Raw genomic sequence first — 72,089 nt, forward strand, 5'->3', positions numbered from 1 at the left:
CATTATTCTTTTGTTATTTCTTTCAATATATACAAGATTAAGGCATGCGAAGTGTCAACTGTCTTTATTGTTGTAAGAAATAGAAGAGCTGTAAGATAATTGTAATTAGGGAATTTATTGAATATGTACACTGAGGCATGCAAAGCATTGTTCTTAAAGTAGATTTATGCTCCTCTCAGGTGCAAAGGAACACAACGATCTATCTTCTTGAATTCAATGAACTCTTCACGTTGATCTCCACTAATAACAATGGGAAGTAGGAACAACGATGTATATATTTGCTTTGAATAGATGTCTGAGTGACTGATGAAAAAAAATTGTACAATCAATTATACCCAAGAAGGCATTATATAAACCAGAAATAGATGGCCGTTTTAATTACAAATGTTTTGATAATTCATTTAAACACTTACAAATCAGATCATAAAATATTAACAAGTATTTCTGTTATAATAATAGTTATTTCCATTACAATAGAAATAAGTATTTCCATTTCAACAATAATTATTTTCATTACAACAACAATAATTATTTTCGATACAACAATAATAATTATTTTAGTTACAACAATGATAATTATTTATGTTACAAATTTTCTTTTAAAAAGTATTAAATATAACAATTCCTAACATTTCAAAAGAAAAGTAAAATGTAGAGTAAGAGAAAAAGATATAGTGCAGAAACATTGGTGTCTTTTGGACTATGAACCAATGTTTTAGGATAAAAAATACTTCCATATAAGAACTAAGGGAAAATTATTATTTCTATGGACTTGATTCTTGAGCATAAGCATGATTATCCATCCACATTACATCAGTTAAATGATAGTTATTCATCGCAATTTGACGCTTTACAGCCATGCGTTTGAAACCGAGTTTCATGAGTGCTATAGAGAATTGCTTATATTTTCATAAAAGGGGGGCCAACCTTTACGCTAATATAGGTAAATTCATTAGTTGTGTCTCACAGTAAGCACAATATGAATTCATTAGGAGTAAACTTCAACATATATATCATTGTATATCATATTATTCAATAATATAGGAATTGACCATAATATTTATTTTGAATAATCTACCAAGTTGACTAATGACTTGTACTTCCCATATGAACCTATTTTATGAAATCTCCATAAAAAATAGGTTGGGTTACCATCAAAATCAACTTTTATTTTTTGGCAAAAGTCTCATTCCCCTCGATGTGTCCATCACTTGCTCCCTTCCAAGTGGTTTTATCAAGGATACGATAAGTTCATCTCTGACCTCACAAAATTTAGGGTATTATCCCATCATTAAATAATTATTTACAATATATATTAGGCGAATATGTCTTCTTTTACCATTATATATTTTATTTTTAGCTTTAACTAGTGCTTCTTGGCAATCTCAAAATAAAGACACTGATGAGATAGGTCCCCCAAAAATTGAAATGTTAGCTAAGAGATTTCTAAACCATTTTGTTTCTCCTCATGCTACTTTTAAAGCAATGAATTCTGATTCCATAATGGATTATGTTATACAAGTTTGTTTATAAGACTTCCAAGATATAGCTCCACCACCAAAAGTGAAAATACATCCACTAGTAGATGTTGTTTCATTAGAATCATAGATCCAGTTAGCATCACTATATACTTCAAGAATAGAAGGATAACCTTAATAAAAGAGTCCTAAATTAGAAATTCCTTTTAAATATTTAAGTATTCTATATAAAGAAGCCCAATGATTTTTATTAGGATAATGGCTATATCAACTAAGTCTATTTACACCATAAGCATTATCAGGCCAAGTATAGTTCATAAGATACATAAGACTACATTTAATCTAAGCATACTCAGATTAAGATACACTTTTGCCTTTTTTTTTTTTTGAATAGAAACTAGCTTTATATGGTTTATTAACTGTGATAGAATCAAAATTTTTAAATCCCCTCAACATATTTTCTACAAAAATTCTTGAGAAATTATAATTTCATCGACACATTTTCTTATGTTTATTCCTAATATCACTTTTTCTTCTCCTAAATCCTTCATATCAAATTTAGAAGATAAAAAGATTTAGTTTTTATAATTTTAGTAAGATCATATCCTAAAATAAGTATATTATCTACATAAATATAATTAATTAATCCTAATTTTGGGCTATCTAATTTATAATAAATACAATTATTAACTTCATTAATCTTAAAGTCATTACATATTAATGTAGTATTAAGCTTTTCATGCAATAATTTAGGAGTTTATTTAGTCCATATAAAGAATTAACTATCTTACAAACTTTCTTTTCATTTCCAAGTACTATGGAAGTTTTTTGTTGATCCATATATATTTTCTATTCCAAATTTTCAATTAAGAAAGCTGTTTTCACATCCATTTCATGAATTTGTAATTTGAATATAGAAGTTGAAGAAATAAGAGCACTAATAGAAGAAACTCTATCGAGAGAGTAAGTATAAAAATAATCCAAATATTTCTTTTGAGTATATTCCTTAGCCACTAACCTAGCTTTATATTTTTTAATTGATCCATCCCGCTTGAGTTTTTTTTTTTTCCTAAAGATCCATTTACATCCAATAGTTTTAGTTCTTGAAGGTAAACCCACTATTTGCCAAGTATGAGTTGACATAACAGAATCTATTCCAACTTGAATGACCTCCTTCCAAAAATTAGCATCTAATAAAGACATTGCTTCAGAATAACTTAAGGAATTATTATCTAGTATGAATGTGTAAAAGTCATCTCCAAAGTTTTTTTCCTTTCTCGTTCTTTTATTTCTATATTCTAAAAAAAGTGTCACTATTATTTAGATTAGCTAAAATAGGTTTGTCTATATATAATTTCAAAGAAAATGTATCCTAAAAAACTTAGTATTTTTAGATTCTATAATAATATTAGATTATATAACATCACTCTTAAGAACAATATATATATATATATATATATATATATATATATAATGTACTATTTTATGTATATCCTATAAAAAGACAATCATATATTCTTGAACCCAATTTTCTTTTCTTAGGATATGCTAGAAGAACCTTATAAAGACACCCCAGAATTTTAAATATTTTAAATTGGGTCTTTTATTCTCCCAAAATTCAAAGAGTGCCTTTCTAGAGTTTTAAAACAAATTCTATTTTGTTAATGATATGCTGATAAGATAGCTTCATTCCTTATATAATTAAGAGCACTTGAACAAATAAGCATACCATTCATCATTTTTTTTAGGTTTTATTTTTACATTCAACTATATCATTAGATTCCTGTGAATAAGCTGGAGTAACCTCATGAATAATACCATTAGCTTCATAAAAGGAACTAAGAATTATTATGTCATATTCATCTCCAATATCTGCTATAAGTCTCTTGATTTTTCTTTCTAGTTTATTTTTTACTTGAGCCTTATATTTCATGAATTTTGATTCGGTCTCATCTCTATTTCGAAGTAAATACTCCAAATAAATCTTATACTCAAGTCAATCCAAATCTCAATTCTATTTAAATTTCAATCAAGTCCAAACTTCAAACCTACCTAGACTTCAAACCTGTCATGATCACAAAACCTTGATCCTGCCTATGATCTAGCTTCAACCATGTCCAATTATTTATGGTCACCCAAATGATCATAAATGTTTTTGATAAATTAATTCTAATCATTCAAATCCAAAATAAAGAGCAAATCTAGATTTTAGGCCCAATTCTAAAGTCTAAAGGCCTAAGTCTTGAAAGTCTTTTCTAGTGATTTTTCAAACACTTCAAACCAATCAAACGACCTCAGATTTAGAGTCTGTCAATTACATATTGATAGAACATGCCTAAAGAGTCTACCCTCTAAATTTGAGTTCAATTTGATGTTGCAAATCTATTTTAATGGATTAGAATTTTGATGATAGCAAATATTCATGATTTTCTATGATTGCCTTGCCTACTAACTTTTTAGGTCCAATAGATCGACTGCAGCTTAAGATTGGGTAGATTAAGTCTGAGTCAGTTTGTATTTTTTCCCTCTCTTGAGTCTTTTGTAAATAATGTGGTTCCTGATGCTAAGTAACCTTGCACACACACTCCTTGAGAGATTTTCGAACTGTTTCTGAGAGTTTAATGTTACACGATCACATCATCTTGGATGATTGCAGGATCAACCGGGATAATCCACTGGATGATTGAACAACGGATAACTCTTATTTAGGGTGATGTTCAGAATGATATTCCACAATTTATACTGATCGGCCAGGATGATATTATCATCCTTTATGATATGAACAAATTTCTTCTGATCGTCCCAAATCATCATGGCTGATTGAGCTTAATTTGCACTGATCAGCCAGGATGATATTCATATCGGCCTGGATAATAAAGTCAACAAGTTGTAATTAATTATAAGATCGTTTTGAGCTCTTCTATTTAAATTTTGATAAGGCACTTGGTAAATATCTTTTGGCAACCATTGTAGCTTTGTTCTTTTGGAGGGAACTTGAAGAGAGAGCTTGAAAGGGCGAGAGGAAAGGGTAAAGTTTAAGAGAGGGAGAAGATCCTTGGAGGGGATTTCAAGGGAGTGTGGAGGGAGATTCCAAACAGTTGCTCCGGTGAGCTTGCACCTTAGTATTATCGGATTCAAGGCTTGTCTTGAGGGAAGGTCTGGGAAGAAGAAGATCTCTTTGGTGTCAAAGGACCCGGCTACTCCGCTGCATCGGGGAAGGAGGAAGTGATTTTGTAAGGGCTTCTCTGCCTAGCTGTGGGGGCTAAATGAGAGACACTGAGTTTAGTACAATACTTGGAGGGTGCCTCTGAGGAGTGGACATAGGTCAAGGTTTGACCGAACCACTATAAATCTGGTGTATTCTTTCCTTTATTATTTCAATATTTAATTTCCACACTTTGATTTCTGTGTTGAATCTTGGTTTTGGTTGTAATTGTGTTTTAATTGTAAAAGTTTTTAAAAATATCAATTCACCCCTTTTGGTTAGCCTTGGGACTAGTTCATAAGGGCTTAACATCCCAAACGAACTTTCAAGTGGTATCAGAGAGGGATTCATAAAATTAAGTTTTTTAAAACTTTTGAATTTTGATCCATGGAAAATCGTAATATTACAGAAGGTTATTCAATCACCTGACCACCTTTGTTTAAATATATTACATTTAATTTTTGGAAAATTTATATGTCTACTTTTTTGCAATCAATTGATTTTCGAATGTGGCAAATGATTTTAACTGGTTATTCTATATCGTCACGTATTATAGATGGAATTAAAATTGATATTCATTTTAATCAATGTAATAGAGAAGAATAAATCAATGCTCAATTGAATGCAAAATCACTAAATTGTTTTTTTTTTGTGTGCTTTAAATTCTAAAGATTTTATGTTTGTTTCCACATGCACTACTGGTAAAAAAATTTGGGATAAATTACACACTTTATACCAAGGCACTAGTGAAATCAAGCAATCTAGATTGAATACTTTAATGCATGCTTATGAAGTATTTTGCATGAAACCTTATGAGATGATCTTAGATATATATATTAGATTTATTCAAATTGTAACATCATTGCATACTTTAGGTAAAGAGTTTTCAAACCTTAAAAAAGTTAATAAAATTTTACGTTGTCTATTTAATAAGTTTGATGCTAAAGTTATTGTTATCTGTGAATCAATGAATATTTTATTGATAATTTGATTGGCTCACTCATTACCTACGAGCAAAGTTTGGGTCAAAGACTTTTGGATGTAGGTGAGATGATAGTGCTAAACGCTAAAAACATGGTGAAAAGTGGCTTAGTTTGTGATGAAAGTAATAACTTGTCAAGAAAATTAAAAAGCTCACCAAAACATAAGCCTCAACAAAAGTGGAATAAAGGTAAAAATGATAAGAATATTAATATTACTTCTGATATTATTTGCTTTGGATGTAGGAAACCTAGACATATAAAAAATTTGTGCCCTAATTTGAGAACTGTTCCTACAAAAGAAAAGGGTAAAGCTAAGCAAATCATAAAAATGGTAAATAATGAAAAGCAAAAAATCTCCTAGGCAGACCTAGCTTCTGAATCGTCATACCAGGAGCAAGATGATGTTTAAATCATTATTTGTGTACTTTATGTTTCTATGTTTGCATGTTTTGTTTATTTTTTTATGATTTTTCTGTGTTTTTTTTGGATTTATTCTTTTTTCTTTGTTTTCTTTTTCTTTTTTTTTTAATTTTTAATTTTGTTTTTACTTTTTTTTATGTAGTGTTTTCTATTTTTTTAAAAAAAGAGGGGATTAAAATTTTAAAAAAGAAAATATATTTTTTTAATTCTTGTGTAAGTTGTGGTTGACTTCTCTAAAAACTGTCAAATGAAGGAAACTCATGATTTTTACTCTCAATCTCTATTTCCTAAAAGAGGTTATTCTACTTTTAATTTGAAATCTTTTTCATATTTTAAATTGGATATTGAAATCAAACTTTTTTCATCTCCTTATATTTTATCTATTGCATAGGAATCTTTTGTAAGTTATTGAATCTACCTCATAATTTTCTTAATCAAGTAGTTCGTATGTCAATAGAATGAGTTTACTTTTATTTTAAAAAATTTAGAAAGGTAGCATATTAAAAACAAAAAGGCCAGTGATGCCAAATCAAAAAAGTGTCTAATGATGTCAAATCAAAATATGCGCAATGACACCAAATTGAAAAAGATACACAAAGTGTATCAAAAGAAAAAGATACGCAAAGTGCACCAAAAACCTGATAAGAGGCATAAAATGAGCCCACAAAGAGTATGCTTACTTTTTCTATTTTACACAAAGCTTAAGAAAACTCTTGATATTTTTGATACTTGATCTTGAAAATCATGAATCTTGATTCACTAATTTTTACATTTATCTTCTATGAGATATGACTTTTTCGTGCCCCTTCTCTTTTTGATAATGCCAAAGGCTATGAGATATGACTTTTTTGTGCCCCTTCTCTTTTTGATAATGCCAAAGGGTGAGAACGTACTGTTGTATTTGTATGTTTTTTTCTTTCAAAAATTAAAAACAATAAAAAAAATTTATTTCCCCTATTTTCAAAAGTTTTATTTTAATAAGGGAGAGATTAGGAAAAATATTTTCATTTTTGCAAATTCAACCAGTAATGTTTGTCATCATCAAAAAGGGGGAGATTGTTGTGAATCCATTTTAATGGATTAGAATTTTGATGATAGCAAACATTCATAATTTTCTACAACTACCTTACTTACTAACTTTTCAGGTCCACAAGATCGACTGGAGCTCAAGATTGGGTAGATTAAATCTGAGTCAATTTGTATTTTTTCCCTCTCTTGAGTCTATTGTAAACAATATAGTTCCTGATGCTAAGTAACCTTGCACACACACACACCTTGGGAGAATTTTTAATTGTTTCCTAGATTTTACTATTTTTGGTAACACCGTCTGGGACGATATTTATATTAGCCTAAATGACCAGTTCAAAGGCAGAAACCCTAATTAGGGCATCCTTATTAAGGCAGCCATCATTTAAACATTATCATGGATAATTTTGTATCGGCCAGGATGATCGGCTCAAATAAGAAATAATCAGCCACCAGATCTTTTTAGGAATTACGTATTTTTGGACCTCATCCCGGGCATCAGCCTGGCCGATCCAGCATAACTTTTCCTAAATTCATCTGGTATTTTAGGAAAGAAATTAAGTTATCATTACATGATCACAGCGTCCTGGAAGATCTCATGATCGGCCGGGACGATCCACTAGACGATTGAACATCAGACAGCTCTTATTCAAGGCGATGTTCTGGATGATATTTCATAATTTGTACTGATCGGCCAGGATGATATCATCCTGGATGATATGAACAAATTTCTTATGATCATCCCAGATCATCCTGGCTGATTGATCTTAATTTGCACTGATCGGCCAGGATGATATTCATATCAGTCTGGACAATAAAGTCGGCAATTCGTAATTAATGAGCTCATTTTGAGCTCTTCTATTTAAACTTTAACAAGGCACTTTGTAAGTGTCTTTTGGCAGCCATTTTAGCTTCATTCTTTTAGAGGGAACTTGAAGAGAGAGCATGAAAGGGAGAGAGAAAAGGGTGGAGTTTGAGAGAGGGAGAAGATCCTTGGAGGGGGTTTCAAGGGAGTGTGGAGGGGGCTTCCAAATGGTTGCTCCAGCGAGCTTGCACCTTAGTACCATCAGATTAAAGGTTTGTCTTGAGGAAAGTTTTGGGAAGAAGAAAATCTCTTTGGTGTCAAAAGACCCGGCTACTCCACCGCACTAGGGAAGGTGGAATTGATTTTGTAAGGGCTTCTCCGCCTAGCTGTGGGGGCTAAAGAAGAGACACTGAGTTTAGTGTAATACTCGGAGGGTGCCTCTGAGGTGTGGACGTAGGTCAAGTTTTGACCGAACCACTATAAATCTGGTGTGTTCTTTCCTTTATTATTTATGTATTTAATTTCGACACTTTGATTTCTGTGTTGAATCTTGGTTTTGGTTGTGATTGTGTTTTAATTATAAATGTTTTTTAAAATACCAATTCACCCCTTTTGGTTAGCCTTGGGACTAGTTCATAAGGGCTGCCTAACAAACTTTCATCTGAGACCACTAACCCTAGAAATTGGATAGAAATCTAAATTTTTTAAAACCATTAAATATTTACTATCTATGCCACTAGACTGCCACCCAATGGATCTAGATCTTGGAGTTCTCCCTAAGGCCTCTAATCACATCTAGCCCCTTGATGATGACTTGTTAAGCATTAAATTGTATTTTGGTGGACCCACTTTGGCCCTCAGTTTACCATCAAAATAACCAAAATGCCCATAAATGGCAATTTTGGAATTTCCTCTACACAGTAACATAGTCTTTTCAAATCAAAGCCCAGAAACTCCTCTAATGAATCATAATCACCATTAGGATTGCAATGGACTCAAGCCCAGACCCTAGTCAAGCATAGTTGATCAGTCAACACCTTTTGACCAAAATACCCCTTAGGAGTGTAAACATCCATTTTGAACCAAAAGATCTCCAAACTGCATGAGACCACCTCCAATATGCTTTAAATAAAAAATTAAACTTGTTGGAAAAAAACTTAGCTACTTAGTCAACCTGGTTGACCAAGTCAACCTAGGTTGAACAGAGTTCCCCTTCAGATTTCAAATAGGTCATTTCAACCCATTCAAATTATCCAACCAATTTCAAGCTTTAAATCAATTCATAACCATAGCCTAAGTATGTACCAGTCTTTAATCAATCAAACTCAAGATAAGTTGACTAAGTTAACCTTGTATAATTGGTCAAATTCCAACTCATTCATATGCAATACATTAAAACATTAAACCTTCTATCATCAAACCACCTTCAAACACACTTAACTAGCTCACCACACCACCCTTCATTCCACCTCAACCACCTTGGCAAGTTTGAATAGTCAAACAAGTGGATGCCCACTGACGTAGCATTGACTAAACCTCCTAACTCGATCTAAATCACCATTAATTCAAATAAAATTGACTTGACTCATATTTTCTTTAGCAAATGACGACTTTTATTAAATCAAAAATTAATCTCGTCTCAACCCCCTTAAAATCAAATCAACTCAATATTTAGTTAAACCCACTCAATTCGAATTCAATTTAATATCAATGGTTTCAATTAACTCAAATCCACTCGAATAATTACAATCCCAAATCTTCATCTAATAAAATCTGGTCACTTCAACTTCATTTTAACCAAATCAGCCCCTAATTTTTATTTAATAATACAAATAGATTTCAACCTTTAGATTGAGTTAGATAGGAGAGCATAGGATGATAATATTAGAGCCATTTGAACCAAAACACATTTTAAAAGTATTTAAATATATACAAGAATAGCTAAAGACAATGTTAGAAGTGGTAGAGGATGACAATCACAAGTAATTATAGCTTAAGATTTTAAATCGACTATTTGAAAAATTTATAAATACATGAAAAAATAGAAGTTTTGGAGTATATAAAATTCCACAATTTTTTATATTTTATTACTTTAAATTAAATATTAAAACAATTAAAACAAAATAAAACAAAATCTGCAAATCCAAATGCCCTTAAAAATTCCTGAACATGTCTATACGGGTTGCTTGAAAGCCTCTCCCAATCCATCCTCAATAGTTTTGAGTACAACAAAAAAACTCCATCTGTTGTTTGCCTCCTTCGACGATGATGTTGCTAAAGTTTCTAAAGGAAGCTTCTTTGCATCCTTCGACGATGTTACTTGTGTTGGATCGGAAGTCATGACGAGAGCTCGCCACCACAAACGTAATGATCTTTCATCGCTTTGGCCCTCTTTTAGACTAACTCATGTAGTGAAATTTAACTTTGGTTGGATTTAGAAAATTTTATAAATTTAGATTTAGTAAATTTTGAGTGCGTTAAAATCTTATAAGCTATTTGGTTTAAAACATATTAAATCCTGATAAATTTTTAAAAATTGTTTGTTAACATAATTCAGGATTCAAGATGACATTTAGAAATTAAATTAACTATGAGTTACTTATGAATAACTAGTAAAAATGTTAATTAAAAAAATCATATTATAAATATTTTAATTATATTATCATTTTTAAATATTAAAATTTTTTATTAAATTATTATATAAATAATTATATTCACTAATTTAGCTTTTCAAGTTGGTGTGGTCTACATAGATATGAATTTCATTTTTAGGTTGTGACCAATTTAAAAATTTAACATTATTGAGACCCTTTACAAAATCTATGGCAAAATAGAAACTATGGTCTACAAAACTTTACAGAATTTATCGCAAAATTTTCTTTCAATCCACTGGTCACCAGAAATTGACAGGTAGATTTTTGTAATTAAAACATTACTATCAAAATCCACCACAACCAAACAATAGAAGCAGCTTTTTGACTAAGATCTAAAAGTCAGTTTCTGACTATTGCAGTTTTTTTTTTTATAAAGATGATTATACAATTTTTAGGGTGAAAATATCTTTTTTGAATGTTGCCTTTCTATCATAAAAAAAAAATGAAAGAAGTGAAAATCTATGACAAAATAGAAACAATGATTGCATTCTAAAAATCAAAATAGTAAGAAAGCTATTTCATATGAAGCCTAAGCTAAAACTTAAAAAGAAATAATATTATAAGATAGGTTGCTAAAAAAACTTCAGGTTATCCTTGATATTGTTACAAATAACGTGCTGAGTCATCCTAATAATGTCTTGTTATCTTGGACAAGTGTATTGTCCTTATTGGCTTTGCCTTTATCTCTCCAGCTAATTGTATTGTCCAATATGTAATACATTATATGTAATGAATGATATCTACTTTACTATTTCTTCATTATTTCTTCTTTCTCCTCTTGCGTCTTCGTTGTGTTCACTGGTTTCTCTGTTTCACAGTATCAGAGCAGAAGGTTTTTCACCATAGCTCTAGTTTCTTCATCGGTCCTTCCTCTGCCGTCTAAGTTCTCCGCCGGTTAATCATGGAGGCATTCGTTGCATCTCTCACCACTGCCACACCGGAAGAACAACAACATTCGTCTACCTCCTCTAATTACCCACCCATTTCACCTCAACTCAAATTATTAATGCGTAATATCAAATCCATAATCTCTCTTCCCCTTACCGCCAAAAACTACCCTATGTGGCGATCTCAGGTTTTTTAAATTTTTCGGGCAAATGGTTTTGAAGGGCTCCTCGATGGTAGCTGTCGTTGCCCTTCTTCCCAAGAATCATCTTCTTCCTCCTCTCTTTCTTATCAATCATGGACTCTGCTTGATCAAAATTTGGCAGTCACATTATACTCGGTCATTTCTCCAGGCATTCCTCCATACGTCCTTTCTTTAGATCATTGTTTCGACATTTAGGAAATGTTATCTCACGGCCTTCAATCATCCACTTATTCTCGAACCTTTCAAATTTGCAACTAACTCAATCATCTATCAATGAAATCTCAAATCATGTCTCAATACCTCCTCGCTGTGAAATCCAAGGTCGACACTATTGCGGCCACCGGATCCCTACTTAATCTGGAAGAAGTCATTTTTTTACACTTTAAAATGGTCTCCCAGCTTAATATCAAGCCTTCATGACCACTATCTGAACTAACCTTCAACCCATTAACATCGACATGTTATATACCCTTCTTTGTAGTGAGAAACAAAATCTTGAACAAGAATCGACGACTGACCTTCAAAATCTTCAAATAGTTGAACCTTCTACTGCCCTCGTTGCACCTTGCGGATGTGGTCACGGTCGAAACAATCCTAACGGCGGATGACACCCTTTTTCCCAATCGTTCCTCCCATGCCTATCCTCGCTGTTCAGACAAATCTGGGCAAAATCTATTAATTTGTCTGATTTGCTCAAAAATCGGCCATTCTTCTCTAAAGTGTTGGTACTGTCACGAGACATCCTGCGCAGAAGAATCCCAAGCACAGAAAACCGCTCTATTCTCTCCATCGAAATCTAATAGCTCGGACGATTGGTATCTTAATAGCGGCGCCTCAACGCATCTTACCTTAGACCCATCTCAAGTTCAAGCCATGAAACCTTATGCTGGATCACATCAAGTCACTCTAAAAAATGGATACCAAGATCATATACAACATTCATGTAAAGTAATTTTACCCACCCTGCAAGATAATCTTAATATTTACAATCTTTATTATGTTATGAACTTATCGTTCAATCTCATTTCCATTCACCGACTCACATATGACAACAATTACATTATCAAATTCTTTCCTCATGAATTTCAAATATAGGATTCGAAAATGGGTCGTCTTCTACTCAAGGGACCTTGCCTTAATGGTCTCTACCCTATTCGATCACCCTCCACCAATCAACATCTGGCTCTTATCTCGACTCAAGACGTGCCCCATCTCTGGCATAAATGTCTCGGTCACCCAGCTGCTAACACACTAAAATAGCTTTCCAAATATATCTCTTCTTTATGTACTACTGCTCATACCTCACATTATAATTCTTGCCGATTAGCCAAAAGCCATCAGTTGCCCTTTAATAAATCTACTAATTCTAGTCAATCTTGCTTTGAACTTGTTCACTTCGAAGTATGGGGTTTGTTCCCTACTTTTTTTATGAACGATTTTAAATACTATGTTTCTGTTATCAATGATTTTTCAAAATATTGTTGGGTTTATCCTATTATTCAAAAATCTGAGGTAATCTATAAATTTATTGAGTTTACAAATATGATTACATGTTAATTCAATACTCATATTAAAACTCTCCGCTCCAATGGCGGAGGTGAATTTATAAATCGTCAGTTCCAACTATTTTGCAAACAATAGGGCATCATTCATCAATACATTTGTCCGTATACTCCCTCTCAAGATAGAGTCACTGAGCACAAGCATAGGCACATTATAGAAACAGTTCATAGCCTACCTATTGAATTCAATCTTCCTCAATCTTTCTGGGATGATGCACTTTACACTTATGTCTATCTCATCAATCACTTACCAACATTTTTCTACTCATAACAACAGCCCTGACGTCATGCTCCATCGAAAATAACCCACCTACAATCATCTAAATTTTTTTTGTTGTTTATGCTACCCATGGCTAAAACCCTACTCAGCTAATAAACTTTCTCCCATTTCAACACCATGCATCTTTATAGGCTATGCTCCTTCACAAAAAGGTTATCGATCCTTTAACCCAAAATCGATAAAACATACACTTCTCGACAAGTTATATTTAACGAATCTATTTTTCCAAACCACCTCGAGTCTGATTCCACCCAATCTAACTCGGCTTAACCCTTCATTCCACCACTTACACTTGTTCCCACTTCAACCATTCACAACGCACGAAATACACTTTACAAACCGACCATCTCAAGCTCTTCATCCGGTTAGACTACAAAAGCCTTTACATATGTTCTTCAACTCACATCTGATCCACAAATTATTCCTACCTCATCAAGTCCCAACATCAATCAAGAGGCTCTAACTTCACTTAGCTTTACTTTCAATTCAAATCAGCAATTTACTACCTCCCCTGTCGCTCGTCTTCCACTCACCCCATGCATACCCGATTTAAAACAGGCCATTTAAAGCCCAAAACTTTCCTCAATTTATTTCATCATAATTTGCACTCTGATCCCACCACCTACGTTGAAGCTACTAAAGATGAACATTGGCGCAATGACATGTCACAAGAATTTCAAACACTTCAATCTCAAAGGTACATGTGACCTCGTCCCTCCTCAACCAGATCAAAATGTTTTGGGTTCTAAATGGACATTTCGTACCAAATACCTCATCCACGACATGGTTGCTCGGTACAAAGCTAGACTTATCATTCAAAGATTCAATTAAGAATATGGGTTAGACTACACGAAAACATTCAGTCCCGTTGCCAAAACTCCAACTATCCGGGTCCTTGTCGTCGCCCTTCACGACCACTGGCCCATCCATCAGCTCGACGTATCCACTGCTTTTCTTCATGAAAATCTAAATAACACCATCTACGTGAATCAACCCATAGGATTTAAAGACACCATACATCCCACGTACGCTTTCTGCTTGAAAAAGTCCCTCTACGGGCATAAGAAATCTCCACACGAATGGTACTATACTCTCTCAGGCTATCTACAAACATTAGGATTTACTTTTTGCTCTTCGGATCCCTCCTTTCTTATCTACAAAAAAATAGATTTTCCATGTATTTTATAGTTTAAGTTGACGTCATTCTCTTAACCGGCAACTGCAACAAATCTATTCAAAGTCTTCTTCAAAATCTTAAATCAAAATTCAGCATGCGTGATCTCGGATCTCTCTTTCTTAGTTCTTAGGTATCCAAGTAGTCCATACCTCCTACGGCTTGCATCTAAATCAAAGTCATTTTGCTCACATTGTCTCAATATCGTCCCAATTAAAATCCCCATCCAAACAAGCTCACTCCGACGCTTTTTCTAATCCCATCTTATTTCACCAACTTGCGGGTTCCCTTCAATATCTTTTCTTAACTAGATATGACATCTCATTTGCCATAAATAAGGTTTGTTAACACATGAAAAATTCTCTCATTATTTATTTTGATGCACTTAAACGTCTTTTGTGATATATTCAAGACACCTTACATTTTGGTATACCACTTTTTTGCAATTAAAAACACAATCTGGACTCCTATGTGGACTCCGACTAGGCTGGATACTCTTCTGATCGCAAATCTACCATAGGCTATTATACCTTCTTAGGGTCATCCCTTTTCTCATGGAGCGTCAAGAAGCAGAATGCCATTGCTCGCTCTTCAACTGAAGCAGAATACCGAGCTCTCGCCTCTACCGCAATTGAAGTAATTTGGTTAAGACGCCTCCTCCAAGAATTAAATATTCCTCAACCAACAACTACACCGCTTCTATGTGACAACACCTCAGCGATCGCTTTAGCCAATAATCCAGAGTTCCACGCCCATACAAACATATCGAGGTAGATTGTAATTACATCAGAAACTACATCAAAGATAAGATTATTTAGATCCATCACATTTCTACTAAAGATCAGCTCGCGGATCTTCTAACAAAGCCTCTTCCAACTCCATTATTTTAGCACCTATCGCACAAACTCGTCACCTCTTCCGACACAACAGTTTGAGGGGACCTGGTACAAATAATGTGCTGAGTAATCCTAATAATTTATTGTTATCTTGGACACGTGTATTGTTCTTACTTGCTTTGCCTTTATCCCTCCGGCTATATGTATTGTCCAATATGTAATGCATTGTATTGAATGAATGATATCTATTTTACTATTTCTTTATTCTTTCTTCTTTCTCCTATGGCGTCTTCGTTGTGTTCACTTGCTTCTCTGTTTTAGATATTTCATCATTATTAGAAAAAAGGGACTAGTAGAGCAAAAATATTATTGTAATACTCATCACTATATCTCCAAAACAAACTTCATTGGCTCAGTAGGGAAAACATCAATATTACAATTCGCAAGGAATATGTATCAAGCCTTGATTGTTGATTGGTAAAAACCATAACACAAGTTAACTGGCTTGGAGTTTCATTACATACTAACAGGGAGCTCAACACAACTACTGGGAGAGAGCTTCTTTGTCCATCCCGACTCAAATCCACATATTCAGCTGTTTTATAAAGGAGATGTATAAGAAAGAACTATATTCAAATAAGAAAAGAAGAATAATAAACCAATAACAAGAGGACCCACATGAAAGATGAATCCATAGGCTATTTAACATGGTTGGCATAAGATTAAGTTAATCAAAAGAATAAAACTTCAATTTTTTCGTAAAACCCAAATCGCAGTTCAATTTGCTTAAGTTGAAGTTGGCTATAAATTAAGTAAGATAATTATTTAATTATTATTTGAAATAATTAATCATTTAATTATTACACTACAAATTATTTTATTAATTATAAAAGTTTTAATACATTTTTAATTACTAATTAAATTTAAGGATATCTAATTAATTAATTAATATGTTATTGTAATACTAAGTAAGCATTTAATTGATATTAATACTACTAATTATCAATTTAATTTTTTTAAATCTTAAATCATATTAATTAATTTAATTACATTATTTTTTAATAAAAAATATTAAGAACGATTTCTTCGTGCTTTTGCTTTGCGCTTCAGCTTCGTTTGGGAGCCTTTCTTACTGCTTCTTAAAGAAGATTTTCAACACAAAAAATTTCCATTGCCTATGTATGATTTTTCTTTCCTCTTTTACATTTCTTCGTTGTTGTTCTACTTTGCGTGAAGTTGCATTATCGAAGCTTCTTCGCCTCCTTTGGAGATGTTGTTCCTGTCGGATTGATAGTTGCGATAGGAGTTCTCCACGATGGTTATGATATTTCTTCCCTTTTGTGTGCGTTAAGTTTAAATTACTCGTCAATTATTATTTACACTATTAATTATATATTTAATAATATATATTTTAAGTAAATTAATTAAGATAATTATATTAATATTTAATTACTAATTATTTAATTAAGTTAAATTAGATAATTAATTTATACACTAATTATTTACTTAATTATTTATAATTTAAATTATATTAATTAAGTTAATCAATAGTACCTGTGAGTCGTCTAAGGGTTTCGCCTTTCATCTTCTCTTTTTCGTTGCCGTCGGCTTCGTTGCTTTGCAGAGGTGTAGAGATTGCACGCGTCGCTTCTTCAGCTCCTTCATGGCTGTTCGACTTTGCTCCTTTGACAAATTACCCTTGCTGTCGGATCGGAAGTTATGACATTTTCGTCAGTAGCAAGACCGGAAGCTCGCTGGCTATGAAGGTAACTTTCTCCCTTTCACGCGCATCTTCGGCTTAATCCCGGTAAATTCATCGAACTAAGGGATTTAAGCCGTAAATCCCTAAGTTCGGGATTTATGAAATCCCGGGATTTAGCCCCTAAGAAAACTGTTTGGCTGGATTTAGTGTAAATCCGACTTAAATCCCACGATAGATCTGATACCAAACAGCCACTATGAAAAATAACAATTACTTCGCCGGAGTGGAATTAAGTACCCGATCGTGATGGCGAAGCCTACACCGGGTTGTTTTTACTCTAAAAAAGGAAACGCCTACTCCTTCCTCCCTATTTGTTTCTCCGTTGCTGTCTTTTTCTGTTTCTGTGGCAACCTCGATACCTGCGATTTTCGTCGGGACAGCATTGCAGCTTCAATGGTGGTGGCTATGGATATGGATCGCAACCTGCCTCCAGACGGTAATCTAGAGAAGATTCCGCTCGATTTCATGAGGTCCAAGCTTGTGCTTCTCTTCTCCCACGAGTTATCCTTTTCAGGTAATTGGAGGTGGAAATGTTGTCTCATTTTTCAATATGTAGTCTTTGAGTTTATCTCATTTGGTTGCTTAAAGGGGTTGTTTGGTTGCAAAATTTTGTGATGATTTGGTTTAAATTTTGACAAATAGAATTTTTTAGACATATAAATCCTAATATCTTCTTTATTCACATTTTCCTCCCATTTTAGGCTAGTAGTTCTAAATTACAAAAGAGTTTATGAGAACATCTATTAGAAGGCGAATCAATGATCTATACGTGGATGAACTAAATGCAAATAACATTAAGTAGGATACAAAATTAAAAAATTTGTTTCCTAATTTTTTTTATTTTTTTTGCATCATCGTCCTGAATAGATTTATTGTAGATGCTAACTTTAACCTTTATTTTTTTCAATTTAAACATTCAACACATTAAAAATATTAGGAGAGAGGTGGGTGCTTATTCAACACATTAAAAACATTAGGATAGAGGTGGGTGCTTAATGCTCTCTTTTCAGTTGGTGTACAAAATCATTGCACTGGGCCTTTATCAGCTAAACATTATACTCTTGATAGTTTTCATGAGATGCAACCGAATAACCCAATCCTCATTTTTCACATTAGTCGAATCAATTTTGAGGTATAATAATTCTCTAGGCATCTTGTAGGTGGACCGTTGCTGCTAATGGAGTTAGCATTTCTCTTAAGAAATGTTGGTGGTCGAGTTATATGGATCACATATAAGAGACCTGCTGAAGAGAATGAAGTCATTCATACTTTGGATCATAAGATGATGAACAGGGGTTTGCAGGTATTGCAATTTTATTTTTTACAAGTTCATGTTTTATGTTTCAATCATCATGAAACTCTATGCATCTTATATGTGCATGTAATGCTTTACACAGCTATATTGAGGTTAGAAGTTCGGGTCCAAATATTCTTATTAAAATTCTATTTGACAAATTGGTGGTATTTCATGATGAATCTTTTTATCATAGATGCTTTACACATTTCATATGTGCATGTTGTTAGACTAGAGTGGCTATTGGCTGCCGTGCAGGAAGATGTGAAGTCATAACTCTACCTTGTTTTTGTAGGAATCTTTTTATGCTGACTTTTAACTTCCTTTACAAGACTAGTATAAAATGTTGCTAGTGACATTTTTTTTTTAATTTTACTCATGTGGTTTGTTTCAATGCGCTTTAAGCTACTCATTGCACAATTATTTGAAAGCTCCTGTCTCTGATAGTATCCAAATCATTTTCTCCTTTTTCCTTATTTGCTTTCATGTAATGGCAGGCCCTTTCCGCTAAGAGCCAAGAAGCAATTGATACTGCTCTCAAAGATGATATGATTATTTTAAACATAGCCATTACCAGTAAATGGCTCGATGTTGTGCTCAAGAAACATCTCTCTCAAGTTATTTCAAAGATTCTATGGTGGATTCATGAGATGCGAGGACATTACTTCAAATTGGATTACGTCAAGCATTTGCCTTTTGTTGCTGCTGCGATGATTGACTCCTACATAGCAGCTGAATAATGGAAGAATAGAACACGAGAACGTTTAGGGTATGTGTAAATTCGACTTCTCTGTTCCTCTTAAAGGTGTGTTACTACTGAAAAAAATGAAAAATCGTCGTTATTTCAGGAGTGAGTGGATTATTAAACATTTGCAGATTATTAACTAATTATGGGGTGGAATAGTTACTTTTTAATGGAGAAAAATGGAAATTTATTTATCATAATTATTATTAATTTAATTGGATTGATGTAAGTGTCCATCTTTTGATGTTTATAGTAGATGATCATGATTCTTATGTTGGGTGTGTTACCATTTCCAAACTTCAGAGCTTATATTACTGCCAAGAGGAATTGATGAAGATGCCACAATTTATTTTGTATCCTTACTATATTAATCATTTTATGTTTTTCACACTTTACGTTCATCTTATCGCAATATTTATTCATCTTTGGTTGGGAGGATTGCACCGTTGCCTGTATTTTATCCTCCATTTATGGTTGGAGTTTGCGTTGTTTGATCTACACATGGTTTTTTAACTGAAAAGCTAACTTTCCTTTGAAACTGAAAATTTCAATCTTTCTATGACTGAAAAGAATGCTAAAGTTCAGATGAACAATATAGTAGCAGCGTATGGTTGGAACCTATGCATTGTAGTATAATAAGTAATGCACAAGTTCTAACTTAAAATTTCAACTTTCTATAATTTAAAGGAAAGCTAAAGTTTCAAATGACTGAACATGGTTGTAGTGTATGTTGGGTAACTTCTGCATCCTTGAATCCCAATTTCATTTCTCTTGTTCATTTCTTCCTGTCCTTTTTTTATATGTAATCTTATTTTTTTATTATGTTGCTTTAATTTCATCTGTTTTGTTTGTACTTGCAGTATCCACATGCCAAAAATGTATGCCGTTCATCTGGGAAATAGCAAAGAACTGATGGAAATTGCTGAAGATTATGTTGCCCAATGGGTTATTCGAGAGCACATATGGGAATCACTTGGAGTTTGAAGCGAATATCTCCTCATTGCCATTATAAACAGTATTTTCTTGTTTATTGATAACTATTTCCTGAATTTACCCAAGAGTTTGGTATAAGAAAATGAACATAGGACACTTATAGGTTTATATTTTTTTTTGCTTTTATATTTTAGCCAATTTGCTTATAATCCATCTGAAAAATATATATTTGTGGAATTTCTATACATTTGCTTTAATTCGATTCAAAGAACTTTATAATCACAAGAATATTGTACAAAAGTAGGTGAGGAAACCTTGTATGCTTACTTTGTATGTGAGAATAATCATTATTTCTTTAGATTTACCTGACCATACAAGACAGATATTTTACTTTAACCTCCCAGAATCCTTGGAAGGTATAAATAAGCTTGTAATTTGATAGTGGCTAGTAGGATGTAATGCTAATTTTTTTATTAAACGCATTCACATTCCTTTGTAAAATTGCAGGTGTATCACTTGGAAAGGGGCAAGATTTATTCCTTTAGTCATTTTATGAAAGTCTTCAATTGATCCGAGAGCAGAAGTTTGAAGTGCCTATAATTCATGATGTAGTAGTTGGCAGTGATATGAATGCCCAGAGGAAGTTTGAAGGAGAACTAAGAAACTTCGTGGCAAGGAAATGAATTCAGGACAGAGATCACATTCTCAATAAGACGCTTACAATTGCTCCGTACTTGGCTGCAATTGATGTGCTTGTTCAAAATTCCCAGGTATAATTATTGTCCATTCTTTTTCTTTTCAATGAATAGTTTCATCCGTCCTCAAAACTCCTATTCCTTCTTCTGGATTTTTTTTTTTGCAGTGTATCACAGCTTTGCAAGGTCAATAATAATGCTTACATTGTCCTGGAACCTATTAATTTATGACATGAAGAATAAATTTTAATGTCCGCCACCTTAATGTGTTGTTTGTCACAGCAAAACTCATCCAAGAGAAGTATCAGGACTTATAGTGAATTTTATAAACTTATCTTAATTGTTTGAAAATATCCACACCAATTTTTAATGATGTATTGCAATTCAGATATGTTGAACTTACAGTGACATGAAGTCAACTTTGGGAGCTTAGAAAAGGGAAAGCTCTTTTAAGTGATGCAAGCTAACACACACACACACACACAAAAATTATGATGCCAGACCAAATAAGTCATATAAACATGTGATATTTCAAAAGCCTGTGAAAAATTAAAACTTTGGAAAATTTTTTAAGAAGATAGAGGTCTTACGAAAAAGTTTGAGTATATGACATGTAAGTTTAATGGATGTTTAATATAACTAAATAGCAAGTGATATCTAGGTGATATATTTTAGTTCTTTGAATATATATTACCTAAAATAGTTGGGATATGGATGACAACATAACATCTAGGATTAAATTGGTTTGTTAAAAAGAAGAAGTGCCTTAGGAGACACAATGCATGTCAATTGAAGTATCACTTCACTGTTGAGTAAGTTTGATCTAGTTAGAACCACAACTTTAATCAATTAATCTATTCTTAAGTTATAAATGTGCTCAATTATTAGGCATTTGGAAAGCTCATGTTATCTTGTGATGGTATGACAAGCTTTAGGAGACATGATGCCTTATATAATGCTGTACTTTATTGAGTTTTGGGAGTTCTCATCTTCTCTCTCAATGTCTTATCAAGGTAATGATGTTGACTTTTGTGAATCAATAATCTTATTTTCAACTAATGATTCAAAACCATGGGCTCATAGAAAGTTAAGACACATGGAGGCCAGGTAGGGGAATCTATTATTTAATATGTTACATAAGCTAATGTAAAGAAACTTTCTTGCTTTGTTACATATTTTATTCATTGTAAAAATTTAATATTTCAAAAATCCATGAAATCCTGACAAATGTTTAAGAACATAAGGGGCTTAGGAGAAATGTTTGAGCATTTATTTTAGTGGATGGTAAGAGTTGCACCTCTTGAGGATGAGATGGTAAAGTATAAATATGGTTGACTTGGGTATGGGGAACAAATGCAAGATTATTTATCAGTAATATAGTTGATAAAATGATATGAAAATAATTATAAATGAAAATAAAGATTAAATACAAGGCAAAGTTAAAAGTTATAAAAAAGGTATTACATATAATAGAGTTAGCTCCTCATGCAACAATTAACTAGAAGAATTGGAGAAAGCAGATTCATAAAATTTACTTTGAATACTTCGGGATAGATGTGGGTCAATGATAATGATGACTTCAGAAGTATGTAAATTAATAACTTCATTAGTTTCTTTTTTTATAATATGACCAAGCAAGCATTTGATTGTGATGCTTTTGATGCTGATATTGCAACAGTGAAACTACTCATTGCTTTAGTGAGAGGGATCACCTATACTTGGGTTTGGTAAATACACAGGTATTGGAGCTCGGGTAGATGGCGATAGGGCAAGATTGGCTGGAGGTTGTTTGGGGTCGAACGGCTTCGCATGTGGTGTTGTGAACTGATGTGGCAGCTTGAGGAGGTCAGCTGGTCGGGCTCTAGACTAGTAGGCTGAAGAGGAAGGGAGAAGTGGGATATGGCTTGCGGCGTGAAGATCGGGTAAGGGTCGAGGCTGTTGATGGGAGGAAGAGTGGAGGATTTCGATTGGCTGCGGGAGGTTAACCGAACGATTTGGGCTCACAGATGTTTTCGTTTGAAGAAACAGAGGGAGCTGGAGCAGAAGAACTGAAAGGTTTCGTTCCTGTCTCGTTTTAACGATGCAAATATGAGAAAAATTGAGGCGCATAATGGGCTACTATCGCGCGTGCATAAACGGTGCCGAACTACAGGTTATGAAGCAACTGTAGCAGGTGGCAGATACAAGTGGGATTTGAGAAGGATCTGAGCAGGTAATGATTTAAGCATAGCATATAATATCATTAAATTGCTTAGTACAAGGATATTTTTATTCACATGGACATGAAAATCTATTATAATTGTAAAAATTAACCATTATTAGCTTATAAATAATTTTTTTCCTTATTGGAGTTAGTATCTCACTGTAAATTTTGGATTCTCAAAACAATTTTTTTATTTTTACTGTATCGAACTCCCTTTCTTTTAGTAACAACATAATAAAATAATAATTTTCTCAATAAAACTCAATTCCTGGCTTATATCACAATTCTAACTCATAATTACATCAAAATTACATTTTACCTTAAAAAGATGATTTGTAATACAAGCCCTTAAGCCTGTCAACCTTAATCCACACTATGTTCACGGAAATCAGCACAAAATCCCAATTTTCGCACACAAACCCAAGCTCGAGCTCTCTTTCTCACATTTCTCCTTTGTCTTATCCTATGAGTGACTGCATATGGTAGAGCGGGGACAGGTTAACTACACTATTCACTTCCCGGAGCCTCGCAACATGCTGTTATGGAGGCCACTTAGCTATCATCAAGAGAACCTGGTAGTCATTGCAGCTGCACAGCTGCTTCCCAAATGATGCCTTTTTCTACATGAATTCTTGAGTAATCTGTTTTCAGCTTCATGTTGGCTGTCGTTCTAGTGTTTGTTCAAATGCCTAACTGAGAAAAAACAATTAAGTGTCAGTACTGTTAAAATGATATTTAAATTTCATTTGCAGTCTTTATTTACAGCTTTATAAAAAAATGCAAAAACTTGTATCCAACAACAACAATAAAAAAAACATAAAGTCTTTATCCCACTATGTGGGGTCGGCTACATGAATTATTTTTCTCCATTGTGCTATGTTAAAAGTTAAATTTTTATTTCAATCTAATAAAGAAAAGCCATTTCAAATAATTTAAACTGGGAGAGAGTTACGTAAGAGAAAGAAGCTCCCGCCTTGGTTTTCTAGAGAGAGAAAGTTTGAATCCTTGTTTTCGTGGGTTTCTTGCCTCCGTTCATGGTGGCTTCTGGCCGGCCTCCGTCAGATCCTCCTGATCTACATCATCGCGCTGATCTTCATATCTCTACTGAGTGATTATCTCCAATGAGATCTTCTGGTATCAGTGATCAATCGATTTCAAGATCAGGTTTTAAACCTTTGATTATTAGAGAAAGTTCTAGTTCTACTGTTCAATTCGTTAAACCAATATCTTCTTTTGAAGAGAAGGGTAAGGGTAAGGAGAAAAATCCTTTGGCCTCTGCTTCGCCAGGATTAATCTTTGGTTCTTTGGAACAAGATGTTTTTGTTTCTTCGAATTTGAACGATAAAGATAATAAGAAGATCAGCCTATCCGATGGATCCATTAGTCGAATCATTTCGACCAAGCCTCTGAATCCTGATGATACAACTATCGATCTTGATAATACTGTTTCAATGGAAGCCAAATCTACGGATGAAACAGTCAACCTGAAGGCTTCCTTTCTCAATGCCTGGACAAAACCTCAGCGTATTAAAATTAACTTTGACGCTAATTCCACCGTTATGTCTTCCGATGGGGTAGCAGTTAAATTCAATTCTGATCGGGAAATCAACAACTCTCAAAACCTCTCCAACTCTGTTGTGCTGAAGTTTTTGGGAAAGAATATTCCATTCTCGATTTGCAGTATAGAGTTGCGCAAGCAATGGAATAGATTCGGCAATTTTCATCTAACCTCTTTGGGTTTGAATTGGACCCTTTGCTCATTCAAGACTGTTTCTGCTATGGAGGAAGTTCTTAGTGGGGGGCCATGGTATATTGGATGTCACATTGTCGGCTTAGACAAATGGTCTCCTTCCTTCTCTCCGTTATCATTGAAAGGACTGACTGCACCGGTTTGGATTTGCTTCCCACATCTACCTTTGCATTGTTGGGATGAGGTCAACATTGCTATGATTGCTTCAAGAATTGGTACTCCATTGTTCTTTGATGTCAATTCTTTTAGTTGGAGCAAAAAGGAATTTACGTGTATCTGTGTTTGTATTAATCTTGAATCAAAGTTACCTTCGGGAGCTTGGGTAGATGGTTTGGGAGGAAGATTTTTTCAGAAAGTAGAATATGAAAAACTATCCTCTTTCTATTATAACTGTGCCAAAATCTTTTGATAGCCAGGACTACTGCAATCAATAATGTAATGAATGATAATGTCATTCATGATGCTGCTCACCTTGCTCAACAGGAAAATTACGGTCCCTGGATTCACGTTAATTTCAAAAAGAGACCTAAGCAAATTAGAAATCACTTGGTACCTCAGAAGAAGGGTGTAAAAGAATCTGAAACTCTTTTTACAGTCAACTGTAATACTTCAGATATCCCTGTTAAGGAATCAGAGGATAGAGCTTTAAACAACCCTCAGTATCAACAGGCTTCACTTGAAGATGAATTAGATCTGACCAACAGCTTTGAGATTCTAAATGAAGTCTCTGATCAAGTTGTTGTTGAGAATTTTAGGGAAGTCAATATGAATTCTGGGTCGATTATCTCCTCTACTACTGTTAATGCTGATAAAGCAGAGGAAGCAATAGTTGAGAATTGTATTGATGGTTTTTGTGTCACTCCTCTTATTCGAATTGTTGATCCCGCCAATACTATTCCTTCAGATGGTGCTTTGGTCAATAAAAAAACTACTAGAATTGTTGATCCCGCCAATACTGTTCCTTCAGATGGTGCTTTGGTCAATAAAAAAACTATTGGAATCACTATTGATTCCAATCATATTGAAATTACGGCTTGTTCTAGTGATAATCAAGATTGCTCTGGTGACAAAAATTTGGATCTATCAGAATTTCCTCTTATCAGTTCTGAGGGGTTAGCTGAGATTAGAAAGGTTGATGCAACCGAGTTCATCAATACCAACTCTGTTAAGCATAAATCGAAACCTCAATTAAAATTTTTGGGACCAATTGAACCAGCTTCCAGGAAGAGGAAAGTAGAGGGAAAAAGAAAAAAGAAAGGCGGGGACTTCTCCCCTTCAGTTAATTAATGTCTTCCTTAATTTTCTGGAATTGTAGAGGGGTCAAAAAGAAGGAGATCTCCCTCTACCTCAAGGAAGTTGTGAAGGATAATTTGATTTTTTTGTGGGCCTTACTGAAACAAAGTTCGCTTCGATCAATAAGAAGGATATCAATAGACTTATTGGCAGCAACTGAGATTTTTTTCATCAACCTGAGGTTGGCACTACTGGCGGAATTCTGATGATATGGAATAACAAACAGGTTACCTTTACTGTGTTAGATCATTCTCCTCAAGTTGTTTTTGGTGCTTTGATTACTCCCAGTAAAGGTATCTGGAATATGGCCATGGTTTAAGGCCATAAGGAGTTTCAAATCAGAAGAGATCTTTGGAGCCGACTTGACAATCTTATGAAGATTGATGTTCCTACAATTGTGGGAGGAGACTTCAATTGTCTTCTTTCCAAGGATGACAAGAGAGGTTGTAAACGGTTTTGCTTGACCAAAGGGTCTAAGGACATGAAGTTATTCATGGCTAACCAAGACCTTCATGATTTAGGAGTAATCGGTCCTAAATACACTTGGTGTAACAATAAGCAAGGCAATGCCAGAATCTGGGAGCGCTTAGATCGCTGCTTGCTGAACTTCACGGCTCTACAGATGGTCCCAACTGCTTCTATTAGGCATCTTGCTAGAATAGCCTCTGATCACTGTCCCATAGCTTTCAAGCTTGACGAAACTACACATTCTCATCCTAAAACTTTCAGGTTTGAGGATACCTGGAAATCATATCCTGCTTCCAGAAATATTGTTGCTAATGCATGGAATAAGCATGGTTATGGGGATGAATCTCAAGTTATTAATAGAAAAATTAAGAGAACTTTGAAATCTCTTTTTTTATGGAACAAGAATAAATGTAAAAGTCTGATTCAATTGAAAGAAGAACTAAAGAGTGATATTCTCAAACTACAGTTACAAGAAGAAGCTGATGGCAGTCTCAGCCCAAAAAATCTTACTATGCTGCGTAGTATGGTAAGGGAACTTAATGTCACCTTACTTAGATTATCTATGTGGTGGATCCAGCGTGCTAAAGCGAATTGGAATGAAGAGGGAGACACCAATTCAAGATATTATCATGCTTATGCTACGACTAGAAAGAATGACAAATTGATTAGACAAATCAGGGATGAGAATAATAATGTTGTTGATGAAACATATAGAATTGAACCAGTTTTCTTAAAGTTCTTTGAAGACAAACGGAAATTCAGGGAATGCAATAATTTGACTTTGCCTTATGTTGAACTAACCAGCTAATTGATACTACGGATAGAGCCTTTTTAGAATCTAAATTCACTGAGACAGATTTCTTGGCTGCAGTCTTCCAGCAAGGATCAAATAAATCCCCGGGCTTGGACGACTCTACTTCATCATTCTTTAAATTCTATTGGGACATTGTCAAAGATACTACTTGGAAAGCCATCAAGAAGTTTTTCTGTACTGGATGCATGAATGAAGTTTGGAAGGATATTTTGATTTATAAAATTGCTACTACTATGCTAGTAAAAAGATTAAAGATTTGCATTCCCAAGCTAATTTCTGAGGAGCAAGTTGCCTACGTTCCGGGTAGATCTATGTCAAATCACTGTCATATTTCTTCAGAAATCTTCAACAACTTCAGAATTTTAAAAAATAAGAAAAGGTCTCATGGCTGTCAAGCTTGACATGGCTCAAGCCTTTGATAGTATGTGTTGGAAAACATTGGAAAATGTTCTTTCATGGTTTGGTTTCCCGGTGAAATTCTCATTTCTTATTTTGGAATGTGTCACCAATGTTCGTTTTTCTATTCTCTTGAATGGCAAAGGAGCCAGATGGATTGAAGCCAAGAGTGGCTTTAGGGAAGGATGTCCAATGTCGCCTCATCTATTCATCATGTGCTCTCAGCTACTCTCTAGTGTAATTAAGCAAAGAGGTCATCAATTAGGCATCCAAACTTCCTCCAGAGCTCCAAGAATTACACACTTACTCTATGCTGACGATGTTCTACTGTTTGGATCAGCTCTCAGTTTAAAGTTATGATGAACTTAATTTCAGAATATTGCGATTGGACTGGGCAAGGTATTAATCAGACCAAATCCCAAATTATCTTTGGGAAATCTGTCAGACCTTCCGTGAAACGTAAGATTGGCAAAATATTAGGATTCAAAGATGTCAAAGAGATACAATATCTGGGGATCAAAATTTCCCTGAGAAGATTGGTCAAGAATGATTTTCAATTTGTAGTTGATCATGCATTGGATAAGCTCAATGCTTGGGGAGCTTGTTTCCTTTCATTGGCTGGAGCATAAAAGTCATGATTGTTGGTTAGAGCCATTGTAGAAATGTTGTCATAATGTAGTGGTATGGGTATTGAAGAGTGGATATTGAAGTCTTGAAGAAGGTGACAAATCTAGATAATATTGGATGCTGCTGATGCGAGGCCAATATTCAACTTCGATAGAGGACTGCACAACTATTGCTTGCTTCTTAACACTCCATGATGCAAGGGTGTTACCAAGAAAGGAGAAAAAAATATATAGTAGATTTTATATCTGAAGGATTAGATGCCCAATCTGAATTGGAATAGGAGTGGATAGTGAGTTTGCCACGAGTTATGGGTAAACCAATGTGAAGAGTGCCTTTGATATATCTAAGGAGGCATTTCATTTGTTAATAATGTTTAAGGAGATGGTTGTGCATATGTTGGCATAATAGGTTTGCAATCTTTATTAACAGCTTTATACAAAAATGCAAAAACTTGTATACAACAACAACAATAATAAAAACATAAAGTCTTTATTCCACTATGTGGGGTCGGCTACATGAATTATTTTTCTCCATTGTGCTATGTTAAAAGTTAAATTTTTATTTAAATCTAATAAAGAAAAGCCATTTCTAATAATTTCTAACTGGGAGAGAGTTACGCAAGAGAGAGTTACGCAAGAGAGAGAAGCTCCCGCCTTGGTTTTCTAGAGAGAGAAAGTTTGAATCCTTGTTTTTGTGGGTTTCTTGCCTCCGTTCATGGAGGCTTCCGGCCGGCCTCCGTCAGATCCTCCTGATCTACATCATCGCGCTGATCTTCAAATCTCTATTGAGCGATTATGTCCAATGAGATATTCTGGTATCGGTGATCAATCGATTTCAAGATCGGGTTTTAAACCTTTGATTATTAGAGAAAGTTCTAGTTCTACTGTTCAATTCATTAAACCAATATCTTCTTTTGAAGAGAAGGGTAAGGGTAAGGAGAAAAATCCTTTGGCCTCTGCTTCGCCGGGATTAATCATTGGTTCTTTGGAACAATATGTTTTTGTTTCTTCGAATTTGAACGATAAAGATAATAAGAAGAATAGCCTATCCGATAGATCCATTAGTCGAATCATTTCGACCAAGCCTCTGAATCCTGATGATACAACTGTCGATCTTGATAATATTGTTTCAATGGAATCCAAATCTGCGGATGAAACAGTCAATCCGAAGGCTTCCTTTCTCAATGCCTGGACAAAACCTCAGCATATTAAAATTAACTTTGACGCTAATTCCATCATTATGTCTTCCGATGGGGTAGTAGTTAAATTCAATTCTGATCGGGAAATCAACAACTCTCAAAACCTTTCCAACTCTGTTGTGTTGAAGTTTTTGGGAAAGAATATTCCATTCTCGATTTGCAGTATAGAGTTGCGCAAGCAATGGAATAGATTCGGCAATTTTCATCTAAACTCTTTGGGTTTGAATTGAATCCTTTGCTCATTCAAGACTGTTGCTGCTATGGAGGAAGTTCTTAGTGGGGGGCCATGTTATATTGGAGTTCACATTGTCGGCTTAGACAAATGGTCTCCTTCCTTCTCTCCGTTATCATTGAAAGGACTGACTGCACCGGTTTGGATTTGCTTCCCACATCTACCTTTGCATTGTTGGGATGAGGTCAACATTGCTATGATTGCTTCAAGAATTGGTACTCCATTGTTATTTGATGTCAATTCTTTTAGTTGGAGCAAAAAGGAATTTGCGCGTATCTGTGTTCGTATTAATCTTGAATCAAAGTTACCTTCGGGAGTTTGGGTAGATGGTTTGGGAGGAAGATTTTTTTTCAGAAAGTAGAATATGAAAAACTATCCTCTTTCTATTATAACTGTGCCGAAATTGGGCACTTGAAACCGGTTTGCCCAGATCTTTTGATAGCCAAGACTACTGCAATCAGTAATGTAATGAATGATAATGTCATTCATGATGCTGCTCACCCTGCTCAACAGGAAAATTATGGTACCTGGATTCACTATAATTTCAAAAAGAGACCGAAGCAAATCAGAAATCACTTGGTACCTCAGAAGAAGGGTGTAAAACAATTTGAAACTGTTTTTACAATCAGCTGTAATAATTCAGATATCCCTGTTAAGGAATCAGAGGATAGAGCTTTAAATAACCCTCAGTATCAACAGGCTTCACTTGAAGCTGAATTAAATCTGACCAACAGCTTTGAGATTCTAAATGAAGTCTCTGATCAAGTTGTTGATGAGAATTTTGGGGAAGTCAATATGAATTATGGGTCGATTATCATCTCTACTACTGTTAATGTTGATAAAGCAGAGGAAGAAATAGTTGAGAATTGTATTGAAGGTTTTTGTGTCACTCCTCTTATTCGAATTGTTGATCCCGCCAATACTATTCCTTCAGATGGTGCTTTGGTCAATAAAAAAACTACTGGAATTGCTGATCCCGCCAAAACTGTTCCTTCATTGGTGCTTTGGTCAATAAAAAACTATTGGAATCACTATTGATTCCAATCATATTGAAATTACGGCTTGTTCTAGTGACAATCAAGATTGCTCTGGTGACAAAAATTTGGATCTATCAGAATTTCCTCTTATCAGTCCTGAGGGGTTAGCTGAGATTCAAAGGTTGATGCAACTGAGTTCATAAATACCAACTCTGTTAAGCATAAATCGAAACCTCAATTAAAATTTTTGGGACCAATTGAACCAGCTTCCAGGAAGAGGAAAGTAGAGGGAAAAAGCAAAAAAGAAAGGCGGGGACTTCTCCCCTTCAGTTAATTAATGTCTTCCTTAATTTTCTGGAATTGTAGAGGGGTCAAAAAGAAGGAAACCTCCCTCTACCTAAAGGAAGTTGTGAAGGATAATTCGGTTTTTTTTGTGGGCCTTGATGAAACAAAGTTCGCTTCGATCAATAAGAAGGATATCAATAGACTTATTAGCAGCAACTGGGATTTTTTTCATCAGCCTGCGATTGGCACTGCTGGCTGAATTCTGATGATATGGAATAACAAACAGGCTACCTTTACTGTGTTAGATCATTCTCCTCAAGTTGCTTTTGGTGCTTTGATTACTCCCAGTAAAGGTATCTGGAATGTGGCCACGGTTTACGGCCATAAGGAGTTTCAAATCAGAAGAGATCTTTGGAGCCGACTTGACAATCTTATGAAGATTGATGTTCCTACAATTGTGGGAGGAGACTTCAATTGTCTTCTTTACAAGGATGACAAGAGAGGTGGTAAACAGTTTTGCTTGACCAAAGGGTCTAAGGACATGAAGTTATTCATGGCTAACCAAGACCTTCATGATTTAGGAGTAATCAGTCCTAAATACACTTGGTGAAACAATAAGCAAGGCAATGCCAGAATCTGGGAGCGCTTAGATCGCTGCTTGCAGAACTTCAAGGCTCTACAGATGGTCCCGACTGCTTCTATTAGGCATCTTGCTAGAATAGCCTCTGATCATTGTCTCATAGCTTTCAAGCTTAACAAAACTACACATTCTCATCCTAAAACTTTCAGGTTTGAGGATACCTGGAAATCATATCCTGCTTCCAGGAATATTGTTGTTAATGCATGGAATAAGCATGATTATGGGGATGAATCTAAAGTTATTAATAGAAAAATTAAGAGAACTTTGAAATCTCTTTTTCCTGGAACAAGAATAAATGTAAAAGTCTGATTCAATTGAAAGAAGAACTAAAGAGTGATATTCTCAAACTACAGTTACAAGAAGAAGCTGATGGCAGTCTCAGCCCAGAAAATCTTACTCTACTGCGTAGTATGGTATGGGAACTTAATGTCACCTTACTTAGATTATCTATGTGGTGGAACCAGCGTGCTAAAGTGAATTGGAATGAAGAGGGAGACACCAATTCAAGATATTATCATGCTTATGCTACAGCTAGGAAGAACGACAAATTGATCAGACAAATCAAGGATGAGAATAATAATGTTGTTGATGAAACAGATAGAATTGAATCAGTTTCTTAAAGTTCTTTGATGACAAATGGAAATTCAGAGAATGCAATAATTTGAATTGGCCTTATGTTGAACTAAACCAGCTAATTGATACTACAGATAGAGCCTTTTTAGAATCAAAATTCACTGAGACAGATTTCTCGGCTGCAGTCTTCCAGCAAGGATCAAATAAATCCCCGGGCTTGGACGACTCTACTTCATCATTATTTAAATTCTATTGGGACATTGTCAAAGATACTACTTGGAAAGCTATCAAGAAGTTTTTCTCTACTGGATGGATGAATGAAGTTTCGAAGGACACTTTGATTGTTCTCATCCCTAAGACCAAGTCTCTGGTATCTCCTTCCAACTTTCGTCCAATTAGTCTTTGTCAAACCATTTATAAAATTGCTACTACTATGCTAGTAAACAGATTAAAGATCTGCATTCCCAAGCTAATTTCTGAGGAGCAAGTTGCCTACGTTCCGGGTAGATCTATGTCAAATCACTGTCTTCTTGCTTCAGAAATCTTTAACAAGTTCAGAATTTTAAAAAATAAGAAAGGTCTCATGGCTGTCAAGCTTGACATGGCTCAAGCCTTTGATAGTATGTGTTGGAAAACATTGGAAAATGTCCTTTCATGGTTTGGTTTCCCGGTGAAATTCTCATTTCTTATTTTGGAATGCATCACCAATGTTCGTTTTTCTATTCTCTTGAATGGCAAAGGAGCCAGATGGATTGAAGCCAAGAGTGGCTTTAGGCAAGGATGTCCAATGTCGCCTTATCTATTCATCATGTGCTCTCAGCTACTCTCTAGTGTAATTAAGCAAAGAGGTCATCAATTAGGCATTCAAACTTCCTCCAGAGCTCCAAGAATTACACACTTACTCTATGCTGACGATGTGCTACTGTTTGGATCAGCTCTCAGTTTAAAGTTATGATGAACTTAATTTCAGAATATTGCGGTTGGACTGGGCAAGGTATTAATCAGACCAAATCCCAAATTATCTTTGGGAAATCTGTCATACCCTCCGTGAAACGTAAGATTGGAAAAATATCAAGATTCAAAGATGTCAAAGAGATACAATATCTGGGGATCAAAATTTCCCTGAAAAGATTGGTCAAGAATGATTTTCAATTTGTAGTTGATCACGCATTGGATAAGCTCAATGCTTGGGCAGCTCGTTTCCTTTCACTGGCTGGAAGGTTGATTCTTGCCAAATCTTCATTGCTTTCTCTACCTACTTTTATTTCAACGCATTCTTTAATCCCCAAGAAGATACTCTACGAGCTGGACCGTATCTGCAGAGATTTCATCTGGCATCAGAACTATGGTGTCAAGGGACTTCATTACATAGCCTGAGATGAGTTATGCATTCCTAGAGATAGTGGTGGTATGGGAATGCACTCTACAGTTCAAAAAGTTGGTCCCTTAAGAGCTCGGTGAGCTTGGCGGTTCTACCAAAACCCATCATCTCTGCTTTATAAATGCTTGACTGCTAAACCAGCTCATTCATGTGGAGTAATATGACTAAGTATGGCCAATCTGCAGCTCGATCCATCATCTCTAATGGAGTTTCTTTCCTTAAACCAATTGTTAGGTGGAATATTGTTAATGGTGCTAGCATTAGCGTCATGAATGACATTTGGTTCCTTGATAAATATTTCAACAAATGTCCTATGCATGCTGACTGCATTGGTCTGGAAAATCTGACGTTGCAGAGCTTTTTCCTTGAAGATGGTAATTGAAATACATTGGAACTCAACCATTTTTTCAACATTGAGTTGGTCAACCTCATCGTACTCCAATGTGTTATCCAGGAGGGAGATGATAACTACATGGAACTTCTGTATCAACACTCTGGTAAGTCTATCACATATTTGGCTTACTCTGAATCTATTAAGGGCCACAAAATTTTTGATGACTCTTCTTTTGTCAATTGGCTTTGGAAGCTGAAGTTTAACCAAGAGTTGAACTCTTCTAGTGGAGATTAAGCAGGTTTGCCATTCCCAAGAACAAATTTTTGAAATTCAGAAAGCTTAGCAATAATGATCATTGTGCTTATGGTTGCCCAGTTACTGAAAATAGTGATCATATTTTAGTTCATTGCAAATCACTTATTGAGATCTTATGTAAGCTGAGGTCTTGGGGATTTAGTATTCCTTTGTTCAGCTCTCTTACGGAATGTTTTCAGCAGTTGAGATGCCTTTCCAATGCAAGCTTAGATTGTGTCAAGATCTACTGCACAGTGGTTTATTTCTCCTGGAACCGTAGGAATGATGTGAAGCACAGTAACCCTTCAATTCCAGTTTTTGTGATTGCAGCTAACATTTTATTCACTGCCACAAGCAAGTATCCAATGCTAGTTAACTGGGATGCTAACCTCCTTAGGGAGTCTGAAACCTCATGGCATCCCCCACCACTGGATTGGATCAAAATTAACATTGACGCATCTTTACTGGATTCAAATTTGGCCAGCATTGGTGGTGTGGCACGAGACTTTAAAGGAAGTTTACTTCTTGCTTTTGGGGAGCAAAAACTTCATTGGGATATCAACCAACTTGAGTTGGAAGCTGTTCTCTTTGAAGAACTTCATTCAAGATTGGAAATTTGATTGTAAATGCTTAATAATAGAAGGAGACAACTACAATGCCATCAAGTTCCTTCATAATTTTGTTGCGAACTCCACTACCGATGGTCAGATCTCCGAGCAGATTTCTTTTCTCCACGATTTCAATAAGGTAATTTTCCAACACATCCCTAGAAATTGTAACAAAGTTGCATATTTGTGTGCAACTCTAGCTTTTCATAATAACTTTTGTTTTGATTCTTTTCTTTCTCCTGATATTCCTTCTTCATTATCTAGTCTTTTGAAGAAGGAATATGAGGCTTGCTTTTCTTGATTAGTTTGTAATAGCTTTTTCTTAGTTCTTAATGCAAGTTTGCAATCTTCAAAAATAATAATAATAATAATTTCTAACAAAATCTTGTATCCAAAGAGAATAATTAAATCTAACAAAAATTCTAATCATGGATAAGAGAAATTTGATAAAAAATAAAGATAGGCCCAAAAAAGGATGTGAGCTCGGTTCAGCACTTTAGTGGTCTTGTCTAACACCTTTAAGTAGCCTATAACCAATTTGTCTTTTGCTAGCTTATTTGTTATGAATGGTTGTACTGCATCAGCTAATTTATGAGTCTTCATTTGGTGGTTCTTTTAGCTATTTCAATTTTCAAAAATATGACTTCACATTTTTTATTTGTATCGAAACATGCGACTCAATTTTAAATTGTTCATGCACCATTTTACTGGTCTCACGATCATTAGCAACACAGTAGTAGAGCATCTGTGATTTTATTTGATTTTGAAAAGCACTAAGAAACACCGAAACATATTTACCAAAAGGACTCTCCAGTGTAATTCTTCACTAACAAGAATTTTCAGGTTGCCTTTATTTGCCACTATTTATTTATTTTTTTCTAAAGCGTTTGTAAACACTTTCCTTGAAATGACACTTCATATAATGAACATCAACATAGATGCACTTGTTGCTGTTCCTGGAATTATAAATGTTTTAGATGTCCTCAATGCAGATTTCTAATCTCCCTTCCTGCTGTATAGGGTCGAGGAGAATGCTTTGGGAGGATAACCATAGAAGCTATGTCATTTCAGTTGCCAGTACTGGTAATTCTCTCATCAAACGAGAAATATTAGCTCCTCATAGTTAAACAATGATTCATTTGGTTTCTTGAAGTTATAAATTATATTTTGAAAGATGATGAAGTTGGTTAAATCGAAAGTTCCATTAGCAAAGAACATTGTAACGCTTGCCACTAATGTTGATAGAAGGCTGAGCATGGGGAAAGAAGGCTACAGGAGGTTGAAAGAAAAGGTTCATGGAACATCACATGAGTCAAACTGAAGTACATGAAAAAGATAGTAACTGTTACAAGAAAAACACACACATATACAAATCTAGTAGTTGTTCTGGATATCAGAAAGAGCAAGCCCAGATTTACCTGGCTTGTTCTTATCTAACATGTCTTTGGTATGGTCCAAGGCTAATTTTTGAACCTCGCCTACTAATAGTGCAAGCTTCTCATGAAGGTTGCTCTGATATCTATTAGAAGCATCTTTCAGAGATCCCAACGCATCATTACCCAGTTGGGCTTTTTAATAAATTCTGTAAATATATTCTGAGATATTTTTCATTTGATTATTCCAAGTAACCTCTTCCTCATTGGATTTTGTTCTTGATCACTAAGCAGGTCATTTGTACGAATTGATCCAAGTACTAAGATTCTTCTGCATATATAGTATTTATTAGAGAAAGTTGTTAGTAAAAAAATTTAATTTCGTACTACAAAAGTTGCTCTAAGAAACCATTTCAAATTAAGCCTAAAATTTTTTCTTTGCACTTATTAATTCTAATTTAAATCAATGAACTATAACTTCAAAAATAATATAATTAAAAATTAATTATGATACAATTAATTAATTTTAATTATTTTTTAATTATTTATGAATTAGTTATAATTATAAATTTTGATTATCATTACAAACTAATCATTATAAATAATAATCTCAATTAATTATCAATTAATTAATCAAGATGTTTTGTTTTTTCTTCTTTCCGTTGGATATTCCTTTTAAGATAAATATCTAAGTGAGGAAACTCTTTTAATTATCAACTATTTCTTTTCTTAATTCTTCAAGCAACAAAAAACATATATATATTCGATTAATTTTCCTTTTGTAATATTTGGATTTAGCGGAATAAATAAAATATTTAATAATATATAGGCTTTTTTTATTTGGTCGAGAATAGATGTGTTAGATTTGTCCTATATTAAGAAAGGCAGAGGTAGACCTAAAAAGACTTGGGTAGAAATTATTAGAAATGAGCTTTTCTTTATTAGATTTAATTGAAAATTTGATTATTAACAAGTCATAATGAACAAAAAAGATAATGTAGCTGACCCCACGTAGTGGGATAAAGACTTAATGTTATTGTTGTTAGTTAGTTAAATATATGGTGGAACATGATCCTAGGACAGGGTAAACTTGCTGAACATAGTCTCTCAAGTTGCACCTTAGTATTAAATTGTTTATAATTGGCTTGTTTCAGACAAAACTAAGTTGTCTCAATCAATTTACAGTTGTTTAATAGACCAAGCTCTAAAATTTCCCTGTTAAAACATCAATAATGTCAAGTGTATCGGTCCTTTATCTTAGTAAGGTGTTTGTAGCCTTGTAGACTTTTGACCACCTAGGTGGGAAATTAATTGCATAAGTAAATCAAATTCTCATTACAAGGCATATATGATATTTAAATGTAAGAAATATTTGTTGTTTATTTTATTCATGAAATTTTTTATATAAATTTTTCAAAGCATTCTTTTTTTTAATCTCTGTTTTCTTCTTGACAGCCATATGTTTGTATTCACCTTTTCCCGCTTTAGTGACGGTACCTCATTCCAACTGTTATGCCCTTGATAACAGCAACCGCCTTGTTGATTTTGTATCCTACACGTTCATCTGGCTAAAAAGTCAATTCTTTTCGATAGTTTCATGTAATGTGTTCATTCATCTTTTACTTTTCTGATTTTTCTTAATCTATTTTTCAGACAGATTGGATTGGTCATGTTCTTACGCATGAAGGGCAGGTAATGTCATAAAATAATAATCTTTGGTACTTTTTAGATAAGATCCTTATATTTGTATTATTATGTCTGTTTTTGATCAATTGAGGGTTGTAGAATATTCTGGCATTTTTTTTTATTGTAGAAAACTAAAAAGATGTGAACCTGAGTGAAAATTGATAGGAAACACTTGTAGATCTCAAGTATTTACTATCAATCTTCGGAAAACAACGAAAATTCTCCACAAAAGGCCCACAAAATCACAAAAAATAGTGGATAATTTGTATTATTTGATGAAATAGAAACGGAAAATATCAAGATACAATTGATTCTCTATTAGAGAGGAGGATCGATCTCTCCCAAATCTCTAAATGCCGCTAGAGCCCAAAGAAAATCGAAATCTAGTAGGTCTCAAATTTCAGCCAAATTCAAGATGCCCTAGTCATAGGAAAACAAAGTATTTAATGCATACAAATCAAAAGGAAATTCCTAAACATTTCCTACATTCAAATTTCCCTCCCAAATCCCTCAAAATGTTTTCCTAAAATGCTCTGTTAAATCTTGTGGTGCATGCGGCTAAAGCAGGAGGTGGAGGTGTTTCGCCTCGTTCGCGCCTGGTTCGGTCCCACGTGGACCGGTCTAATGGATCGGTTTAACAATACTCCCATCCCAAAGATATGGGTAGCCCCATTGTATTATTTGGTCCCCACTGTATTTAACAATACTCGCCTGGTTCGGTCCCACGCGCCTTTCTCCACCTTCCCTGTACCCATCATCACCCCATAATAATCAGTGTCCACAAATTTCACTCACAGTTGGTTTACGACCAGACTGAAAATAAAAATATGGGTAGCCCCACTATTAATCAATACTACCACCTCTATGCCTGATATTTGCCCTTTAACCTTCATCGTATGATTCGAAGTAATTTCTACTATTGAATTCAGGGAGACCTCCACCACATCCAGATGCAACTTGTCATCCATCTCTCGCTCACCTCCCTCATTTTTCTCATCATCACAGATGGTGAGAACCTGAAGAGTTCGATCTCCACACCTGTGCCCTGGAGAATACTTCTCCTCACACAGGAAACATAACCCCTTTACCCTCTTCTCCGTCATCTCCTTCTCTGTCAGCCTCTTGAAAATTTTCCCACTCCCTCCTACTAGCTTCTCCATGGTGGTCTCATTAATGTTGCATGATGTAGGACCCTTGGTTTCTAGAAGAGTGTTTGTCGTCCTATAAGAGCCTCCTAAGGTGCTACTCCTAGCTCCCTTCTTTAGATTTTTATGATTTTCAACCAGCTGTGCAAACTTCATGGCCTCCCCTACGTCCCGCGGCATCAGGACAATCTGCCTTTAGCCCCTTCATGAAGTTCCCCTCAAGTACAATATATGATAATCACTCCACCCTACTGGTCAGGTGCTCAAACTGCTCCCGGTAATCTGCTACTGATCCCTCTTGCGTCAGAGCAAATAACTGCTCATAAAAATCTTTTCTCTGGTCGGTTTGGAAGCAATCTATTATGCAGTCCTTGAATTCCCTCCAATTCTTGATAGGCCTTCTGGTCTCTCCACTAGAACAAGACTGTCGCTATTAGCTTCTCCTTCTCCGCCAACCCATTGAAGGCGAAGAATCTCTCCACCTTATAAATCCACACATACACATCCTCCCCTTTAAATATGGGCATCTTCAGCTTCCTCACATTCTGATCGCCATCATTCCCCCTTATTCTTCCATAGCTTCCTCTCTCCCAAGTGCTCGGCCCTCCCCATGTCTCCTGGTCTTTCCTTTCCTTGCCATAGCCCAAAACCACTTTGAAGTCCCCTATTCTTTCTTCAAAATTAGCACCTCGACGGCCATAGTATCCCTCATGGCGTTCCCCAGATGGGGTCTTCTTCTTTCTCCTTCCATGATTTCCACCTCATATTCCTCGTTACGGATTTCAGATTTAGTGCTTTTCCCTTCGACAACTTTTGCCACAGAAGATGCCGTTTTGTTGTGGACCTCCAACATTTTCTCCATCACGTCCCGGAGATTGGCTACTTGTCCTTCCATGGATGAAATCTTTTCCTCCATCATTTTCTTGGTTTGATTTATCTCCCTTTCAAGCCTTTCTTCCAAAGCATCCACCTTCTTGTCCTCCATCACAATACGGAGTTTATAGATTCACAAAATTTGAATTTGGGACTCCAAAAACGGCAACTTCCCCCTTTTCCAGACAAAAAATTACTGAAATTTGCCAAAAATAGCCCACCACCGGTCCCAAGTCTTGTTCTGATACCAATTTGATAGGAAACACTTGTAGATCTCAAGTATTTCCTATCAATCTTCAGAAAACAAAGAGAATTCTCCACAAAAATCCTCACAAAATCACAAAAAATAGTGGACAATTTGTATTATTTGATGAAATAGAAAGGAAAATTTCAAGATACATTTATCCTCTATTCGAGTGGAGGATTGATCTCTCCGAAATCTCTAGACGCCGCTAGAGCCCAAAGAAAACCTAAATTTAGGAGAGATCAAATTTCATAACCTTAGGTAAACAAATTATTTTATGCATACAAATCAAAAGGAAATCCCTAAACAGTCTCTACATTCCCTCCCAAATCCCTTAAAAATCCTTCCTAAAATGCTTCATTTGATCGTGCATTGTATGCGGCTAAAGCAAGAGGCGGAGGCGTTCCGCCTCATTCGCGCCTGGGCCGGTCCCGTGTGGATCGGCTGGACCAGTCCAATGGACCGGTCAAACAAAAATCTGAATAACATGGAAAATACACGACCTCTTTTCCTTTTAGTTGAGACAAACTTTAAGCTCTTAAAATGCTAAGAATTTCCCTTACCTATTTAGCTAAAGCTTTTTTTTTTGCTAGAATAAAGTATTCCATGTAGTTTGTAATAGGAAGTGGTTGTAGAAATCCAATTTCCAATGGCTGAAATTGAATTTCAGCAATCCAAATATAATCTCAAAGGTTATTTGTAGAAATATAATGGAAGAAAACACTCTTCAATTGATGAAATAGGGAAGAAAATGAACAAGATACAATGGATCCTCAACTGGAGAGGATCCGACACTCCCAAATCTCTAGCCAGTGGCTAGAGCCCAAAATTCCCTAAGAACACTCTAAATTTTAGCAAACACAAGATAAAACCTAACTTGAGCTTAAACAATGTATTTAAAACATACAAAATTTAGTTAATTCCAAAATAACCCTCATAAGTTGAATTTTTCTACTAATCCCCTTTTAAGTTCCTCATAATTGCTGACCTTAATTACTGCTAGACTGCTGAGTCCCTCCTTAATTAAATAGATGCATGTTTCGCCTAAACATGTGGAATGCTATTCCGTCAAATAGGCGCCTATTTGGCGTCTAACAATACCCCCTCCCAAAGACCACCTTGTCTGCAAGGTGGAAAGACAGCTCCTTCCCTAACTTTCTCGTCATAAAAAATAATGAAAACCTGAAGAGTTCGGTCATTACGCTTGTGACCCGGTGTATACCTCTCTTAACATATTAAACTTAACACCTTCGACCTCTTTTCATGTAGCTTTGTTTCTGTGAATTTTTTGAAGTTTTCCGCTGGTCTTTCTCCTACAATCTTCTCTTTCAGGGTCTCTTTAAGAGTATATGATGTCGGATCCTTGGATGTTAAAAAGGTTGTGGTCATCCTGTACAGAACTCTTGAGCTTTTGCCTCTAGCCCCTCTCTCCAGGTCCCTCTGATCCTCCACTAACTGGGCTAGCTTCATAGCCTCTCCCAAATCAAAAGGTTTATCACTCTAACTACTACCCGAATATTTAATTTGATCCCTTTCATAATTTTTCCATCCAGTATAATCTCTGAAATCTGGTCAAGTCTGTTGTCCAAGTGCTCAAATTGCTCACGATACTCCACAACTATCCTCTCTTATGTCAAGGCGAAGAACTGCTCATAGAAGTCCCCTCCTTGCTGGTTCAAATTCCAACAAGTAGTCCTTAAACTCCCTTTAGGTTCATATGGGTCTCCTTGTATCCTTCCCCTAGTATCATGCTAGAGCTTTTCCCTCCAAGCATATCCCGGCTAACGTCAGTCTTTCCTCCTCCGTCATCCTATTGACGGTAAAGTAACTTTCCACCTTGTAGATCCACCCATGAGGATCATCTCCCTTAAAAATAGGCATCTTGAGCTACCTTACCATCAGATCTCCTTTGTCACCCCTAGTTCCTCAAAAGTTTTCCATCTCCAATGGGGTGGTTCCTCCTAATTGTTCCAATCATCCATTCTACGCTCGTATCCAAACCTTTCATTACATGCCCACATTCTCCCTTCAATTTCAGCACCCCATCGATCATATTCATCCCCCTCCTTTCAAATTTGACATCCCTTTGATCATAATCAACCCCTCCAAAATCTTCACCTCCTGATCTTCTCTTTGCCTTATTGGATTAGGGATTTCCCTACTTCCTTGACTGTCGGCTGCTTCCCTCACCTTCATCGGAGATGTTTTGGTTTGAACCTCGATCAATTTCTTTAACCTCTCCTTAAGGATGGAAAATTTTTCATTGATCTTCTAATGGATGGAGGCAATTTGAGTTTTGCAATCTAAAATTTGGGCTTGGAGATTTGAAATTTTAAATTTCATTTGTTCAATCTCCTCCTCCAACACTTCTATCTTTCTTCCGGCCATAGGAAGCAAAAACAGCCAAAAACAATGGATTTTGTGCTCAAACAGCCAAATTCATTTATATGGGGGTGAAAATGTAGTAGAAATCAGCAAGGAAGTCCTATATTTTGGCCCATGACAACACTCTGATACCACTTTGATAAGAAGTTGTGGTTTCCAAAAATTCGGCCCTGACCTCCGCCCGTACTATTGTTGCTTTTATTTTGGCGAGGGAATTTTAACAGAATTAAGTTCCGGGATAAATTTGGGAAGGCAGATGGGTTTGTAGATAAGACACTACCTAGAGATTTCACCCTCATTTTACGAGGACTTTATGATCTGAGTTCTGGTTTCCTATAGGAGTAAGTCCCTATAGTTAATTACCCCTCCCACTAATGAGAAAGAACTTTCGATTAAGGCTAGTCATCAATCAGATACGTAGAGATTCGTAGAGATACGTAGTATCTAGCATATAGTAGAAGTATGGGTATTTAAAATTTATAGGATTTGATATATTTAAAAGTAGAAATTTCACCATCTAGCACTTAAAGAGGATGGTGGGGGAATGGATGATGGACTCGATCAAGATCCCATGATTTCGTCATCCCGGGCCATCATGGTCCCTAGTCTACTTAGTCAGAGGAGGTAGTCGACCAAACCTGATAGAAGGATCCTTGTCGGCAGCCATTTGTTGCTTCGTCTAAGGGGACCTTGTAAACCTGGGGTGAATATTTGTCTAAGGGGACAAATTTGAATCCACTTTAGCTAACAGAGGGCTTTGGGCCCTATCGGTCATATCCTATTGATTCATATCTCAATGATTTGATGCCAATAAGGAACGTATTGGCTCTCTCCATAACCGGTATGTTTGGAATGGACCCCTCCGGTTGAGATTTGCATTCAACACGGCCATCATCGGGGTGTGGGGTAATTTTTATTTGTTGATTGAATATTGTCGACTCGGCCGAGCTGCTGATCGAGGATCGGGTTTCTCGTAGGCTTTGTGCCTTTGTTTATGAATTTTCTTTATCAAAAGCCTTGAAGGCCTAATATGAATATACAAAATAAATATTTCAGTCAATTTCATGACCGTATATTTATTCGATGTTTCGAACCATGTCTACTCCTATTTACTTGCTTAGGAGGATCGGGTTTCATAGGCTTTGCGCCTTTATTTGTAAATTTTTTTGATTGTAGTCCTTGAAGGCCTAATATGAATGTATTAAAACAAATACACGGGTCACCACAACCGTGTATTTTTTTGAAGGTTCAAACCTTGTCGACTCCTATTAGGATCAGGTTTGAACCTGAATTCACTTATCAACCCGTGTAACATCCCTAGGTGTCTCGTGTGTATCAATAACACGCTTGCCAGAGTAGTATGATTGAATTCACCCCTTTGTGTAACTATGTGTATACAAACTACGGTGCATATTGTGGATCCGATGGTGGGGCAGAACAGCTTCTAGATTGAGTTATTTGCTTCTTTGCACAGGTAGATTGTCGTGCACTACTTGCATGATTTTTGTAGGTAGATTGTAGTGCACTAACTAATCTCTTGCTTTTGGCTGTAGGAACTTGTATTTTTTATACATCATTTGCTTCTGCCTGCTTACAAGGTATTGTGTATATCATGGATTCTGAATCCTCACTAGTTGTATGACTCTTGTTATCATTCATAAACAGTTCATTAATTTGAGTGGACTGTTGTATAAATAAGGAGTCTTCTATAGTGGCTCGTAGGGACTTCCACATGTACTAGTAAGCTTGCCACATGTAGAATTATTATTTGTAGTCAAGCTAAAATGCTTGCTTGGAATTGAACACTATTGATTGTACATATACTTCAGTCACTCCAAACTCATTGAATTCATCAAACTGTTATATTCATTACATGTCAAATCTCATTATATGTAGAGGGAAATGATTATAGACTTTATACCATTACTTTTCTGAGCTTGCTGTAAATCATTGACCCAGATGATCCCTTATCATCTTGAACGATATGATCAAACTCTATTACAATCATTTTGATCGTCTTGGCTGATACAATTTTCGTCCTGGCCGATGCATTTATGGTCATCATCCTGACTGATACACCAGATCGTCCTGGACGACCCACGTGTCAGTACGTATAAAATCCTTAAAATTGCCCCGGATAATCCATTATTAGACAATCATCTTGGCCGTTCCACTTTTCGTCTTGGACGATACGGCACAGATTTAAAATATTTTAAATTTTGGAAGGTACGATCAATTATTAAGCATCGTCTTGGACGGTACACCTAATCGTCCCGGATAATCTGCTTTTTCAACGGTCGTCCGACTTGACTCCTCGGAACGTCGCCTGTGTCTAATATTCCTGGCCGATATCTGATCGGCCCGGACGATCGGACAGAATTTTTGACCAATTGGCCTGTAAGTATTAGTTGAACCATATCGTTCTGGACGATGCTATGATCGTCTTGGATGATATGGTCATTTATTTAAATTCAGGCCTTCCATCCATTTATTTTCACCTCAAACTTCTTCTCCTTTCTTATTTGCTTACTATTTTCTTGCTATGGCTGGTGGAAAGCGAGTCCGACAAACTTCTAGGAGCTCTTCAAGGGCTACGCTTGATCCTCATTTTTGGGAAGCAAAAGATCAAGCTACATACTGTCGTTACAAAGAATGTGGCATCACTCTCTCTAGAACCATCAATCCTGTCCACCTCTCGTATCCGATATTAGATCTCTTTGCTCACACTTCTCTCTATTTCATTCTTACCCTCGCAGTCCATTTTTCCTCTGAAATTCTTCTGGAATTTTTTGCAAATCTTCGCATAAATTCTGCTTACACAGCCCTGATCTCCTATGTGAATCAACGCCCGATCGAGATCACATATCAGGACTGTGCTGAACTATTGCAGCTATCTACCATTGGGGATAAGCTGCATACCATTATCTCAGATCCTGATTTTGATTGGTCCTCAGCAAATCATTTCCTTCGCCAGACCAATGCACCCTTTTATGTTGGGGAGACTAGCTCTTTAGTTAAAGATGCTAGAAAATTCCAGCATGTCCTTCGCCCTTCCATTAATCCAATGGCCGGGGACCGAGTCCACATCACTCCTCTACTTTCCCTAACTACCTTTTACATTATGGCCCATAGAGAATTTAATGCTACTGACCTGATTTTTTGATACATTGATCATTTAACAAAAATCTGCGATCCAGGCCATAGGAGAAAACCCAACCTTGCTTTAGGACACCTCATAGCTTATGTTCTTGAAACCAAATATCAACTTCAATATCCTGCTTGTCACGACCTTCAGCCTCCTTGCTAATCAAACAGCTCTTTCAATATCCTTCACAGTACCACCCAGGGGATGGGGAACCTCAGGGGGCTGAGGAGGAGGAGGCTCCTGCTCCCGTTCCTGAACCTATTTATCTCCTCCAGCACTCATAGTTTGATCAGTTAGTATAGATATTTGATCGATTGGAGACTTGGTTTGACACTTTTGTAGCTCACCAGCAGCAGCAGCACGAAGAGGATGTAGCCCATTTCGATGCCTATGCTGCACACCAGCAGCAGCAGTACGACCAAGACATGCCCTGGTTTGGTTAACAATTTGCTTCACTCTCCAGTTACTTTCAGCAGCCACCACCACCACCTCCGTCTGATGATCAGGGTCCCTCTTTTTTTTAGTTTCAGTCTCTATTTTATGTAGTTTTTTTATTGTGTTTCTCTTTTTGTTTTTATTTTTTTTAGTTTCCTCTCCTTTTTGAGATGTCAAAAGGGGGAGTAGTATGTTTGTACTTGTGCTGTTCTTTGAAATTTAAAAACTTTCCATATTTTGCACTGTGGTTTTTGAAATAATCATCGAAGTATTTTCCATCATAAAAAAGGGGGAGATTGTTGCAAATTCAATTTCATGGATTATGTTTTAATATTTAGCAAACACACTTGCTTCTCTTCAACTTCCTTTTACTACTGATATTTCAGGACTCAAAGATCGGACAAAAATTGGAACTAGCTCAAGATTGGGTAGATTAGGGTTGAGTCAGTCTATAATTTTCTTTCTTTCCTTTCTTGAGTCAATTGTAATCTTTGAAGTGACTAATGCTAAGTAACCCTATACACACACACACTTGAGTGATTTAGAATTTTTGTTTTTACTCACATCGTCCCAGATGATATTAATATCGGTCTGGATGATTGAGTTCAAAACAGAAACTCTAATCAGGATTTCTTAGTTAAGGAAGCCGTCATTAGCCGATCAGCCTAGACGATAGGCTCAATACATAAAGAAATAGCCGCCATAATCAATTTAGGTATTCTGTATTTTTGGAAATCGGCCAGGACGATCTTGAATCGGCCTGGATGATATTACACAATTATGCTTAAATTAATCCGACAATCAAGGAAGAAATTAAGAATGATTGATACGATCACATCATCCTGGACGATCACAAGATCGACTATGATCTATTCAAAAACCTTAGTTGCTCCTGGATGATAAATATCGGTCAGCCCAAATTCTGGGCGATTTTTTGGCCGATTGGCCAGCTCAAACTCTTGGCGATGCTCTGGACGATTTTTCTCTGATTTGAACTGATCGGCCAGGATGATCATGAGATCGGCCTGGACGATCAAGCCAACTTTCAATCGTCCAGTTCATTTTTAGAGCGGTGTTCTGGCCGATCATCTGTAATTTGAACTGATCGTACAGGATGGTAGTCTTATCGTCCTGGATGATAAGGTCGACAACTTATAATTATTGAGCTATTTTGAGCTCTTCTTTATAAGAGATTTTGTTCAACATTTTTTAACATCTTTTGCTGCTATTTTGACCTGAGAAAACCTAAAGGAGAGAAAGAGAGAGGGGGAGAGAGAGAGAGAGGATCTTGTGAGGGGGAGCTTGTGAGGGGATTCACAAGGGTTGCTCCAAGTATTATTCCACTTCTTCTTCCACTAGAGTCTCTTGTCCTTGGAAGGGTTGGGAGAGGTAAGCTTCAGCGATTGAACGAGGTTCTCTGCCTGCTTCAGGAGGAAGCAAAAGGAGTGAGGTTCTCTGCCTTATCGGGGTGGCAAAAAGGAGGTGCTTATAAGGGCTTCTCAGCCTAGCTGTGGGGGCTAAAGGAGAGACAAGATTGTAGTGCAATACTCGGAGGGTGCCTCCCGGGAGTGGACGTAGGTCGAGTTGACCAAACCACTATAAACCTCTTGTGTTCTTTTTACTGCTTCCACACTTTAATTTTCCGTACTTATTTTTTTGTGGTGACTTTAGTTTGTGATAATTGTTCTCTTTGCTTAAAGATTTTTTAAAATACCAATTCACCACCCCTCTTGGTTAGTCTCGGGCTAGTAGTTCTTAAGGGCCTAACATCCCTAACGAACATTCATCCTGTAGACCTAAGGTTGGGCGATGCCCTTCCTTAGACCCAAAGTTAGGTGATGCCTACCTTGGTTTCCCAATTAATTTGTCTATTATGAGTAAGGCATCTATTAGTATCAGACCTAAGGTTGGGTGATGCTCTTCCTTAGACCCAAGGCTAGGTGATGCCTACCTTGGTTTTCCCGATTTATCCGTCTATTAGGAGTAAGTCTTCTATCAGTATCCTATAGAACTAAAGTTGGGTGATTCCCTTCCTTAGACTTTCAAAATTCTATTCAAGTTTATCATTCGGTCAATGCCAATATACGCAGCAGAAGTTTATTCAACTACACACGTTAGGGGTCCATTTTTTGACCTCATTTTGTATGACATCACTTACAACCCCTTCTTGAGCATTGGACCTTAGAATTCTTTGGACTTTAGATCTTAGGGTCATCCTAGTTCCTAGCCCTCAGGCCCAATCCAGATCTTGACTCAATTCAAACCCATAACCATTAGGCTAAGGACTCAAGTCCTGAAACCCTTTCTAGTTGATTTTTCCATCAACTTGAAACCTAGTCAATTGGCATTTGATTCAGGGACTCTCAATTTAATATGTATGTGACATGTATCTAGTTCCAACCCTCTAAATTTGAACTCATTTGGAGGACTCTAACACCATAAACTTACTCCAGTTTCAAACATTGCAAAACTTTCAAATATTTACAATCCATGTCACTGGCATTTCATCCAGTGGAATTTGACCTTGGAGCCCCCTCCAAACCCTTTGATCACTCCCAATACCTTGTTATTTAAGCAATAGTCTACATCTTTCTGGATCCAATTTGACCCAAAACTAACTCAAGGCCAAATGACCAAAATGCCCTTAAAGGGGATTTTTGGACTTTTGGCCTAAACTCAACTTGATTTGACTCATCAAACTTCAAAATTTTCTCCAGTCATTTCTAAATAACTTTTGGAACCTATTGAACCCAACTCTAACATTTGGGTCAACCTGGTTGACCAAGTCAACCCATTTTAACCTAAAGGCCCCTTTAAGGGTCAAAATTATCATTTTGACCTAAATGTGTTGCGGATCTCTTTTAATGGTTTATTATTTTGATGATAGCAAACACTTATTTCTCTACAATTTCCTTATCTACAGACATTTCAGGTTCACACGATCGGACTGCAATTTGGAATATACTCAAGATTGGGTAGACTAGGTCTGAGTCAGTTTGTACCTTTTTTTCTTTCTTGAGTCTATTGTATTTGGTGTGGCTTCTGATTATTTATAAATTGGAAGATTTTTTATTGTTTCCTAAAGAATTTTGTTTTTGGTAACATCGTCCGGGACAATATTTATATCGTCTTAGACAATCTGTCCAAAAAAAAATCCTAATTAGGGCATCCTCATTAAAGCAACTGTCATTAGCATATCGTCTTGAACAATACTTGTATCAGCCAGGAAGATATGCTCAATTCATAAAGAATCAGCCTCCATGATCAGATTAGGTATTCTTTATTTTAGGAAATTGGCCAGGACGATAACCACATCGTCCAGGACGATCTAACTCAATTATGCCTAAATTGATCTAGTATCTTTGGAAAGCAATAATGGCTGATTGATATGATCACATCGTCCGGGACGATCGTAGTATCGGACGGGATTATGTCCTGGACGATTGATATCGACCAGCATCTATTTCGGGTGATGATCACGACAATTAAAATTGGTTTTAAACAAATCATCCGGGACAATTGTGAGATCGGTCAAGACGATGTAACCAATTTTCTTCTGATCGTCATCCTGGGATGATGAGCTTAATTTGTACTGATTGGCCAGGACGATATAACTATCATCATGTATAATAATTTCGGCAACCTGTATTAATGAGCTCGTTTTGAGATCTTCTATTTAAGCTATGACATGATATTTGGTAAGTGTCTTTGGCAGCCATTATAGCTTCGTTCTTTTGGAGGAAACATGAAGAGAGAACTTGAAAGGGAGTGAGGAATGGGTGAAGTCTAAGAGGAAGAATATCTTGTGAGGGGGGACTCAAGGGAGTGTGGAGAGGGATTCCACACGGTTGCTCTGGCAGGCTTGCACCTTAATACTGTCGGATTCAAGGCTTGTCTTGAGGGAAGTTCACCAAAGAAGAAGTTCACTTTGGAGTCAAAGGACCCGGCGACTCTACCGCACCGGGGAAGGTGGAAGTGAATTTGTAAGGGCTTCTCCGCCTAGCTGTGGAGGCTAAAGGAGAGACACTTATTTTAGTGCAATACTTGGAGGGTACCTCCAAGGAGTGGACGTAGGTCAAGGTTTGACCGAACCACTATAAATCCGGTGTGTTCTTTTCTTATTATTGCTTCCGCATTTGATTTTCTATGTGGTGATATTGGTTTTGGTTTGTACTTTGCTTAAAGATTCTTCTTTACTAATTCATCTCTCTCTTATTTAGCCTTGGGCCAGTTCATAAGGGCCGAACATTCCTAACGAACTTTCAATTGATATCAGAGCGGGATTCATAAAATCTAGTTTTTAAAAGTTTTTGAATTTTTGATCCATGGCCAACTTTTCTAATCAAAATATTGCGAAAGGTTATTCAATCACCAGACCACCTTTATTTGAAAATATTACTTTTGATTTTTGGAAAATTCACTTGTCAACTTTCTTGCAATCGATTGATTTTTGCATGTGACATATGATTTTAACTGGTTATACATTACCATCATGTGTTATAAATAAAGTTAAAACTGTATTCCTTTTAACCAATTGAACAGGGAAGAACAACTCAATACTCAATTAAATGCGAAATCATTAATTGCTTTTTCTGTGATTTAACTTTTGAAGATTTTATGTTAATATCCACCTGCACTACTGGTAAGGAAGTTTGGGATAAACTACACATCATATACGAAGGCATTAGTGAAATCAAGCAATTCAAGTTAAATATGTTATTGCATGATTTTGAACTGTTTTCCATGAAACCTTATTAGACGATCTTAGACATGTATACTAGGTTCATTCAAATTGTAACATCATTGCATGCCTTAGGAAAAGAATTTTCAAATTTTGAAAAAGTTAACAAAATTCTTCATTGTCTACTAGATAAGTTCAATGCTAAAGTAGTTGCTATTTGTGAATAAAAAGATTTGAATAAATATTATATTGAATCAACTCAAGATTGGGTAGATTAGGTCTAAGTCAGTTTGTACATTTTTTTCCTTTCTTGAGTCTATTGTATTTGGTGTGGCTCCTGATGATTTGTAACTTAGAAGATTTTTTATTATTCCCTAAAGATTTCTATTTTTGGTAACATCGTCCGGGACGATCTGTCCAAAAGTAGAAATACTAATTAGGGCATCCTTATTAAAGCAGCCGTCATTAGTATATCGGCCTGGATGATAGGCTCAATTTAGAAAGAATCAGCCGCCATGATCAGATTAGATATTCTTTGTTTTAGGAAATTAGCCAAGGCGATATCCACATCATCCAGGATGATCTAACTCAATTATGCATAAATTGATCATGTATCTTTGGAAAGCATTAATGGCTGATTGATAAGATCACATCATCCGGGATGATCATAGTATCGGCCGGAACGATGTCCTGGACAATTGATATCGGCCAGCATCTATTCTGGGCGATGATCAGGATAATTAAAATAGGTTTTAAACTAATCGTCCGGGACGATCGTGAGATTGGCCAGGATGATGTAACCAATTTTCTTATGATCTTCCCAAATCATCCCGGGCTAATGAGCTTAATTTTTACTGATCGTCCAAGATGATATAACTATCATCCTGGACGATAATGTCGGCAACTTGCATTAATGAGCTCGTTTTGAGATATTCTATTTAAGCTATGACATGACACTTGGTAAGTGACTTTGGTAGCCATTGTAGCTTCGTTGTTTTGGGGGAAACTTGAAAAGAGAGCTTGAAAGGGAGTGAGGAATGGGTGAAGTCTGAGAAGGAGAAGATCCTATGTGGGGGAACTCAAGGGAGTGTAGAGGGGGATTCCATACGATTGCTCCGGTAGGCTTGTACCTTAATACCGTCGGATTCAAAGCTTGTCTTGAAGGAAGTTGAGCAAAGAAGAAATTCACTTTGGTGTCAAAGGACCCGGCGATTCCGCCGCACCGGGGAAGATGAAAGTGATTTTGTAAGGGCTTCTCCGCCTAGCTATACGGGGGCTAAAGGAGAGACACTTATTTTAGTGTAATACTTGGAGGGTGCCTCCAAGGAGTGGACGTAGGTCAAGGTTTGAACGAACACTATAAATCTGGTGTGTTTTTTTCTTATTATTGCTTCCGCATTTGATTTTCTTTGTGGTGATATTGGTTTTGGTTTGTGCTTTGCTTAAAGATTCTTCTTTATCAATTCACCTCTCTCTTGTTTAGCCTTGGGCCAGTTCATAAGTGCCTAACATCCCTAACGAACTTTCAAAATAACCCTTCCACACCTTAATTCCCCATCCATTAGGTTCATATGACCAAATTGATTTCAATGGACCTGACTCCTAGTCCTAGGTCAACTTGGTTGACCAAGTCACCCAAATTTGACCAAAAAAACCTATATACCCCTCCTTTCATCTAAACCCTTTGACCAAAACCATTTCAATCTCATTTAAATCCATGGGGAGACTCCTTAGGCTCCCAAGAGAACTCTCTTAGAGACCCAAGCCCTGGGCCCACTTGGGTTAGCCTTTTGGCTTGACCAAAGTGCCTAAAGAGAGGCCCCCTTTGAACCATTTTGCAACCTTAATCAAATTGAACCCAAACTAAGGTGCCATTGGATCTCCCTGACCCAATACACCTCTCTTAACCAGCCAAACTTCTGAATCCCCTTGGGTCAAGAGTTAAGCTAACCCAAAGTGGCTAAAACCAGTTGGGAATCAGCCAATTCATGTTATAAGCTCAATTGAACCTAACCAACAGCTCTATTAGGTTGCCCTAGGTCTAGCATACCTCCCCCAACCAGCCCAAGCTTTGGGTTAACTTGGGTCAACTTTTAAACTAGCCCAAAGTAGCCAAAACCCCATGGACCTGAGTCATCTTTGAACTTGAGTCAAATCAAACCCAATTGCTACTTGCAACGGGTGGACCAAACCCAGACCCATCTCCCACATCAATCCCAGGGTCTAGCCTTACCTGGGTTGAGCTCAGTTCGACCCGAACCAAGCAGATTTGGATTAACCCGAGCCATCTTTGAACACAATTGACACTTGTATTGGGTGAACCATACCCAGAACCATCTCTCACATCAAGCCCAGGGTCTGGCCTGACCTGTGTTGAGCCCAATTTGATTCAAATCGAGCAGGTTTGGGTCAAACCAAGCAACCCGATCAAGTTGGACCTCGCTAGTCCAAATTGAGCTCAATCTCAAGTCCAGCATGTCCCCATCTGCCTTTTCAGGTCAACCCGACCCAGACTCTGACTGGCGGAGGCCAAAATAAATGGAGAATAAGCTCCGGTGGTCCCCCCGTTCGATCATGACCCAAAGCCTTCCAAAGGTTGTGGCTCGCCAGCTTGAGACTCACGAGCCCTCTGGGATGATGTCCCCTTCCACTTGGCACCCATCTAAGGCCCCTTCTAGTCAATCCCGACCATCCGAGCTCACAGGAGATAGCTGAATAAGGCAACTGGCCTTAGGAGCTCCCATTCGATCCCATGCATTCAAAATCACTCCACATAGCTCCCTCGTTCCTCCCATTCCATTCATAAGCTTCCCAGTCGTTTCATCGATTCGTTCGAGAAAATTCCAGCGAAGGCTTTCGGCACCACACTCGAAGTCGTACCTCTGGCCATCCTTCGGTCCAGGCTGAAAGTTTGTTAGGGATGTTAGGTTCTTAAGAACTAGCCCGAGGCTAACCAAGAGGGGGAGGGGGGGTGAATTGGTATTTTAAAAAATCTTTAATCTCTCTCTCTCTCTCTCTCTCTCTCTCTCTCTCTCTCTCTCTCTCTCCCTCTCTCTCTCTCCTCTAGATTTTCTCATATCAAGAAAGCATCAAAAGATTGTTCAAAACGTTGAACAATAGCTCTTGAATAGAAGAGCTTCAAAATAGCTCATTAATTACAAGTTGCCAATAATATCATCCAGGACGATATGTATATCATCCTGTACAAATAGTGTAATTTAAGCCTAATTAGCCGGAATGATTTGGGATGAATAGAAGAAACTTGTCCATATCGTCCTGTATGATCAGTTCAAATCACAGAATATCGGCCAGACAATCGCTCTGAAATGAGGTATGGATGATTCCAAAATAGCTTGATCGTCCGGGCCAATCTCACGATCGTCCCGAACAATTAGCTCAAATCAGAGGAAAACCATCCAGAGCATCGCCCGGAATTTGAGCTGGCCGATCTGGATCGTCTAGACCATCGCTCGGAATTTGAGCAGTTCGATATTTATCGTCCAACAGTAACTAAGGTTTTTTAAATAGATCGTCTCAGCCAATCTTGCGATCGTCCAGGATGATGTGATCGTATCAATCATCCTTAATTGCTTTCCTTAATTGTCAGATTAATTTTGGCATAATTATATCAAATAGTCCTGGCCGATTACCAAAAATAAAAAATACCTAAATAGATCATGGTGGATGATTCTTTCTATTTTGAGCTTATCGTCCTAACCGATACAAGTATCATCCAGACTGATCGTCTAATGACGACTTCCTTAACAATGATTCTTGATTAGGGTTTCTATTTTGAATTCGATCGTCCAGGCCAATAAAAATATCGTCCGGGACGATATGAGTAAAAAACAGAAATCCTAATTCAGACAAAAAATTCACTCAAGGGTGTGTGTAGGGTTACTTAGCATCAGAACACTTCAACGGTTACAATAGACTCAAGAAAGGGTAAGAAGAAAATTACAGACTGACTAACTCCTAGTCTACCCAATCTATTGTAGGTTTCGATTACTGTCCGATCTTGTGGTCATGAAATGTTAGTAGAAAAGGCAGTCGTAGAAGCAGAATTGTTTGCTATCATTAAAATCACTATAGAGTTGCAACAATCTGCCCCTTTTTGATGATGGCAAACACTAATAAAGAATTAAAAAAAATAGTGTGAAAAGAAAACAGTTTCATTAAGTTCAAGAATTCAAAGTACAAGATACATCAAACTACTCCCCCTTTTATCATCATAAAAAGGAGGGAACCTAAACTCACAAAAAAAAAACATAACAGAGACTAAAACAAAACATAAAACAAACTACAGAGAACATAAATTAAAACTAGAAAAATGAGGGACCCTGATCATCAAATGAAGGTGGCGGTGGTGGTGGTGGCTGCTGAAAGTAACTGGAGAGCGAAGCAAATTGTGCCCCAAACCAGGCCATGTCCTGGTCGTATTGTTGATGTTGGTGTGTAACATAAGCAACGAAATGGGTTTCAAACTGATCAAATCTCTCCGCCAACTGATCAAGCTGTGAGTGCTAGCAGAGAGGAACAGGTTCAGGAATTGGAGCGGGAGCATCCTCCTCCTCGACCCCCTGAGGTTCCCCATCCCCTGGGTGGAGATGAGAACTGTGAAGGAAATTGAAGGAGTTGTTGGAGTAGAAGGGTGGCGGATGGTTGGGCGGAGCAGGATATTATAGTTGGTATTTGGATTCAAGAATATAAGTTATGATGTGTCCTAAAGCAAGATTGGGTTTCCTCTTATGACCTGGATCGCGGATTGTTGTCAAATGATTAATGTATCAAAAAATCAATTCAACAACATTAAACTCTCTATGGGACATAATGTAAAAGGTAGCAAGAGAAAGAAATGGAGTGATGTGAACTCGGTCCCCGGTTTTGGAATAATAAAAGTGAGAAGGACATGTTGGATCATCCTAGCATCTTTGAGTAAAGAGCTAGTCTCTCCAATGTGAAAGGGTGCGTTGGTGTGGTGAAGAAAATGATTTGCAGAGGACAGTCATAATCAGGATCAGAAATAATGGCATGCAGCTTATCCCAAGTGGTGGATAGCTACAACAGTTCAGCACAGTCCTGATATGTGATCTCGATAGGGCGTCGATTCACATAGGAGGTGAGGGCTGTGTAGGCAAAATTTATGTGGAGATTTGCAAAAAATTCAAATAGAAGTTCATAGGAAAAAGGGACTGCGAGGGTAAGAATGAAGCATAGAGAAGTGTGAGTGAAGATGACTAATATCGGATACGAGAGGTGGACAGGATTGATGGTTCTGAGGAGAGTGATGCCACATTTTTTGTAGCGATGGTATGCTGCTTGATCTTATGCCTCCCTGAAACGAGGGTCAAGTATGGCCCTTGAAGAACTCCCAGAAGTTTGTCGAACTCGCTTTCCACCAGCCATAGCAAGATAATAGTAAGCAAAAAAGAAAGGAGAAGAAGACTGAATTGAGAAACAATGGCTGGAAGGCACTGAATTTAAAGGATCGGCCAGATCGTCCAGGCTGATCGTATGATCATTCAAGATGATCTGGTACAATTATTGTGTATAGGCTGATTGGTTAAAAGGAGGTCCGATCGTCCGAGCCGATCATATATCGTTCGGGATGATTAAACACAGTCGATCGTTCCGAGGAGTCAAGTCGGACGACTGTTAAAAAAGCATATCGTTCGGGCTAATTAGGTGTATCATCCACGACGATGCTCAATAATTGATCGTACTGGCCAAATTTAAAACGTTTTAAATCTATGCCATGTGTATTGTCCAGGACGAACAATAGATCAGATAGTCCTAGGAGATTTTAAAGATTTTAAATGTTCTGACACGTGTATCGTCCAGAACGATTAGGTGCATCGGTCAGGATGATTCCCAAAAATGCATCGGCAAGGATGAAAATATATCGGCCAAGACGATCAAGATGATTGAAATAGATGACGATCATATCGTCCAGGATGATATAGGATCGTCCGGGATGATGAATTTTAGCAAACTCAAAAAAGTTTAGTATATGGAATTTTTAAGAGAGATCTTCATATCGTCCAGGACGATAGAAATATTGGCTAGGACGATGTGAAAAAAATTGGAAATCAAAGAAAAGATGGAGATGATCAAAGAAAGCCCCAAAAATAAATAAAATAAAATAAAACTAAAAAACAACAATTAAAGGAGAAAAGAAATTTTTGTTTTTAATTTTTCTTTTTTTTAGCAAAGCATCCATATGATAAATTGTCCAAATAATTAAATTTTAAAGATTTGAAAGATTAATGAGTTAATAATGTTGAAATCTGAAAACGGTAGAATATCCAATCCTGTTAACCCTAGCTCGGACTTCTTTCAGGACACAAATTGTGTTTTGAAAACAAGAGGCCTAACTCAGAATAACTTAATTAGATAAAAAGAATATTCGTTCAAAACTTGGTTACAAAGAAAATATCTTATAAAATAATATACCAAAGTAATTTGTCTCAATCATGGAATTTGAAATCAAGCCTTTGAAAATATCAAATAACCCTTGAGTTCTTCTAAGTTTAAAAGTTTTGGAAAGAGAGGATAGCTTGCTTTTAGTGGACTCATTTTATGCCTCTTGCCACTTTGATTGGCTCTTTGAGCATCTTTTGATTTTTGATACGCTTTGTGTATATTATTTTTTTTTTAATTTGGCATATTTATCCACTCCCTTTTTTTTTGCAAGCTAAATTCTCTTTAACAACTCTTAAAAAAGAATTCTTAATTGTAAGTATATCTTCTAGATATTAGAGAAGAGAAGCTCACTCTCTAATATATGGAAGAATAAGCCACAAAACATAATCAAAATCATATGATAAATGCAATGGAAAGATTTCAATCAACTTAAAAGATATATAAAAACTTTAGATATTATATATAAGGTAGATTTTTGTAGCAAGATAAAAAAGATCTTAATATCAAAAATCAATTATTAATATGAAATAGTCTTTTGTTTAGAGAAGAAAATTATACCACTAAAAAAGGTTAGAGGGAGGGAAACCATCAATGGTGTTTCTCCCTTTAACCGATTTAGAGATGCTAATCATTGGCTATAAATATACAAAATTTAAGAACTAGGAAAAATCATCATACAGGAAAATAAAGCCAAAGTAAAATAAAAAAACAACTAAAAACAACAACAAAAAGCTAGCATGAAAAAAAGAAAACAACACTAATCAACACATGCATTTCAAGAATTTATTAAGCAGCAAGTTTAATCAATTATGAGCTGTGAGCCTCCATTTTTCCAAGTATCATATATTTCTTACGAGGTCTTTGGTGAGAGCAATCCTGTAAAACTCAACAACTGTCAGATTTAGGAACCCAAATAGGTTTGGGTCCCTTCTTATGAACAGTAGAATGCAATGCATGTGTGGTATGCTATGAATCATGCAACTTGGGTCTCCACACCTAATGTGTATTACGGTAAACAGTGCAAGTGTGTGAGATGTGTCATAGCATGCCACATGAAAAACATCTAACACCAGAAAAAGAATTTCTTAAATGGTTTGGGTTATAATGCCTCTTCCTAGGTCTTGGCTTTAGATCAAGTGTGGGTGTCATCCAATTTCTTTTAAGTGAGTCCAATTCAACTTTAATCCTCAAGTTAGTATTTTCTAAAACATTATTATCAATCCTCAAACTGTGATAAATCTCTTTATATTGCTTAAAATCAGATTCAAGTGAGGTGTTTGAAGCTTTTATTGAAACTCATTCAATATGAATTATGTTGTTAAACCTAAGTTAATGTCCCACGGCTAACCAAGAGGGGGGTGAATTGGTAATTAAAAATTTTAACCCTCTTTTGAATTAGGAAACAAAAAATTAAACTTTAGTGATTTTTCTAGAAAATTTTTTCAACCACAGTTTTAAAACAGTAAATCACAAAAATAAAAAAATGCAGCGGAAAATAAAAACACAAGATTTATAGTGGTTCGATTGAAACCAGACCTACATCCACTCCCTGTAGGAACTCTCCGAGTATTATACTAATACTATTAGTGACTCTCCTTTTGCACCCTCAGCAAGGCGGAGAAGCCTTTACAAACTCTTTTCACCACTACCCGGTGCGGCAGAGAACCGTCATCCTTTCACACTCCCCCGATGTCGGCAGAGAATCGTCCATCCTTTCACACTCTCCCAGTGTAGGCAGAGAACCCTTCATCCTTTCACACTCTCCCAATGTCGATAGAGAATCGTCCGTCCTTTCACACTTTCCAGGTATAGGCAAAGAACTTTTCATCCTTTCACACTCCACCGATGTCGACAGAGAACCGTCCGTCCTTTCACACTTTTCAGGTGTAGGCAGAGAACCTTTCGTCCTTTCACACTCTCCTAGTGTGGGCAGAGAACCCGCGGCTATTCATACTTTTCAAGTGTCGGCAGAGAACCGGATCTCTTTGAAGATCTTTTTCACAAGAAATCTATAAAGAAGAAAGAAAATAGTGAAGTAATCACAAACCAAAAGTAGAAACTCTTACCCTTGAGTACCAAGTGAAACCTTCATGCTCCAATGGTAAGAAATCTCCTTCAAATGCTCTCTCACACTCTCTTCTTGACTCTCTTCTCATTAGGCACGAAGATAAGTAAGAAAAAAGATTAAATTTAAGTTTAGAATGGCCTATATATAGAAGAGACAAGAAAAACTGTCAAAAAACTACAAAATTCAAGTTATCATGCACAGGATCGTCTCGTACTATCGTAGATCGTCCCGGACGATTTACACACTAATTGTCCCGTACTAAGTTCTTCCGGTACGAACGGTTATTACAAGGTTGGCTCCAAAAATTACAGAATGTAGCCAGAAATTGCCAGAGTCGATTTCATTTGTCCTGGGATGAATTTTTGTTCGTCTGGATGAAATTTGTCCAGAGAGCAACTCGTCCTGGCACGAAAACACTTCGTCCTGAACGAGATTTCTCCAGAGGGAAATTTATCTTGGGACGGAAATATTTCATCCTAGACGATCAGGACTTAGAAAATTTTTTCTTCAGTTCCTATTCGTTCCATTGCTCTTATGAGGAGATAACTGATCTGATCGTCCCGTACGAACTAGGTTGCCCCATACGATCAGTACAAAAATTTAAAGAACTCCTTAAGAGTGTGTGTATTTTATTCACTCAATTTCAATCACTCCCTCTCAATTTAAATAACATTTACAAGCTTAAAAATTACAAAGGATTACATGCTAAATTTGATTTGAAGTCTTCGTGGTCGGGAGTTTTATTTTCCTGAAATGTTAATACACACAAGAGCAAAAATAATTCTTCCAAAAAATGTTATGAGATAAATTCACATAAAATAATAATATTTGGAATCATCGAAAACTATACAAGTTGCAAGAATGTAAAACATGCAAATAGCAACTCTCTTAACAATCTTCACCTTTTTGATGATGGCAAAATAATTATTGTTTGTATAATTTCAAATTCTAAGAATCTTCTAAACTCCCCATGAATTGATGAACACATGAAAATAAGGAGGCAATTGAATTCAAAATTTTTTATTTTTCAAAACATTTTAAACAACCCTAAAACAAAACAAAAACAAAACAAACAGAAGACACAATTTACAAAAGACACAAGATACAATTCAACAAACAATTTCTTCCCCTTTTTGACAACAGCAAAAAGTGAAGAAATAAACTAGAAATGTAAGCAGACATATGAAAATCATTTGATAATTTAACCTTGAAAGTGATTGAAATAAAGTATGCAAATAAAATTAAAACATTTGATAAATCATAAAATTTCATATAATTTAAGAAAAGATATAACATTGAAACTAAGAACAATTTATCAAAATATGAGTTCATTTAGACATTTAGATAGAGAAAATCATTGCAAGAAGGATGAATAGAAAAATTGTATATTTCAAATTTCAATAAAAAAATATAAATGAACATAAGATCAATTTGAATTAAAAGATTAAAAGAGTCTGGAATGAAATAACTATCACATGTAGCACTTTGCGCATCTTTTTCAAATTTGTGGCACATTTTTATGCATCTTTTTACTTGTTGGGCTTATTTTGTGCCTCTTTTTCACATTGAGAACTTTTGCGCATTCCTTTTGATTTTTGTACATTTGTATAATTTTTAAGAGTAATTGCATTCTTTCCAAAATTAATAATCTAAAATTTTAAATTTTTCTAAGTGCATAAATACTAATTGAAAAGTGAAATACAAAATAAGAAAAATATCACAATTGTAATAATAATATTAATAATAATGTAGTCTAAATAAAATACATGAAATTGACAATCTTTATAATAACAAGTTATAAGCAAAACTTAAATTTAGAAAAGTTAGATTTTCTAATGAATTTAATTTTCTTATAATTTAATATAAGGCACAATTAAGATTAAAAATTCTAATGATTTCATAAAGGCTAACACACATTTCAAAAATAAATTAAAGCCAAAACAAAAGAACATATATTGATATCAATTAAGATTTTATAATCTAAGCACAAGATATCAATAATAAAAACATCTAAATAAAGGAAAAATACAATCAACTTCCTAAAACAACAACTAGCAAACAAACTAAGGAAAAACATATAAAACAAGTAAAATAATTATTGAGGAGGACCCTGATTTGGAGGAGGAGGTGCACCAAATATGTTAAATTATGAACTCATCAACATCATATTGGTGCTAATGTCGTTCATCTGCTCTCTCATAAAACCGATGTCATGTTGATACTGAGCATCCTGCTGCTGAAGATGAGCCTCAATTTGATCAAAGCGTTTATCAAAATGAGTCTCTAGTCGATCAAATATTTGAATCAAATCCTGATAATTTGGTTGATTGGCGGGTGCAGGCGCTCCTTCTGCTCCTTCCTGTGAATCACTTACAACATGTGCTTTGCTTGATTCATCAGTTTTGAAGATCGCTCTAAAATATGCGTCATTGTAATAGAGTGGCTCTTCATTCTCTTGATCAGGATGAATCAAGTTATATTTCTTCTCCATAATATGGGTAACTAAGTGTCCTAAGGCAATGTTCCTCTTTCTTTTATGTTCTACATGCCCAATTTCAGAAAGCCCATAAAGATAGTCAAGGATAAGTTGGGCTTCATCTATAGGTTCTTGGGTCATGATTAAAAAGGTCACAATAGAAAGAAGATGAGTTATGTTGATTCTATCACCAGTCTTAGGAATGATTGAAGTTCTAAGGACATGCTGGATGATACGTGCATTTTTAATAAGTCCGGATACCCTAGCCACATGGTCATTAACATTGTTTCCTCTAATGACTATATTGATTTCAGACTATTTATCAGTGGTGTTGACTAAAGTGTGTGCTCTAGCCCCTTCCGTCCTTAAGTTCAAAAAGGCTCCTAAGTCATGTTTTGTGATTTCTACATTTTGCTTAAAGACAAAAGAACAAACTGTGGAGTGGTCAGAGTTGAAAGACATATTGGCTAGAAAGTAGTGGAAGGTTTCCTTATTATAGAGATGGATAAGGGTGAGGATGAAACCAAATTGTGTGGAAGCAAAAAGATTCATAACCTGGAAAGTGATTTGCTCCTGAAGGACTCTAGATGGAGTTAACTTTGCTGAGGCAAATCTAGGAAAAGACTCCTCGTTTGCCTTTGAAAGAAAATTCTCCGAAGGATTCCTAATGGTTTTCTAGCAACAATCTTCAGCCTCTTGCTTGAACTACCATTATAAAAGATCTAGAGTATGAAAGGGATTGAAAGTGATGTTTTAGAGTGTGATTGTTGAGTTCGAAAGCCCTCTTATTTGAAGAAAATGATATGTTCGTACCAGATGAAAAGAGTTCATTCCGTACGAAATTATCGTTCGTCCTATACGAAATTTTTTTATACAGATGATCCAATCCGTCCAAAATGAAACGGCTTTTCGTAATCAACACAACTTACGATGCATCATTTCGTACAGACTTTTAACCACCGATCGTATAGATGAACACATGTTCGTCCCGGGACGATCGATACTTATGATCATTTTAAAGGCAGTTAAAACCGTCCCCTACATCCGTACGAAGTTGAAATTTAAAACCACCTTATCCAATTAATCGTTTTACCCATTCGTTCCGTCATTTGAAATACATTTCATCCCGGACGATCGTACAGACAAAGTGACTTTTAAAAAATTGAAAAACTGCACGAAATGGTTCCAAATACGGCAGTTTGACACACTACACAAAATCATCCCGTACAAAAAAATTTGGTCCCGGATGATGTACACTCAAAATTTTCAAATTTTTGTACTCAATCAAAACTAAAATTAAAAACATACTAAAAACACAATGAACAACAAAAAAATATAGACTCTAAACAATGAAAATCATACACAAAATAAGTTCAAAAACACATAAAACCATAAAAACATAAACTAGAAAAACAAATATCAATGTTGCAAAGACATTTTCAATTAAGCATTCAAATCAATCACACCAAGCCTTGTTCTTAATGCACTAAAAATATCAAAGACTAATGGTTTTGTAAAAATATCTGCAAGTTGATTTTCAGTAGAAATATATGTGAGTTTAATTTCTCCTTTGGATACATGATCCCTTATGAAATGATGTCTTATGTCTATATGTTTGGTTCTTGAATGTTGAATAGGATTTTTGAAAATGCAAATAGCACTAGTGTTATCACAAAAAATTGGAATAGTGCCTACAGTTAATCCTAAATCAATCAACTATTATTTTAACCAAAGTACTTGTGTCACACAACTTCCTAATACAATGTATTCAGCTTCTAAAGTACACAGGGCTACTGAATTTTTTTTTATACTGGACCATGACACTAAAGAATGTCCAATAAATTGATATGTTCCAGAAGTGCTTTTTCTATCCACCATACAACCTGTAAAATCAGAATCTGAATAACCAATTATTTCAAATGAAGTGCTAAACTAAGGATACCAAATTCCTAAGTTCTGAGGTTTCTAACATATATCTTAAAATCCTTTTCACTACTATCAAATGTGATTCTTTTGGATATGATTGAAATCTAGCACACAAGCAAATACTAAACATGATATCGGGTTGGCTAGCAGTAAAGTAAAGTAAAGATCCAATTATCAACTCCTTTGGGTGATTTTTAGAAAATCTCAAATCTTTAGGCAAAGGGTTTTTAATCTCCAAATTTTCTTCCAAATTTTTTTCCAAATTTATTTTATCAATTTTTTTTTTTGGAGTTATCCTCAATTTCATCTTCTACAACTTTTGGCTCTTTCAAATTTTCAGATTCATCAAAAATAACATGTGTGGTCTCTTCAATTCTCAAAGTTTTTCTATTGAACACTCTATAAGATTTTTCAACACTTGAGTATCCAATAAAAATTCCCTCATCTAAGTTTGGATCAAATTTTTCTAAGGCAGATTTTCCATTATTATAAATAAACACCTTGACAAAAATATGCAAATGACATAAATTAGGTGTTCTTCCCTTTAGCAACTCATAGGGTATTTTATTTAAATTAGATCTCACATTCACCATATTCAGAATATAACATGCAGTGCTAACCGCCTCAGCCCAAAAATATTTTAGAAATGAGTATTCTGCCAACATTGCTCGGGTGGCTTCTATTAATATTCTATTTTTCCTTTCGACTACCCCATTCTACTGAGGGGTTTTAGATGCAAAAAAGTTGTGATCAATTCCATTTTCCTTACAAAAATCCTCAAATCGTTCATTTTCAAATTCTCCTCCGTGATCACTTTGTATAGTTATAATTTCACACCTAAGTTTTCTTTGAATCGAAGTAGCAAAATTTCTAAATTCCTCAAATGATTCACTCTTTTGAAATAGAAATCTAACCCATGTGAATCTAGAGTAATCATTCATAATCACAAATCTGTATACCTTCCCTCCTAGACTTATAGTTCCAACTGGTCCAAAAAGATTACAACAACAACAACAACAACAACATCAAGCCTTTATCCCACTACGTGGGGTCGGCTACATGAATCCTTTTTCTCCATTGTGTCCTATTAAAAGTCAAATTCTCGTTTAAATCTAATAAAGAAAGGTCATTCCTAATATTTTCTAACCAGGTCTTTTTAGGTCTACCCCTACCTTTCTTAACAAAAGTCAAATCTAATACCTCTACTCTCCTAACCGGGTCATCGCAAGGCCGCCGTTTTATGTGACCAAACCATCTAAGGCGACTTTCTCTAATCTTATCTTCTACTGGAGCTACTCCAACCTTTTCACGTATATGCTCATTTCGTATCCTATCTCTAAGGGTAAAGCCACTCATCCACCTGAGCATCCACATCTCTGCCACACTTAACTTAGTATTATGCTTCTCTTTTAAAGGCCAACATTCGGCACCATAAAGCATTGCAGGCCTCACTACCATCTTATAGAATTTTCCCTTAAGTTTGAGGGGTGCATTTCTATCACATAACAAGCCCGATGCATTCCTCCACTTCAACCATCCAACTTGAATTCTGCTGATAATATCCCCATCTATTTCACCATCACTTTGAACAATAGATCCAAGATATCTAAAACGTGTACTCTTATTAATGACTTGATCGCCCAAAGTCACAAACCCCTCACTAGGTCTATTACTACTAAAATTACACTCAATATATTCCGTTTTAGATGTACTCAAGCAAAAATCTTTAGATTCTAAGGTTAACCTCCATAATTCAAGTTTACCTTCAACTCCCTCTCTAGTCTTATCAACAAGAAGAATATCATCAGCAAAAAGCATACACCAAGGTACATCCTCTTGCAAATGTACATCTCCTTTATTCATAAAAATAGGAATTAACATACTCATTCTCCACTCATCTGGCATCTTTTTAGTCTTTAAAATAGTATTAAAAAGTTTAGTAAGCCATGAAATTCCTTCATCTCCTAAGCATTTCCACACCTCTATTGGGATATCATCAGGTCCAACAGCTTTTCCACCCTTCATTTTCTTTAAAGCCTCTCTAACTTCAGTTTTACTAATATGCCGATAAAAATAGAAATCTTTATTTTCATTTAGGTTGCTAAGGTCACTATAGTCATTCTTATTTTCACAATCTTCATTAAAAAGTTTAGCAAAATATCTCATCCATCTTTGTTGAATATCATCTTCTAAGAAAAGTATTTTTTGATCTTCATCTTTAATACACTTCACTTGAACTAAATCCTTACTACTCCTATCTCTTTGTTTGGCTAACTTATACATATATCTTTCTCCCTCTTTAGTATCTAATCTATTATATAAATCACTAAAAGCTAATGCCTTTGCATCGCATATTGCTTTCTTAGCATCCTTACGAGCCACTTTATATAATTCCCAATTATCAGAATTTTTAAAAATAAACCAATTTTTATAACAAAGCTTCTTATATTTAATTTTTTCTTGCACATTAGGATTCCACCACCAACTGGTCCAAAAAGATTCATATGCAAAATTTCTAATGATTTACTTGTTCTAAGATCTTTATTGATTTGAAAAGAGGACTTCACTTATTTTCCTAATTGACATGCATCATAAAGGTGGTCCTTAGTAAAGTCTAGTTTTGGTATACCTCTTACTAAGTTCTTTTGGGTAATCCTCCTAAGGTTTTTCATGCTAGAGTGACAATGTCTCCTATGCCAAAGCCATGACTCATCAAATACACTTTAAAAAAAAAAGCAATAGGAGAATGAATGCAATTTAATTCTAGCATATAAACATTATTTACCCTTTTTCCATTCAAAACAATATTTCCATTTAGGCTTAATATGCAGCTAGTATGAAAAAAAATTACACAATAACCTTTATCACATAGCTGACTTATACTTAACAAATTATGCTTTAAGCCTTCTACCAATAGTACGTTTTCAATAAAAAAATCTTAATATTTCCAATAATACCTGACCCAATCACCTTCCTTGTGGTGTTATCTCCAAGTGTAACCTTGCTTACACTCCTGGCTTATAGCGATATGAATTATGTAGAATCTCTAGTCATATGCTTTGAACATCCGCTATCTAGGTACCATATACTCTCACGAGGCCTTGTGTGAGAGTCACCCTACAAAAATATCAAATGTTAGATCTGGGAACCCAAACAAGTTTGGGTTCACCTTTTGGCAATTTATAAAAAGATGCATGTATGATATGTCTATGATTATGCATCTTAGGTTTCCACACCAAATAGTTTTTCATCTTCGAACTACAGGTGTGAGTTATGTGTCCAATCAATCCAAAAATATTATATTTAACATTAGGAAAAGGTTTCCTAAGTCTTCTACCATTCATTTATCTTTTTAGGGATTGCATAAATTTAGGATACAAAATAGAGTTAGTAAAATCTTCAAGTTTTGGAGGTATCTTATTATCCTCGAGAGCTTTTATCTTCAAAATATAAAACGAATTTGTATCCTTCAAAATCCTATTTGAATAATTTGATCTATAAAGTTCACTTTTCGATTCATCCTAAAAATTTTTAAAATCTTTTTCAAGTTTTGCAAAGGAAATTTATAACATTCAAGGTTCTTATTCAAGTCATCAAACTCATCAAATAATTTCATGTAGTTATTATCAATCAAAGCATGATCATTCCTAAGGATTTCATGTTCTTTTTAAAGTTCTTTAAATTCTAAAGTAAGGCTAACATGCATTTTCTTCATTTTCCTATATGCTTCATGCATGTGTTCAGAAACTTCAAAAAGTTCGTCATATGTTAAGCCACATACCTCTTCTTGATCAAGAATGCTGGCCATTAAGCATAGATTAGTGACTTCCTCTTTCTTTTCTGTCTCTGACGAGTCCAAAACTGAGTCCATCCAAAAAGCTCGTTGGAACTTCTTCTTGCCCTTCTTCACAAATGGTTTCTCCTCTACCTTCTTCTTGCTATGATTGGCTTTGAGTAATGGGCAATCCGTCTTTATATATCCAGATTTCCTACATTCATAAAAAATAACTTCATTAGAAACCCTTGCATTTCTATTAAACTTACCTTTATTCCATTACTGGTGTCTCTTTTGCTTCCTCTTCAGAAAGCTTCTGAATTGTCTAGTCATCAAAGCGATGTCATCTTTATCCTCAGATTGTGAGTGTTCACTATCAGACTCTTCCACATTCAGTGTTATGTTCTTCTCATTTCGTGATTCACATGCATCAACCTTTCTTTGGCTAACTCCTTGCTCATAAGAAATAAGCGAACCAAGAAGATTGTCAATAGAGTAAATGTTTAAATCCTTAGACTCTGTAATTGCAGTAATTTTAGCATCATAAGAAGTAGGCAAGCAACATAAAATCTTATTAACCATTTCAGCATTCATTAACTCTTTACCCAATGCATGCAAAGAGGTGACAATTTGTGTGAATCATGTGTACATATAAGAAATAGATTCATTTGATTTCATGCAAAACAATTCATAATCATTCAACAAGATATTAATGAAAGATCATTAGGGATGTTAGGCCCTATAGAACTGGCCCAAGGCTAAATAAAGAGAGTGGTGAATTGGTTAAAGAAGAAACTTTAAGCAAAGTACAAACCAAAATCACCACAAATAAAAACCAATGCGGAAATTAAATGCGGAAGCAATAATAAGAAAAAAACACACAGGATTTATAGTGGTTCGGTCAAACCTTGACCTACGTCCACTCCTTGGAGGCACCCTCCAAGTATTGCACTAAACTAAGTGTCTCTCCTTTAGCCCCCACAGCTAGGCAGAGAAGCCCTTACAAAATCACTTCCACCTTCCCCGGTGCGGCGAATTCGCCGTGTCCTTTGACACCAAAGAGATCCTCTTTTTCGGTGAACTTCCCTCGAGACAAGCCTTGAATCAGACGATATTTAGGTGTGAGCTTGCCGGAGCAACCATATGGAATTCCCTCAACACTCCATTGAGCCCCCACTCACAGGATCTTCTCCCTCTCTCAAACTCCACTCTTTCCTCACTCCCTTTTAAGCTTTCTCTTCAAGTATCCCCCACAAGAACGAAGCTACAATGGCTGCCAAAGATGCTTACAAAAATGCCTTGACAAAGCTTAAATATAAGCTCTCAAAACGAGCTCATTATTGCAAGCTGCCAACATTATCATCCAGGACGATAGGCATATCGTCCTGGTCGATCAGTACAAATTCAGCTCAACGGCCCGAGACGGTTTGGGACAATCATAAGAAAATTGGTTACATCGTCCTGGCCGATCTCACGATCGTCTAGGATGATTAGTTTAAAACCGATTTCAATCATCCTGATCATTGCCCTGGATAGAAGCTGGCCGATGTCAATTGTCCAGGACATCGTCCCGGCCGAACCTACAATCGTCCCGGACGATGTGATTATTTCAATCAACCATTAATGCTTTTAAAATATACTAGATCAATTTAGGCATAATTGAGTTAGATCATCCTGGCCGATTTTCTAAAATAAAGAATACCTAAACTGATTATGGCGACTGATTCTTTCTGAATTGAGACTATCGTCCTGGTCGATACAGGTATCATCCAGGCCGATCAGATTATGACGGCTGCCTTAATGAGGATGCCCTAATTTGGGTTTCAATTTTTGGACAGATCATCCAGGACAATATAAATATCATCTCGGACGATGTTACCAAAAATAGAAATCTTTAAGGGAATAACAGAGAATCTTCCAAGTTACAAATCAACAGGACCCTCACCAAATACAATAGACTCAAGAAAGGAAAAAGATATAAACTGACTCAGACCTAGTCTACCCAATCTTGAGTTGATTCCAAATTATAGTCCGATTTTGTGAACCTGAAATGTCAGAACATAAGACAGTCGTAGAGAAATAGGAATGTTTGCTATCATCAAAATCATAAACCATTGATCCGCAACAATCTCCCCCTTTTTTATGATGGCAAACAATTCAATTTAAATTTTCAAAAAAAAAAATATTTTCTCCTAATCTCCCCCTTACTAGAATAAACCCTTTTAAAAAAATAGAGGAGATAAAAAATATTTTTGTTGTTTTAATTTTTTGAAAAGAAAAAAGGATACAAATTCAACATTACGTTCTCCCCCTTTGACATTATCAAAAAGAGAGGATGCATAAAAAACAAAATGAACAAAAGACAAACACGCTATCTGATCTAGTGAAAAAACAAATATTCTTAAAATGAGAAAGTTACCTCTTAGTTTTAATCAAAAAGCTTAGTAGAATTGGATTGACAACGCATAGTCTAGAAAAGGTTAGAAATTTAGAATTTGATAATCCAAAACTCAAGTTCTTTAAAAAAGCTAAAAAACTTTTTAATTCAATATCTAATTCAAGGAATAAATTAGAGAAAGAAACAATTATTTTTCAAAACTCCTTCCATAAACTATATCAATTAGAAGATTAATGCACTTATTGTTGAATCAGGAAATAAGATTTTCAAACTCAAGTATCGAAAGAATTAAGGGGTTTCTTAAGCTTTAAGAAGTACAAGAATGGTAAGCATTAAAATTTTGTGGGCTCATTTTATGCCTCTTGACAATTGGTTGGCGCACTGCGCATCTTTTGATACACCGTGTATTCTATTTTTTTTAATTTGACATCTTTGCGCATCTTTTATTTTTGGCATCATTGGCATTTTTTTTTACTATGCTACCTTTCTGAAATCTTAAATATCAAAATTAAACCCATACTATTGATAAAATGAATTTCTTGATTAAGAAAATTTTAAATTAGATTCAACAATTTGCAAAAGATTCCTATGCGATAAATAAGATATAGAGAGATAAAAAATGTTAATTTCAAAAAACTAATTTAAAATATAAAAAAGATTTTAAATCAAAAGTAGAATAACCTCTTTTAGAAAACAGAGATTAAGAGTAAAAATTAACGAGTTTCCTTCCTTCAATTGTTTTAGAGAAGTCAATCACAACTTACCAAAGATTTCAAGAAAAAATAAGAAGTAGATTTTTCAATTTTAGAAAAGTGAATGTCTGTGTTGATCAGAAAAAAAATTTCACAAAAACAAGAAAAATAAAAAAAATAAAAACAAAACACAACAAAGAAAATACAAACAAGATTTTTAACCATTATCTCTCTCATGGTCTGATTCTTCAGAAACCAGGTCTGCCCATAAGATTTTGTGTTTTTCATTATTTTCCCAATTTAAATTTAGCTTTTTCTTACCCTTTTCTTTTGTAGGAAGAATTCTTAAATTAGGGCACTAATTTTTCATATGTCCAGGCTTCCGACATCGAAAGCAAATAACATCAGAAGACATATGGACATCCTTACCACTTTTACCTTTCATCCACTTTTGCTTATGCTTTGGTGAGCTTTGTGATTTGCTTGACAAGTCATCACCAACTAAGCTATCTTCTTCTCTATCTTCCGTTTTTAAAATAATTATTTCACCTGCATCCAAAAGTCTTTGACCCAACCCTTGCTCGTAGGGAATGAGTGAGCCAATCAAATTATCAATAGAATATACATTCAAATCTTTAGATTTACAAATAGCAATAACTTTAGTATCAAATTTATCTAATAGACAACGAAGAATTTAGTTAACTTTTTTAAAATTTGAAAAATCTTTTCCTAAGGCATGCAATGATGTTATAATTTTAATAAACCTAGTATACATGTCTAAAATCGTTTCAAAAGGTTTCATGGAAAATAGTTTAAAATCATGCATTAACATATTCAACTTGGATTGCTTAATTTCACTAGTGCCTTCGTATATGATGTGTAGTTTATCCCAAATTTCCTTTCCTATAGTGCACGTGTAAACTAACATAAATAAAATCATCAGAATTTAAAGCACAGAAAAAGTAATTTAATGATTTCACATTCAATTGAGCATTGAGTTATTCTTCCCTGTTCCATTGATTAAAAGGAATATCAGTTTTAACTCCATTTATAACACGTGACGGTGATGAATAACCAGTTAAAATCATATGCCACATGCGAAAATCAATCAATTGCAAGAAAATAGACATGCAAGTTTTTCAAAAATCAAATGACATATTTTCAAATAAAGGTGGTCTGGGATTGAATAACCTTCCGCAACATTACGATTCCCAAAGTTAGCTATGAATCAAAATTCAAAAGCTTTTAAAAACTTGTTTTTATGAATAAAGCTCTGATACCACTTGAAAGACGTTAGGGAGTTTAGGCCCTATATTTTATTTTTCAATCCAGTAAACTTTCATATTTGA

At 35.6% G+C, this 72,089-nt stretch overlaps 1 pseudogene; it reads left to right on the forward strand.

The window, feature by feature from the left end:
• Window positions 1-17,697: 17,697 nt before the first annotated feature.
• LOC110102001 lies at window positions 17,698-38,842 on the forward strand (annotated as a pseudogene).
• The last annotated feature ends 33,247 nt before the right edge of the window (window positions 38,843-72,089 follow it).

The sequence above is a fragment of the Dendrobium catenatum genome, unplaced genomic scaffold, assembly GCF_001605985.2.
Source record: "Dendrobium catenatum unplaced genomic scaffold, ASM160598v2 fragScaff_scaffold_1470, whole genome shotgun sequence".
Taxonomy (NCBI): Eukaryota; Viridiplantae; Streptophyta; class Magnoliopsida; order Asparagales; family Orchidaceae; genus Dendrobium; species Dendrobium catenatum.